Below are 67,230 nucleotides of genomic sequence, written 5' to 3'. Positions count from 1 at the left end.
ATCCTTCTCACTTACAGACCTATCTCAGGCTACACCGATTGCAAAAAATCACATGTTTATCCCATCATTAATAGATGGGGTCTTTGATAGGTGGTCCAGAAGAGGTATGGTCTCACTGTCTGATCTGTACATAGATGGCAGTTTTACCTCCTTTGATCAATTAGTACAAAAATATCATATTCCCAAATCACATTTCTATCGATACTTGCAGCTTCGGAATTTTGTATTCTCAAATTTTAAATGTTTAAATGTGTAGACTCAATTTTTGATTGTAAATCAGTTAGAAAACGAACTATTAGCACATTATACGAAATACTGTATTCTCATAACTTGATGCCTTTGGACCTCCTCAAAAATAAATGGGAGACAGATCTAAATGAACCAATCACAGACAACACGTGGCACAGAATAATACAGGGAATCTTTTCGTCTTCCATCTGTCTTAGACATGCTGTCATTCAGTTTAAAATTGTACACCGTCTGCACTGGTCTAAAGTTAGACTTTCCAAGATCAAGGTTGACATAGACCCCACTTGTGATCGATGCGGGCGGGACCCAGCCACTCTCTTACACATGTTCTGGGCATGCCCGAGGCTTTGCACTTTCTGGCAGTCCATCTTTGCGACCTTTGCTAAGCTTTTTGGGAAAAGGCTTGCGCCATCTCCCTTCATTGCGCTTTTTGGTGTAGCCCAGATAGACTCCCACATGATGTGGGAAAAAACTATGTTGGCTTTCTGCTCTCTGCTAGCTAGGAGACTGATATTACTGAAATGGAAAGACCCAGCACCTCCAACATACAGTCACTGGATTAGGGAAATCATGTTCCATATCAAATTGGAGAACATCAGATATACAGTCAGGGGGTCTACTAAAACATTTTATAATATTTGGCAGCCTTTCTTAATGTTTGTTGAAGATATGGAGGCAGATAACATAGTACTGTAAACCTCTACTGCTGCCCTCTGTCATTATTAGGGCCCGAGCGGCGACTGCAAGTCGCCTGGCGAAAGCCCTATTGAAATTCGTTCATGCCCCAACGTGCAAGTGACCCCAAAGTGCAAGTGACCCCAACGTAATCAAGTAATCAAGTAATCATGTGGTATGGAAGACCCCCGGGGAAAAATGCTATATTGAAATTGTAATGTTTATTATTATTATTAGGGCCCGAGCGGCGACTGCAAGTCGCCTGGTGAAAGCCCTATTGAAATTCGTTCATGCCCCAACGTGCAAGTGACCCCAAAGTAATCAAGTAATCAAGTAATCATGTGGTATGGAAGACCCCCGGGGAAAAATGCTATATTGAAATTGTAATGTTTATTATTATTATTATTATTCTTCCGACATTTCGTGCCCCAATTTCGCCCCTTTCCCAAATGCGAAAATGCTTATACTTTTGCACGGACGTCCGGCCTCATCCGAAATTCGATATTTTTGGGTGGTCGCACATGGTCGACGCAGAATGGCGGAATAGCGCCCCCTACAAAGTCCAAAAATGCCCATAGGGAATTTTGCTAACTTTGACCTATGCTCACAAAATTCGGTACACATATGTATTATACCCACATATGCAAAAAAGCCTCTTGACCTCATGACCTCAACCCAACAGGAAGTCGGCCATTTTGGTTTTGATTTTTCCCGCCTAAAATTAACTCCTCCCACAGCGTTCGCCCGATCAAGTTCAAATTAGGTACGCAACATCTCCAGACCTAGCTGAGCTTAAGTTGTGCTCTGCGCATCCGTAGGTCAAAGGGCGTGTCTGCCAGGGCTCAACTAACTTTGGCGTGCTCGCCATGTACATACGAGTGGCTCTCACGCCCACATACTTCATCCAATCAGCTTCAAACTTGCTGGATATGATGATGGCTCCGCCCTGAACGTCCCGGTATATTAACTTCCCACGTAACTCATAGCGCCCCTCGGTGGTAACAGGAAGTTAACTAAGATTCATTAAAATTACATACTTTGCCCCATCAACTTCATTCCACTTCTAAAACATGCAGAACCAGTTGGTGAAGCTACATTATGAACACTGTGAAGCTACGAGTAATGGCGTCCCTGTGGGGGCGTGGCTACCATTAATTCCTCGCCATGAAAATACGCTTGGCTTTTTGATGGCTTTATTGAACACGTATCATCATGAAAATTGATACACAGGTCCAGGGTGGAGACCTCTTCCATCTGATAGGGGTGTCGCTCATGTTGCCCCCTAGTGGAAACAGGAAGTGCCATTTTTTGCATCAACATTGTCCGATTTCCACGAAACTTCACATGTGTGATGAGGGACTGACTCTGAACACACCTGCATGCATCCCATTACTGCCACCTGGTGGATGAACCATCAACCTCTCATAACTCCTTCATGCTTTGTCCAATTCACTCCAAACTTCACATGACTGATGAGTGGCCGCCCTGAACACACCAGACCACACCAGACCATATGTGTAACTACCTGTGAGTGCCCCCTACTGGATGAACGAAACATTGCATTTTTGGCCTCCTTCCAGGTTTTTTCTCACTTTCTGCTTCACGCCACAGCCCCGCCATGCCTCAGGCCCCGCGGTGGCATGGGTGAGCGAGGGCCCGCCATCGCCGCTTGCGGCTTTAATTATTATTATTATTTATTTTTTCATTATTTTATTTTATTTTATTCTTGCTCTCTTTATCTTTGTGTCTGGCTATGTGAACTCTGTATTTTGAACTCTGTATTTTACGCTGTGAACACTGTAAATCTGGTATCTGGGGAAAAGGCGGGGGTGGGGGGGTGGATATAATCTATCCATCCATCTTCTTTCCGCTTATGCGGGGTCGCTTGCGGCTTTAATTATTATTATTATTTATTTTTTCATTATTTTATTTTATTTTATTCTTGCTCTCTTTATCTTTGTGTCTGGCTATGTGAACTCTGTATTTTTAACTCTGTATTTTACGCTGTGAACACTGTAAATCTGATATCTGGGGAAAAGGCGGGGGTGGGGGGGTGGATATAATCTATCCATCCATCTTCTTTCCGCTTATCCGGGGTCGGGTCGCGGGGGCAGCAGCCTAAGCAGGGAAACCCAGACTTCCCTCTCCCCAGCCACTTCGTCCAACTCTTCCCGGGGGTTCCCGAGGCGTTCCCAGGCCAGCCGAGAGACATAGTCTCTCCAGCGTGTCCTGGGTCTTCCCCGGGGTCTCCTACCGGTGGGACGTGCCCTGAACACCTCACCCGGGAGGCGTCCGGGAGGCATCCTAACTAGATGCCCGAGCCACCTCATCTGGCTCTTCTCAACGCGGAGGGCAGGATCTCATCCCCTACCCGAAGGGTGCACTCCACCCTTTTCCGGCTGAGGACCATGGACTCGGATTTGGAGGTGCTGATTCTCATCCCGGCCGCTTCACACTCGGCGGCGAACCGATCCAGTGAGAGTTGGAGGTCACGGTCTGATGAAGCCAACAGGACCACATCATCTGCAAAAAGCAGTGACCCAATCCTGAGGTCACCAAACCAGAACCCCTCAACGCCCTGGCTGCGCCTAGAAATCCTGTCCATAAAAATTATGAACAGGATCGGTGACAAAGGGCAGCCCTGGCGGAGTCCAACCCCCACCGGAAACGAGTCCGACTTACTAACAGCTATGCGGACCAAGCTCTGACACCAGTCGTACAGGGAACGGACGGCCTGTATCAGGGGGTCCGATACCCCGTACTCCCGGAGAACCCCCCACAGGACCCCCCGAGGGACACGGTCGAATGCCTTTTCCAAGTCCACAAAGCAGATGTGGACTGGTTGGGCAAACTCCCATGCACCCTCAAGGATCCTGCAGAGGGTGTAGAGCTGGTCCACAGTTCCACGACCCGGACGAAAACCGCATTGCTCCTCCTGGATCCGAGGTTCGACTATCCGACGGACCCTCCTCTCCAGTACCTCCGAATAGACCTTACCAGGGAGGCTGAGGAGTGTGATCCCCCTATAATTGGAACACACCCTCCGGTCCCCCTTCTTAAAAAGAGGGACCACCACCCCAGTTTGCCAATCCAGAGGCACTGCCCCCGATGTCCACGCGATGTTGCAGAGTCGTGTCAACCATGACAGCCCCACAATATCCAGGGCCTTGCCACTGAGGAGCTTCTTGACCACCTCGGCGACCTCAGCCCCAGAGATAGGAGAGCCCACACCCGGGTCCACAGGCCCTGCTTCCTTACCGGAAGGCGTGGGATTGAGGAGGTCTTCGAAGTATTCCTTCCACCGATCCACGACGTCCCGAGTCGAGGTCAGCAGGGCACCGTCACCCCCATACACATTATTGACGGTGCACTGCTTCCCCCTCCTGAGACGCCGGATGGTGGTCCAGAACCTCTTCGAAGCCGTCCGGAAGTCGTTCTCCATGGCCTCACCGAACTCCTCCCATGTCCGGGTTTTTGCCTCAGCGACCGCCGCAGCCGCCCCCTGCTTGGCCTGCCGGTACCTGCCTGCTGCGTCAGGAGTCCCACAGGCCAAAAAGGCCCTATAGGACTCCTTCTTCAGCGTGACGGCATCCCTAACCGCCGGTGTCCACCAGCGGGTTCGGGTATTGCCGCCACGACAGGCACCGACCACCTTGCGGCCACAGGACCGGTCGGCCGCCTTGACAATGAAGGCGCGGAACATGGCCCACTCGGACTCAATGTCCCTCGCCTCCCCCGGTACATGGTCAAAGTTCTCCCGGAGGTGGGAATTGAAGCTCTCTCTGACAGGAGACTCTGCCAGACGTTCCCAGCAGACCCTCACAATGCGTTTAGGTCTGCCAGGTCTGACCGGCATCCTCCCCCACCATCGGAGCCAACTCACCACCAGGTGGTGATCAGTTGACAGCTCCGCCCCTCTCTTTGCCCGAGTGTCCAAGACATGCGGCCGCAAGTCCGACGACACGACTACAAAGTCAATCATCGAACTGCGGCCTAGGGTGTCCTGGTGCCAAGTGCACATATGGACACCCTTATGCTTGAACATGGTGTTTGTTATGGACAATCTGTGAGGAGCACAGAAATCCAATAACAGAACACCGCTCGGGTTCAGATTGGGGGGGCCGTTCCTCCCAATCACACCCTTCCAGGTCTCACTGTCGCTGCCGACGTGAGTGTTGAAGTCCCCCAGCAGAATGATGGAATCCCCAGAGGGAGCACTTTCCAGCACCCCCTCCAAGGAGTCCAGAAAGGGTGGATACTCTGAACTGCTGTTTGGGCCATAGGCACAAACAACAGTCAGGAACCGTCCCCCACTCGTAGGCGGAGGGAGGCTACCCTTTCATCCACTGGGGTAAACTCCAACATACAGGCGCCAAGCCGAGGGGCAATAAGTATTGCCACCCCTGCCCGGCGCCTTTCACCAATGGCAACTCCAGAGTGGACGAGAGTCCAACCCCTCTCGAGAATACTGGTTCCAGAGCCCTTGCTATGCGTCGAGGTGAGCCGACTATATCTAGTCGGAACTTCTCAACCTCGGGCACCAGCTCAGGATCCTTCCCCGCCAGAGAGGTGACATTCCACGTCCCTAGAGCTAGCTTCTGCAGCCGAGGATCGGACCGCCAAGGTCCCCGCCTTCGGCTGCTGCCCAGCTCACACTGCACCCGACCCCTTTGGTCCCTCCTACGGGTGGTGAGCCCACGGGAAGGGGGTCCCATGTTGCCTCTTCGGGCTGTGCCCGGCCGGGCCCCATGGGTGCAGGCCCGGCCACCAGGCGCTCGCCATCGAGCCCCATCCCCAGGCCTGGTTCCATTGGGGGGCCCTGGTGACCCGCATCCGGGCAGGGGAAACAAGGTTCCATTTATATTACTCGTCATAAGGGGTTTTTGTGAGCTACGCTTTGTCTGGTCCCTCCCCCCGGACCTGTTTGCCTTGGGTGACCCTACCAGGGGCATAAGGCCCCCGACAACGGAGCTCCTGGGGTCATTGGGACACTCAAACCCCTCCACCACGATAAGGTAGTAGCTCAGGGAGGGGTATATCCATCTTATCAATTCTTACATGTAAGATTTAATTGGGACAACAATTTATGTGGATTTTGTGAGAGTGACATTGAAACAGTAGAGCATATTTTCTTTGAATGTTGGGTAATTTTGGTCTTCATTTCAAAACTGTTGTTAAACAAAAATAACAGTGCACCCGTTGAACTGGATGTCTATTAAGGTTGGAGTACAGTTAAAGGAGAAGAACTTGGACTTTTTGGTGAACAATCTAATCTCACTTGGGAAACATTTTATTCACAAATGTAAATACCTCAAGATGAAACCCCACATCAACGGTTGGAAAAACGATCTTAAGCTATAAAAGAAATCCTTGTATTAATTAAGTTTTATAACAAAGTTCGGGAACGGAGACCACGCCTCATACCCTCTCAATTTCCGCTCAAGTAGTACTTAAGTCACACCCTATCCGATCTATCCCCCTTCGTCTCATTTCGAATACCCCTCCCCCCTCACCCTCCTTCTACTGTTCTCTTTTTTTTCTATTCCAGGAACTGGGGGTCTGAACCACGGACCAGACGCCGAGACAGCTCCCCCACCCAGAGTCTCATCCTGCCCCGGTTCCCTTCCCACACTCACCTAGGAGACGGATACAGCATCCTGCGCCTCCTCATCAACCTGGCACCCGGCTCCAACGATCACCCACACTACATCCTAAACCTCTTTCTTTTCTCCTCCCCCTCCCCTACATCCCATCCCTTCCCCCATCCCCACAACCCTCACTTCTCCCTCCCTACCCTACGACCCCTCGACCCTAACCCTACATCCCCACGACCCTAACCCCTACATCCAATCGACCCTCACACCTCATCCCACCTCTTCGACCTTTCGACCTTCATCCCTTTCAACCCTTTCAACCCTCATCCCCTCATCCCTACCCATCTACCCTCAACCCCTCATCCCTACCCTTCGACCCTCAACCCTCACCCCATCCCTCCTTTCCTATCCCTCAACCCTTTTTCTTTTACACACAATAAATACTTAAACTCATGTCTCTGTTGGCGTGGTCTCTGTTAGTGAACATGTCGAACAATAAGGCCCAGAAACTATTTTCTTTATTGGACTTATTTACCCTTCTTGATTGAGACCCTCACATTGTTATTGTTATTTAATTTTTTTTTGTTTTATTGTATTGACTTCTTTTATTTTACATGCTGATTCAACATTTTCAAATATGATTTCACAAATTATGCCTTAAAAGTTTGTAATGTTATAAAACTGGAATAAATTAAAAAAACAAAAAAACAAAAACATACCACATACATAATGCGCCCTCTTGCGGTTATTTTAGGCAACTCAGTCATGTTTAAGCACAGTTCTCTTCATAAATTCAGTTATTAAAATGAAACTTATTTACTATGAGGCCAAACAAACAAATAATAGCCAGTAAACCCAAAGCTTTACTTGCATAGGGGTTACACAGACATAAAAAAACACTCAGAAATGGTTAAAGACAAAGCATTAGAGAGTTCTGAAATGGCCAACAATGAGTCCAGGTGTGACACCCAGAGAACACCTGTGCAGAGATCTCAAAACAGCAGCTGGGAGAAGGCATCCTTCAAATCTGAAAGACCTAGAGCAGTTTGCAAAAGAAGAGTGCTTCAAAATTCCAGTCGAGAGGTGTAAGAAACGTGTTCATGGTTACAGGAAGCAAATGATTTCAGTTATTTTTTTCCACAGGGTGTGCTACCAAACATAAAGCTGGGGGTGCCAAATGTTTTGTCCAGTTAATTTTTTGAGTTCTATGTGGAATTGTATCAAGTTTTTCTCTGTTTTTTTGTGTTTATCCAATGCAAAAAAATGAAATAAACATGTGAATACCAATACACAGTAGACTACACAGCAGGAATACAGGTTTTTATCCATGTGCAGTTGTTTTTCAAACAGGTGTAATATAATATATAATATAACAGGCTGCATAGCGAAAACACTGCTGCTCTGTCAGTGATAACTGCACACCTTTATTAGTATCATGCCAGTGCACGTGTGCCAACTGACAGCTGATCCAGCTGTGATCAGCTGCTGCTATCATCAGAAACAGATGTCGTTTCACGTGACGCTTCTGAAGAAATTACGTCTCATTTCTGTACAATCATATCCCAACTGAGAAGTACTCTTGGAGCCATAACCTCTGTCGTCTCAAGTCAGCCACTTTGTCTCAAGAAGTTGGCCATTTTTAATTTACTTAGTTTGCAGGCATTGTATTTTAACAACATCCTCCTAGACATTTGAGTCAGTTGACTTCAAATTCAGTCCGTGTCATCTTAAGACCTTTGCAATGACAAATTACCCAAGTTTTATTGAACGCTGTCACTATGGCGACACACCACATTTTGCCACGAACTAGGAAGTTGTAACTATAACAGACTAGGTAGGTAGGTCATTTCATATCCTGATAACTATATCTATCTCGATATAGCACATTTTAATTCATTCAATAAATAGTTGGTCTGTGTCCTCCCCAACACCCACCCGTCGTCTATCCATCGTTTGAGCAGATTACATTAAATTTCTCTTCTTGGCTTTTTACTCTGGTTGCTTTTATTGCATTTACAGGAACATAAAGAGTGTAACTGTCATTGCCTCGAGTTCTTCACCTGGTTCACTGTCTCTGAGGAGCCCTGCAGGGTTGAGTGGAGGTGTATGGAGGACCACAAGGTCAGAGAAAGAGGAAAAAACATTGAATTAATTAATAACTAATTGTACAATTAAAAAGAAAGAATTATAAAAAGGAATTTACAAAAACATCTTTAAATATTCAATAAAAACATCATTTAGAAAATACAATAATTAATTCACAAATAAATAATTGAATTTCAAAATGCAGTTTTAAAAACAGAAATAATTAACTGAATTTGCAAACTGGATTACAAATACAACTTTTAGTCAGGAATCTAAGAGGTAAATTCCGTTTTGTATTTGTATTTTCATTTGGCCTTCCTTATCCTATTTGCTAATCGATTTGCCTCCTCTTGCTAGATTCTGACCAGTACTTTGTAAGCCGAATTTTAAACTTGGATTAATGTAAATAAATATTAAAATCATCTCTCTTGAGGAAAATACCTATTAAGCCTATCATTTTAAGATAACTGTCATCAATGGCATGATGTCCATTGCCCGTTTCCTCCGCGCAGGCGCAAGACGGCATTTCCGGATTCGACATGTAATATAAATAGGCTGGTCTAGTCGGACGACGGTAGAACATACGAAACCAATGATTCCTATATGCCCAGTAGTATCCTTCACCTATGGTAAGTACAGTTTCACATATGGAGATTGTTAAACATTTTACTAGAAAGGCGTTAGCAACATTTTAAGAAAAGAAGCAATGTTATCATAGTAATGTTAGTGGGTATTCGTTGGAGCGCTCATTTGAGCCTGCTGCTAACAGTTAGCTTTGTGTTGTCATGTCCTGTCCTCCGCAGTGCCCAGCCGGCTTGGTGAAGATGCCAAAATGGCTACCGGCAATTACTTCGGTTTTACCCATGGCGCTGCTGCCCAGTACAGGTAAGGCCAACTTCAGTTTTCGTTTTTTTAACCTGGTGCTTAGTATTTTTCTGCCCATACATTGCCCACGTTTGTATATCGTGTATGTCACACGCATGTACAGGGTGTATGTTTCAAACCGCTGCCATTGTTCAAGCTGGGGGAGGGGGCGGTTATCCTTACGCTATTGCAGCTGGTCGTAAGCGGGTGTTCAGACTGTAAATAGAGAAGGTAATGTAACACATGAAGTCCAGTATCATTCATGGCTTTAAAGGGTTTGTAACAGTGCATAGGGGTCAACAGTACTATGATTGCCCCCCCCCCCCCCGCATCGCCATCTATTTTTTCATACCTGTTAGCAGCGCTGTAGTGTTAAATAAAAGCTTGGTTAAACCCTAGCGAGTACTGTACTGATAGATGGACCAAATAGTCTTTGTCTTAAAACATAATTTGATCTCCTATATAGATTAATATTTGGAAAATAAACAACAATTGTTTAACAATTAAAAGAATACAATTAAAAGTCGTGTTGTTTTAGTTGGTTCATTAAAAGATCTGTCAGTCCATTTATAGCAGATAGCAGTCTTGTTTTTAAATTGTGTTCATAGGGCTGTCCGTTGGTTCAAATTGGTTAACAGATTGTCATTTAAAAATATTTCATTTTATCATACATCTTGATACAGTTCATCCTTTTTCTGTGTCCTTTTATGTTTTTCTGTATGCCTTTCTTCTTTTTTGCCCCATTTAATGAAGAAGAGGAAAAAAAAAATATATATATATATATTTAAATGTATTGAAACTTGGTACTTGGACCACCACTTCTCTTCTTTAAGAAGCCTTCCAGAGTCTGCTGATTTGTAGATAATTGTCTTTTAGGTGGCATCTTTCCTTTCTCCACACCTATGGGCATGAATAAACAATGAACATGAACATTCAAAGCAGGAGAACATTACTCCAAAGCCGTTCATATTATTATTATTATTAGCCTAAGTGTGGCTGCATAATAGGCAGGCTATATTAATTTCTCAGACATTTGCTCTATTATTATTATTAACCCCATCAATATCTACTCTATATATTATCATATCTATATTATTATTATTATTATTACAACCACATATTGCATCTTCTTTTATTCATTAGTGTAACTAAGTATCCCAGACGCTAATGCACCAATGAAAACTGATTTGCGCACCGAAAATAATAAATAATAGGCTATACAAGCTCACATAGTATTGCATCGTGAGGCATTCTGGGCTTGTAACTCTTATTTTCGGTGCATGACGCATTCACGCAACTGAGTATGCTATGAATTAACAACGCCAGCAGTCTGCAGTGGTGGCTACTAGGGATGGGCATGATTAATCAATGAACGATAATTGATCGTTAAAAATATTGTCGATCACATGAAATTTTAATCGATCAAATGCTGGTTTCAAATTGAAGTTGTGTTGCGTAGTGTGAGTCTTGAAGCAATGCAATGAATTTCACTATGTGGCAGCAATGAGACACCTTACCAACGGGGGGCGATATTTGACAGAGAAAAGGGCTCAGCTACCTACCAGCTGCCATATATATCAAACGCAAACATGAATAGGTCAAGGCGAAGTTTGGCGTGGGACCTTTTCAAACTAAAAATGATGGAGTTCATTGTAAATCCTGCACCTTGGCCAGGCTACCCAGGATAGCGCGACAATGCCTCTGCAATCCCGGCGACTTCGGTCCCGGCTACTTCGGTCCCGTCAGAGCGTTTCAGCTGCTGGACTAACTCACCAGGCTGCGCTCACTGATCCCTGAGCATGCTAAAATGCTAACATGCTATCAACAAGAATCAGTAGGCTGGAGTTACTTTAGTTTGTTAGCAGTGGACAGTCACCACTGTAGCCTTTAGGTGAGTCACTGTTGTTGTTTTATGAGCCTCTAGTTAAATAAGCATAATTGTGAAGTAACACTATCTCTGTCACTCACTCTCCCTCTTTCTCTCTCGGCTCGGTTGGGTGCATTTTGGAGTCCTTTAACGTTATATTTTGGCAAAAACTGCCAGTCCGGAGTAATATTCTGTTTTTTGATTAAGCTGTTATTAGATTTGATTGTTTTTATGAAGTGTTTCTAAAATAGGCTCAATCGTGTTTAAGAGTGCTGTATTGATTGATATGTGAAGAGGTTTGGCTCGGAACTTCGGGATCAGCTGCTTTTACAAGTGTCCCGTATCATGGCATTTTTAAGATAAAAAAATAATGATTACTCGATAATTTATTGTTCATTTTCCCGATCGGTCAAGAAAATGTATTCAAATGCCCATCCCTAGTGGCTACGCAATTGAACACTCCGTGAACATTTCTCCCTTTGTAACTAATGAAAATACACTCTTACGAAACCATTTGGTTTAATATGTACAACCGACAGTATCTTTTGATGCCAGCACGTGTCGCAGGTGGTGCTAATTGAACGCTTGAAGAGAAGACTGGATTACCGGTAGGATATCGGTTTGGGCTACCGGTGGACGTACCGTTTTTAAGGTGACAAAAGAAGCTCTGCTTCAGTCGTCTCCGAGGGCCCCGACACACTCAGTACGTTTACATGCAGCAAAAAATTGGAATTTCTGATCGTATCAGATAAAGGAATGCATAAGACCGGATCACTTGTCTGAGCAATGAAGTCAGCGTTGATCAGAGTAATTTGTGGTTATTATCAGTACAAGCAGAGCGAATCACAACTTTAATGAGTGCGGTTCAGTTTTACATTATTGTCAGTCTGTTAGAAAAACTTTATTTTATTAAAATCGAAAAATAATGTTTATAGGCTATAAAAAATAATAGTCATTAAAGTAGCCAGCTGGACCTTATTGTGTAGTCGGCTATATGGCCGGCAGCCGGCGCTTGTGGAAAGCCCTGCAGGTAGACGTCTTCATACGCATGCTTTTATTTGATTGATTTATCCACTTGTCTAGTCTAAATGACATTCCGATGTCGTTGCCTGGGTTTCCGTTATCCGGTAATTACCGGACTTTGACTGGTAAAATCTGCTGAAGTCCGGTAATTTTTAACCCCTCCGGTCAAAATGTCCGGTGAAAATATTCCCACCAAGCACAATTTGAATTTTGTATGTACTTTCGATGAGGATAAACTCATCGAAAAGTGACATCGGTGCCGCAAGTGGGCAACGATACGCCTTCGCTGTAATGACAGCGCTCCGCGGCTATGGAGTTTTAAACTTCTTAACAGCCTGTGAAGTTCTGATCAAAGATTTCAGCGAAATCTACCCTGAGTGGGCTAAACTGGCCAAAATAGCCTGCGTGATCCCTGTCTCCAGTGTGCCAGCAGAGAGAGGTTTCTCTCTGTAGAACCGGGTCAAAACAGCGCAGCGAAGTCGCCTGGGGGAGAACAAGGTCACAAGACTGATGCGCATTGCAAGTTATGGAGAAACACTTGAGACTTTTGATTTTAATTCAGCTGCTGCACAGTTCACTGCAGCAAAAATGCGTAAAATGTAGGCTAAAATGTCACAAGCCAGAAACATGTTAAGGGATTTTTGTTTGTTTGTTTTCAGAGTTTTTATTGCATCTATTTGATTTCAAGTTGGCAGCACGCCGTGTTATTAAAATGGTATGAGCCAGTCCAGGTGTGTTTTTGTTTGCAATGTTTTATGTTCATGTTAAAAGAGCGCATGCTTGTGCAATATTTATTTATTTTAGAAGTTACGCATGTGAGTCAATTGACGGCACTCATTTTATTTGATATAGCCTACTTTTCAATAAAAAGATTACGCTATAAATTGACATGCCTTGATATCATTCTTATATAGCCTGCATATCATTTATCATTTTAAGCTCAATAAATTCAGATAATATTTGACCGGAATTTGAAACAAATCAATAAATTGAAAACTTGCCGGTCACGTTGTCCAGTGCCAATTTTTTCTAACGGAAACCCTGGTACATGACACACGTAATGGTAACTTGCGCAATTGGCTTTGAGAAAGCCTCTAGAGTTGTTTTCCACAGCCCCATTGAGTTCTTGATGAGTTCAACTAGTTAATTACTTACGAACATAAAATACAGTTAGATTTAGACTTTTTTCAATAAATATCTTTTTCTATATTGTTTTTGTTTCTTTATCATGGTGGGTTCTGGCAAGAGTCTGAATCCGCCCTCTTTTTTTTCACTGAAAAGGATGTAGTTGCAGTTATTTTAAGATAATTGTGATATGAAAGTTTCACATCATCCCACGCTTATGCTCAGCATATTAAGCAGATTCTTTGGATCAATTCTAAGATTTTGGTATGTGGAACACCTTAATTTTTTTATATTGACATTAAATGTATTATTATTATTAGTAGTAGTAGTCCTAAACATAGTCAAATGTTACTTTGAATGTTCTGTTTTAGCAACAAATTACAAATACCAAAAATGTTTCTTTTTCAGTGCAAACACAAGCTTCAGGTCAATGGCAAATAAGGATTTTCAAGATGATGATGTATGAGCAAGTTTCTCATCAATGTTCTCATTAATTTCAGTGTTTCCTTTTTTTGTATCTGGCTGGTGAAGTATGCAAGCGGTCAGAGTAAAAAAAACAATATAAAATTCAAAAATAAGGAAAAGTGTAGTTTCTTGCAAAATGACCTTTGGAACATATTTGTTAACGTTTATTTATACATAATATAAACCCACAATTTATAGGGGCAAATTGTAATATTTTAATTTAAAACTTTGAAAAATTAACTAAAACTACTTTGAATGCTATAAATGTATAATTCAACACATTGTAATAAAATACTTATAACACATAGCAAAAGATTCTTTAACTGTAAAATCCATCAAACCTAACGTTAGCTAGATAGATTTACTCTTGTCTCTGTTTTCTTCATATTCCCTTTTGGTCTGTGTCACCATCTAACTATCAGCTGTGCACTAAAGGTCAGACTGGAAATGTAACCACTTAAGTAAAGGATGGGGGATTACTTGTCTTTTTTGTACTATTTAAACATAAAACACATGCGTTATATCAGGATATTTAGTTGTTTTTTTAACCTTAATTTCTGGATTTAACGAATGATGCCAAATAATTTCAACTTGACATTTAACTTTTGATCTTTTCCCTTTTTCTGTTTTTCTACCAGTCAGCAGCCAGCTGCCGGGGTAGCATACACACATCCCACCACAGTGGCCAGTTACACAGTTCATCAAGCACCTGTGGCAGCACACACTGTAGCAGCGGCCTATGCTCCCACTGCTGCCACAGTTGCTGTAGCTAGGCCTGCACCTGTCGCTGTGGCAGCTGCTACTGCTGCAGCATATGGAGGATACCAGCCAACCCATGCTGCCACTGACTATGGGTACCCTCAGCGTCAGCCTGAAGTCCCTCCTCCACCACCACCAGTCACTTCACAGAACTACCAGGTACACCACTAGTTTCCCCCCCCCTTTTTTAAAGATTGCTACAAGAGATGTAACAGTTGCAATTTTCTTGGCCAATTGAAATTTCTGTATTTTAAGTCTGACCTGCCAATTCTGATTTTGGCTGATTGTGATTTATTTTCTTCTTCTAAGATATATCAATTGAACAGATGCATAAGTAATTGTGAATCAATTTCAGCTGCTTTGGTGCAAATGAAAATGACAACAGGTGCAATGGAAAGGCAAAAGCAAAACAACCCCCAATGGTTTTGCATGCGGATGCCACAGACAATTGCTCTCTCCTTATCCTTCCTGACTGATTCCTCTCTAGTTTTGTGTTCTGCTAGTGTCCTTGTCACTACTGATAGCATGAGGTGGTACCTGCAACCCAGTTTTTGAGCGTCATTTTAAGACAGGATGTGTCAGATTTTTCTGCAATATTACGTAGATGAAAAAGGAAGACATTTGTTTTATGAGGGAGTTGGACAGGTCATGATCAAGTATAACTCCTAAGTTCTTTACAGTAGTGCTGGGTGCCAAAGTAATGCCATCCAGAGTAGTTATATCATTTGATATTGTTTAGATTAGATATCTAAGTGTTTCTAAGGTGTTTGGGGCCAAGCACAATAAATTTTAAGTTTAAGTTTAACAGCAGAAAGTTGCTGCTCATCCAGGCCTTAATGTCCTTTTTAAAGAGCAGGTTGCAGGTTAGAGCCCCCATTAAATGAATGAATAGAAAAATAATATAGGAACTAGTTTTTCTTTAAAATATACTTATAAATACACTATTGAGACTTTTGGAGTCGTTTTTTTGTGAGAAAATTTAGCTTCCGCATCTGAAAAAGCCGAACCGGAAGTGATGTAATGAGAGGGAGAGCGGTGAACTTGAACTGTAAGAAAACAATGGATCCTAATACAAGCGCTGATGCTGAGGAGACTTTAAATGTGTATAATTACACATATGACAGGCCACAGCCTATAACTATGAGCCTGCTATGCGCCCAAGAGAGCAGGGAGAGGCCGGGAGGAGAATAAATGGTCAGAGGAGAGAGATTGAGCTGTGGTGTGAGGACAACCAGTGGAGAGCAGGGCAGGTGTCTTGGTGAGGGACAGGTGTTAGCTAATAGACACATTAGTCAACGATATGTAATACTGTGCTCACATTACAATATTGTACAAATTACTATCATGTATCAGGCAACTAGTATTGGTCATCTAATACAGGCAGGATACTTACCAATAACAGAAACTAATGAGCTTGTTAAAGTCGCGTCTCATACTCGTTAATATCCGCCCACACTACGAGGTATAGCACTTTACTATTACTGGGGGAGAGAGAGACAGAGAGAGAAACATTTTCCTGGTACACGTTTTGTTTGATAGGTGCTTGTGTGGGATATGCAAGCCCATGGCCACAGCTGAGGAGAACGTGTGCTGCAGGGAGGTAGATGTCGAGTTCTTTCACTTGTTCTATTTTCCATACATGAACCAAGATAATGAAGCACATAGTAATGCTGAATGTTCATCAGATTTGTAAATCTATAAGTCATAGCTTTTAAAGCATGCGTTTTATTTCTACATTTATGAAGTTTCTACATTTTCAGTTTTTGTTGACATTGTCAGGAAGGTGATAATTCTATTTTATGTTTATAATTAAGGTCATAGTGGGTGATGGTGATGTATTGGGCTGCATTATAGTGAAAGTTGTTCCCAATATTTTGTCCTCTCTATTAACATACACAAGGGGCAAAATATTAGCCATTCAATATAATGCACCCTAATACATCACCATCACTTACTATGACCTCAGTAATAAATATAAAGCAGAACTATCACCTTTCAGATAATGTTAAACACTGAAAATGTAAAAAATACATAAATGTAGAATTTATGGTTAGGCCTGCATGCAGTAGCAGCCTAAAATTGATAAACATGTCCTACATAAGTAAACTTATGTTCATGAATTAAAGTCAAGACAATTAGTCACATTCTGTACAACACATGTAAATTAAGTGTTAATAGTTAACTCAAAACCCAATATTGCAACTGTTAATATATATATGCAGCTGTACTAAATGTATATAATCAAAAGAAAAATATACCACCTGACCCATCTAAAAATAGAAAGCACTCAAGAGTGCATACTTTCAACTAAAGTTGTCTCAATCCAATCACAGAACAGGGAGGTGGGCTCAAGACGCTGATGACTGTAGAGCGACTGTTTAGATCCAGCATGGCGGCCACGGAGGTGCAGCAACCGTTCGAAGCAGCAGTAGAATACATTGTAAATAAATTGGAAGTTCACTTTGAAAATAGAACAAAAACTTGCGTTACATGATTTTCCCTTCATAAAAAGGATATGTTCTCGCTGCTCCCTACATGCTCTGAATACGTCATCGTGTATCGTTGATATGATTGGCTGTGAATTTGTCCAGTAGCGTACAGAAGCATTTGATCGACATTCGTTGATCCCGCCTTTTAAAAACGAGAAAATGAACGGCTCCTCGTGGCGTGAGCCAGGCTAGTCTCTACTATGATGAGCTCTAAAACTGTAAAAAGGAGACAAATAATTTTTGGTCAAAATGTAGGCATAAAGGTGTTGGGATTCATAAAATGTGACGTTGACAGGCGGGGTCTGCACAAAATTTAAACGGGGGGGCTGAGACCGGCGGCAATACCTGTCTCGCTCTCCATTGACCCTAATGTAATCGTCTTTTTTTTCCCCAAAAGAATCTCACTTTGTCTTCGCACTGAGCTTATGTGCTCATTTTAAGGAATATCTGAATAAAATAAACACTGTCAGAATCTGCCGGCTTCTGTGTCTCTCACAGTGTTTTAGGTTTTTGGACAGGAGTTACGGTTTTCTCACAGTTTGCAATTGTTCGGGACCTTGTCAGAAACCAAATTCTGGGGCATTTTCAGAATTTTTTCCAAGCAGATTCTCAAATCGCCGTAGCAACCGTAGAGCCTTTGCTGTCCTTGGCAGCCTGTTTCTGGTCAGAAACTACCTACTTTTTTGTGATTGGCTAATTCCTGTCTGTCTGTTTTGCCAGTTAACTGACCTAGCTCGGCCACGCTAGCGGCCGAAAGCTCTCAGCAATAGCGTCCATGTTTAAGGTAGAGGTGATGACTTTGATTGACAGGTGACACTCGGTAGGGGGTGGGGCTTCAGCGAACTTGGCGGGCACGCCCACAGCGATTGTGAGCAGAGATAGAGGTTGAATTTTACACAACATTGAAGCCTAATTTCACATATTTAGCAATTTTTTTTAATCATTCACATTTGGCAGGGTGGTTAACAACACACTTTTCTGTGGTATGTCAAACTCAGAACACATATTTATTCTTACTTTACAGGGACTTTAATTAGTTTAAATAAATATTATTTATGCTTAAATATGATTAACATTTACTTAATATTTTCAGGTATGTTAAGTTGAGAATAAAGTACATTACACTGGATACTGACTAGTAAGATGTACTTAATACTCGAAACCAGAATATGATCAGGGTGACTTTTGAACACTGGAAATAAATCGTGTACTCGTTCCGGCAGTAGCCCCGTGGCACCCAAAATTTCCCTGGAATTTTCTAGTAATAATAATAATCTTGGTAAAAAAAATAGGTCCCTTGCATTGGTCGCTTTGATCGCTCGGGCCCTAATAATAAACAACACAAAAACAATAGGGTCCTTGCCTCCAGGCAAGGGTAGGACTCCGCTGGAGTCCTCGCCCTCTTGCCTTTCGGCTCTGTCCTTAATTAGTATTTACACTCAACTTGTGGGATTCAAATAAATAGTAAAATCTGAATAAAAAAAGAATAAAATAAATCACTTTTCTTTTCTTATATCAAACAAAGATGGCATTTTAATGACTGCATTACAAGAAAGCTTTTGATTGTGCTTAGTTTTAGAAAAATAAAGAATCCCTTTATTACTTTTAAACTTAATTTAGACTTATAATAACCATAAACCTCATTTCACATCTAATAACTTCATAACAACTTCTCCTCTTTTCTCTGTGTATCTCATAGACAGTCGAGTCTCTCTGCATGCATGTCCGAATGCATGGATTTTATTGGCTGATTAGTGTCATGTGAGAAGATTGGGTATAGGCAGTGGTCTGTGAGTTTCTGAGGGCCACTGCACTTTTACTGTAATAGCTGGAGAAGCTGCACCCGGTAAAATAGAAACACTGACAAAAAAAACAAAATTTAACAATCCTCGATATTTCATCAGTTACAGGTCATACAGGCACGCGGGGGCCATACACACTACTGAGTCACATTATGAGTTTCTGTGATGAAATTCATGCAAGTTGGATCAGACTGTGATTTCAGTTCTTTACCTAGATTTTCGGTGTGATTTTGAATCTAGCCCTAAATGGATTAATGATTTTGGTTTCCATTGACCGTCGTCACGTCGTTTTGTTCTCAGCAAATGCTATAAATCACTTAAATCACGTATAAATTACTGTTTTGCTTTGCAGGACTCCTACTCCTATGTCCGGTCCACAGCTCCAGCTGTAGCTTATGACAGTAAGCAGTACTACCAACAACCCAGTGCTACAGCGGCTGTTGCTGCTGCACAGCCACAACCCAGTGTGGCAGAGTCCTACTACCAGACAGGTAAGCTAAATACACATTCAATTGATTTTCATTCACTTAAATGTCTTGGCAATGCAAGTTAATAATTTGGTTTTAAAGTTTAAATCGAATTCCAGCACAATGGATTGGAAATGAAACGGTGCATATTTCTATAAAAACTAGTAAATAAGATGCAGTCTATTTTGGGGGGAGTCAGGCTGGGAAAAACACTTTTCTATTAAAGGCTGGTTTATTTGAATGCACCAGTAGCTATTCATTTATAAACACATAAGTTTAAACAAGTTATTGCAAAACTTTCTCAGTTTACTTTTATTTGAAAAACAATCAAAACACACATTTTACACCTGAAACAGTGTGTCGGGTTTGTTATGTCACTGTATACTATTACTTTTTATCAGACACACTCGGACGCTTTCTGCTCTTATCGTGAACCTTTTCTTTATTACCCAGAACAGCCATACAGGAAGTTGCGTCACTGTAAAGGAACATTACACCAATACTCTCACTGCAAATCCCCTTTTTGAGTAAATAACCAATGTTATTATTAATGTAATCACAGTGCAACTCTGTGGTTTAATCACATCTGTAACTATTAGTTTCTTCCCATTCCATTCAGTCTTAGAAATTATTCCAGGCTGTAACTCAAACTTTTTCAACTCAAATCAAGCCAAACCAAAACTTGCCCTGTTTCTTCAGTTCTACCAAACATTTAGCTTAACATTTATTCAGTTTGAACTTTTTCTTTTGTCTAACTAGGAAGGTGGGGTGGACTACCCATTCCTTCCGCTGAGTGAGGGGATTTATTCTACCCCATGTTGTTCACTCAGATAGATGGTGCTCGGGTCTTTAACGTAACTCGGGGGGTATCTCTCTCTAGTAGGATACCGCCTTCTTGGAGGTGTAGAAGCTTGTGGAGCTGGAACATGGACTGGTGTAGTGTCCTCTGGTGGGACAGGGTTTGGTGGGTCCACAAGTTCAGCCCCAGCTTCTGGTAAGGTGATAAGATGGCCACGGTTGCGAGGGAGGGTCCCTATGGGGGTCTTGATAAAGTAAAACCGTTGTGACCCTGCTCTGGCTGTCACCGTCCCTTTCTCCTTTTATATCCATCACCCAGACATGGTCTCCTGGGTTCAGTATGGCCAGGTCGCGAGCTCTGTGTCTGGTTTTGAACCTCCTCCACTGTTTCTCTCTGTTTTTTGACATCTGTCCATCCCGGTTCGAGGCAAGAGGGGTGAACAGGCACTGTGGTACTGAGTTTCCTCCCCATCAGTAGCTCTGAGGGGCTATGTCCATTGGTTAGTGGCGTAGCACGATATGCCATGAGAGCCAAATATGGGTCTTTACTCTTTTGCATGAGGCTCTTCACAGTTCTCACCGCCTGTTCTGCCTCACCATTGCTCTGAGGATATCTGGGGCTGGAGGTGGTATGAACAAAACCCCACTCAGAGGCAAACTGGTGAAACATGGCTGCCGAAAACTGAGGCCCATTATCCGTCCTGACCTCAGCAGGTATGCTGTGCCGCGCAAATATTGACTTGAACTGTTCAATTACTGCGGCTGCTGTGGTGATGCTCAGTTTGGCAACTTCAATGTACCTTGAGAAGTAATCGATTACAACCAGATACTGGCTGTTATTCCAGTCGAACAAATCTGCACCAACCATTTCCCAGGGTCTGGCTGGAAATTCTGTTGGCAGGAGTGTTTCTCTGTGATTCAGTCTTTCTTTTGCACATGTTTGAACTTGACATCACCATATGTGCGTAAAGATTAATCTCTGTCTCCAGATTTCTGTCACCTGTAGTTCTATCTGGCGCCCTGGATAGCACATCAGCGGTTGCTATATTCTTGCCTGGGACATGTGGAATAGTGTATGCGTATCTCATCAGTCGCATTTTCAGTTTCTGTATCCGTGGGGGTAGCTCATCCATATTTTTTGAGCCCAAAAGTGGTACCAGGGGCTGGTGGTCTGTTTCAATGTGAAACTCGATGCCAATCAGGAAGTCTGAGAAGCGCTCACATGCCCAGGTGATGGCTAGACTGTTGTCTGCGCTCTTGGACTGTAAAGTGCCAAACCTGGTGGTTTACTCAACTCCTGTTTGATGCTCTCAAATGCTATTTGCTGAGGGTCTCCCCAGGCCCACATGTTTGTTTTTTTTTCAGCAGCTCTCTAAGCGGTTGTGTCTTTTCTGCGAGGTGGGGGAGGCATTTACTTAAATGGTTGACCATTCCCAGGAACCTCCTCACCCCACTCACATCTGTGGGCTCCCCCATATTGGTGACTGCTCTCACCTTGTCTGGGTCTACTTTTACTCCTGTCTCATCAATTATCTGCCCCAGAAACTTGACGGAGGTCTTGGCAAACTGACATTTCTCGCTTTTCAGCGTCACACCTGCCTGTTCCAGCCGTTTCAGTACTGCCAACAGCCGTGCGTCGTGCTGAGCCTGTCTCCACATGGACCAGGATGTCATCAATCTGACAGACCACACCATCCAGGCCCTCCAGCAGCTGTGACATTCGTCTTTGAAAGTGTTCAGGAGCTGAGGAGATGACGAAGCAAAGTCTGTTAAAGCATTACTTCCTATAAGGTGTGATGAATGTGGTGAGTAGAGCAGACTGTTTTGGGAGGGGAATTTGCCAAAATCCTGAATTTTGAGAATATTTTGGCGCACTCTAGTTGTCCCAGGGTGTGCTCCACTGAAGGGAATATATGTCTCTCTTTTGACAGAGTTGTTCAACTTTGTCAAGTCCACGCAGATGCGAACCTCTTTGTCATCTGGCTTTGGTATCGGGCTTGATACTCACTTTCTGGCAATACAGTTACATCAGCCCCCGAGTCTATTTTAAATTCACAGTTGAGGTTGTTTACTCTCACTGTAGTAAACCAAGCTTCATCTGTCTGATCTGCTGTTTCTTGACCCTAAAAATGCTACATAGACCTCCTCCTCACCTGCAATCTGGACTTCTCCCACAATCCCTGAGCTGCATACTCTGGCATAGTGCCCCTTCTTTTTGCATTTATTGTAGATTACCTCGCTGGCTGGGCACTGGAGTTTGTCGTGTGAGGGAGTTTTGCCACATCGGTTGCATTGTCCAGTCTCTTTGTCCCCTTTTGTGTTCTTCCATTTCGTCCATTTTTCTCCTTGCTGTTTGGCGGGTCTAAATGGTTTTGCCCATGCCTTGATGCTGTCCACATTGCAAGGATGGCTGTCAGACTTGAAATTATTTTTGAGCAAGTCTTGTTGTTTCTTAACACTCTGGCGAATCCTTGTGACCACTTTTCCAACGTCAGCTACGGGTCCAGTTGCACCTGTTCTGAGAGTCTTTTATCTCTTACTGCTAAATTCCACCCGATCCGCGAACGGCTGCGCTGTGTTGCGTCTCCGCCCGGCAGCGGGAGGGGTGAGGACCCACGAGATCTCCCGAATTCACGGATAATCGCGGGATGTTACTTTCTGTATCAGGTGTAGGCAACCTTTTTGACATAGTGTCAGTTTTAATTTTCTTGTTAATGAGTGTGCCATAATCAACAATAAGTTAAAACCTTAAGTTAAATTATGATACAAACTACAAAAACATCCATATAGGCCACATGGAAGAACATTTTAAAGATATTTTTCCATTATTTACAACAAGGGTTTAGGAATTATGCATTTTCAAAACACTGCTTTCAGTAACTCATTTAAAACATATTGCATTAGGAGGAAATGTCAAAACGGAGACCAAAGCGCATCAGTGTATCAAACAAAATGTGTATTATATCAGAATGCTGCTATCCACATGAAACGTCAACATCAACATTTTAATTTTAGAAGCTGACTTATGTATTTATTTATTTGAATGTGGCTTTGCTCCTCTCTCACCACGGACTGACGCGCTGTAAACTGGAGCAGGATGACACCCAGAGGTGATTTATTTAGACAGGTACTTATTATTACAAAGATGCTGGAACTTTGTTCTCTATTATAATGTAAAAAAACAACAAAGTTAGCAGATCTTTGTAAGCGGATCGGTGCTCACAATGTAGGTCACTGCTGCAGCGGTGCACTTTTACACACAGCGCTTCAACATGTGCTGCGGGTGAGTTTGGTCTGTAAATACTGAATCATCACAGCAACTAGTGTCTGAAATACATCTGTTCAACACACTGAATCATCACCTGCCTGTGAACCTTTCTGCTTTCCTTTTTCTTTCTCCGTACAGCAGTAACAGCTCATCAGTAATTAATTGCAGACAGCTGGAGCGCGCAGCTCTTGCTTGACACCGCTGTTTACCGGACGCTATAGTTCAAGTAGTGCTCTGCTCACATCGTTAGTCATTGTTACAGACATCCCAACTCTACCGCATATTGAAAGCGGCTCCCTGACGCCCGCAAATAAGATCCAATCTCCCGGAATCTCGAGTGAGCAAGCAAGAGCACGCGCTAGAGAGTGCGCGTGTTTGTGGGACTATAAATGCAGCGCGTGTGAGAGCAAAGCGTCCTTATCACTCTGTGTTGCCACTTATTAGACCGATCACACCGCACCCATCGCCCCCGCCCCGGACCGACACCAAGGGCCCCGGTTCAGATAAGTAGCTGATGGCCCGCAGCGCTGTGGGAAATGTGGGTGGGTGGCCGCGCTGTCAGTCAAACTAAAGAAGACAGGCCACGCATAGAACAGGTGCCATGGTTAACAGTTGATTTTAGCCCAAGAAGCTTCACAGTTTTTACTTGCTGTATTGTTTGACCATCTATTTGTATATTAATTTTAGGATTATGTAATAATCTATAGTTAGAACCAAACATTATACTCTTTGTTTTTGATATATTAAGAATAAGTTTATTGGTTTTGATCCAGTTAAATAATATGCTGATCTCACAAGACAACCTGATTAAGCTCTGAACATGTGGGGGCTGCATAATAAAGAGTAGAATCATCCGCATATAATACGTAGTTCTCACGATACCAAAATGAATACCCACGATACTATACCAGCCAAAGTATCACGGTTCTGGGTAGTATCACGATACCACAGCCTGTTTTATTATTATTTTTATGAACATGCAATATATTTACACAAGTTAGAATTGCTTAATATTGGTTGGTGCATGATAAACATACATTTAATGCATTACATCGTAACTCTACTGGTTAAGTAAAAAAAAAAGAGACTGAAACCAATATTTTGATGAATAACATTTATTAAAGTTTGAATTGAAACAAGTACACCAGGAGTTTACTAAAAAAAACACTTACCTGATGGCTTCTACTCTGCTGCTACTGCTGTAAACATCGTCGAAATCTCGCGGGATCTCCGGCAATAGATTTCGTGCTCTGTGCGGGATCCTGCAAGATTTCGACAATGTTTACAGCAGTAGCAGCAGAGTAGAAGCCATCAGGTAAGTGTTATTTTAATAAACTCCTGGTGTACTTACAAACTTTCCAATGCATCGATTTATGAGTAAAGACCCTATTTGTACTACTGTAGAAGTTTGATACCATTCCAGGCATTATTATTTGGGTAATTTAGGAGATACACTGTTGGTCCCATTAGCACCTGTACTAAGTCATGTTGTATCTTCAGAGTTGCCGCTGCTCAGGTCTGCTGCTTCTGCCGTGACTGTCTGTGTTTTGTGAGTGACTGCAGCTGCAGAGATGAGATGTGGCGCGAGTGCCACTGCGCAGGAGCGTGGGACAATGCAGCTGTGCTCACAAGCCAGATTTGTTTTTACAGAAACTATGGGTCCCACTGGCACTGTGTTCAATGGTAGTACTGTTGTGTAAAAATGATGGTATAGTAGGCACCGTGACTTTTTGGCACCGTGGGTACCGGTAGACCGTGCAACACTAATAATATAAAATACTTCTGAACAACACACTTAATCACCACCTGCCTGTGAACCCTTCTGGGTCTTTTTTAAATTTCTCTAGACAACATACAGCAGTAATGGGTCAATAGCCATCTATTTTCATTAGCTGCAGACACAGCTGGAACATGCAGTGTGTGCATGACAGGATTGTTTATGGGACCTTGTAGTTGCTCATATTGTTATTACAGTTAGTGTGGAGGGCATTTACAGACCTATAACCAAATGCAGATCCAACCTCTCTGCATTTTACTGCTGCATAAGATGCACTACTGTATAAGATGCACACCACTTTTCAATGAAAAAAAAAATCTTCTGGTTACTGTTTTTTACATTACAGGGTTTGACATAACCCATGGCCCGGGGCCAGTTAAAGTACATGCAGGGCAAGTTGATCAGTCATGGGTAAGTCGAAATGCATGTGGGGAACTTTTTCAGCGTCATAATATGAATTGCCGGGCCCGGGAAGAAAGATGAAAGAAAAATACGAGGCAGAGAAAAGGAGGTTTTTGTTACCCTCATGGAAGGAAGAATACTTATGGCTACAACATAGCGACGGAGGTGATATGTTCAAAAACGTTTCATGAAAAATTTGGCGTGAGATTACACAGACATTAGGGAGGTCCGTTCCGGGGGCGAGGGGGGGTAGTTACTGTCTAATAAGCAGCAACACAGAGCTATAAGGACGCTGCGCTCTTACACGCGCTGCATTGATGGTCACACAAATAAACATGCGCGCGCAGTCACTCTCTAGCGCGTGCTCTTGCTCGTTTGCTCCAGATTCCTGGAGATTGAACCTCATATGCGGGCGTCAGGGAGCCGCTATCAATATGCGGGAGATTTGGGATGTATGGATTACATTCTGTATATAATATATTAATTTCTGTGCGGTGGGATCTATCACTTCTCAGCGTGAGAAACGATAGGTGTGGCATGTGAACTGCTTGAAATGCGTGTGTCTCACGGTCAATGCATGAGACTTGAGAGGTCTGTGGACAGGTGGCTGGCAGCAGCAGACAGAAGGAGCTTGGAGTGAACAGACACGCTTTTTTCCTCTCACTGTTCTATGTGATTGTGTTCTACTCTGTGTTCTATGGCAGATCTCTCAGCATTCTTATTTATTGACACAAGAAATTATCTGAAATGTGTACAATTGATGTAAATGAAATTAATTTAATAAATCAACAAAATTTAGGTAAAAAAAAAAATTTCATTTTTTGTCGGCCGGGCCAGTGAAAATACATAAGAGGCCAGTAAAACTCTGATCTACTGGCCCAGGGGCCAGTAGGGAAAAATGTTATGTTGAACCCTGCGTTAGATTTAAATTCTGACTTTCAGCTTTAATTTCAGGCTATTCATGTCTACATTATTACAATAAGAATAGTACATGAAAATGAACAATGTTTAACTTCTCTCTGTGTTGCCTATATCCAGAGATCTGCCTTAAACTGCAAACTAAATGTGGGTCTCTTAAAACATTTCCATCTACAGTGTTATGCCAGCATAAAAGAAAAGCAGACTCTTAAAATATCATTGTATTGTAGACAGGAAGGAAAATCTGTGCTGCAACACATTTTGCAGTGCCTTTGTAAACCTGAATCTTTATCCTGGCCGAATATTATATTCAGTCTGTCAGTACCTGATGACATACATATCTGACCCATAATGGTGATGCTATAAGTTCCCCTGTATCTTGTGTTCCTGTTATCATAGGCCTTTTGAAACATTTTTCAGGGGCAATAGTGAGTTGCAAACCTAATTGCAGTGCAGACAACATGCTTAACCCATATTGTGCAGCATAATCCCATTGACAAAGCAGTATCTATAGATACTCCCGGTACTTAAGTCAAGGAAAAGTCTGTGTTCATACATTTTAATGCAATTGATCAAGTTAACATTCCTTTAAAATCTACCCTCCTTGATCTTATTTTGACCAGTAGACCACTGCCAGTGGTGTATTCAATCTTGGCATCAGTGACCACTATCCTATTGCTTGCATCAGAAATGAGAGTTTGGAGGAATCTGCATCACTAACTTTAGTTAGGAGAAGCCTAAGAAATTTTAACAAACAAGCAGTGCCATTACAAAACACTATTCACCGTTTTATTAAATCAGTTGATGACACAAGGCTGCTATAGTATAACCACACACACACTACAGACTGGTCAGTTATAACTCGATATTCTTCATTTTAATGAATTACACGGCGGGTTAGCTCATGAGCCAACTTTCTTCTCAGCAAAAGTAACTCATGTATTATTCTTGAAACACATTGCTTGGCAAATGCGCCATTATAATAGCTATCTGCCAAAGTGTAGGCACACCTGGCTTTTAAAGGGAATGAGAGATGATACTTTGATTGTTTCATCGCATGTTGTGCCCAAAATACCAGCGTTTACCTTTTCATTTCTGTCATTCTGTGAGCTGCAGTAATAAACTACAGATGTGAACCAAAAACATTGCTGACATATCTGATGTTTTCTGAAGTGAGAGTTTGACTAAAAGATGTCATCCACATATTGACCCACATGCAGCTCTAACATCTCAGTTCAAAATTCACTGAGCACAATAGAGAACTCTGTCCATACAGCTTCTGTTTCTGTATCTCTAAACCTGTACAAAATATTGTTGTACAGTATGTGTTTATCTTCCATTGTTAAATGTGTTTAGTTCAGGAATACATTTATTGAAACATATTTTGACATGTCAGACAACTCTGTGTATTGAGTGTATTCAGCCTCCTTCATTAGCTCAAGCTCAAGACCAAACACTTTGCATAATTACTTTTACATGGATTATAAGGTTTCTTTTTTTTAATAAATGGGTGGACACTATTTAGAAACAGTTAAAAATGTAAACTTCGTGAGAGTATGTATTGCCAGGTGTTTGTACTAGACTGCTTTAGTTTTGCTTTTTTCTTTATAGCTTTGTGGACTTAAACCAGAAGCTGTTTCAGAATCATAAATGCAAAATTCAGATGCAGATCTTCAAATTCAAAAGTGTGCTTTTTTGTCCTGCCTTATACGTTAATTCATCCATTATCCTGTAAACAGTAATAATAATTAAAACTGCAAGCAGTGTCGAAGGGCCCTCGCACCCCCCCGGTTTCCCCCCAACTGTAACGCCGTACGTGCAAGTCGTTGCGTGCGGCAGTCGAAGGGCTGTCAAAACTGGCATGTAGATGTCTTTGCTCCTATACCTTTAAGTGAACATTGTGTGCAGCGGTTAATGTCTCCACTAGATGGCAAACTAAGACCACAAATGAGTCTGGGTGACTTCTCAGCACAAAGGAATGTGGGTGAAGGGCCAAAAAATCATCAACATTGAGCATGTTTGCCTGGATGGCCGACTTCCTGTTGGACTTAGGGTATGGGTCCAAGAGGCTTTTTAGTGCGTCTTTACACAATACATGTGTTTCCCGAATTTTGTTTGTCTACGTCAATCTGAGTCGAGGGGTTTGATTTTTAAAATTTTCTAGGGGGCGCTATTAATACATTTTTGCGTCAGCCATTTCCGCGATATTTAAAATAGCAAATTTGGGCCGGATCGGACATGATTGCAAGTTTTGGTGAGTTTTGGGGCATGTTTAGGCTGTCAAAAAGGCGTAAAACTATAATAATAATAAAAATCATCCAGATTGAACATTTTAGTCTGGATGGCCGACTTCCTGTTGGACTTAGGCTATGGGTCCAAGAGGCTTTTTTGTGCGTTTGGACATAATACATAGGCCTTGTCGATTTCATTTCTCTATGTCAATGTGGAAGGCGGGGCTTAAACTTTGAAATCTTCCAGGGGGCGCTGTGGAGTCATCTTCTCACTTAAAAATCCCAAACTTTGTCAGTAGTCAATATGTGTGACTGTTGACGTATGTGTACAATTTGGTGAGTGTAGGAGTTTGTGAAAATGTACAAAATGGATAAAGGCATTAGGGGGCGCTATTGAGCTGTTGTGCCACGCCCAGGGGCAGTTATGGTCTCAAATTAAAGTGAACCTATGTGGTCAGTTTGGTGATTCTGTGAAGACGGGAAAGTCTTTTAAACGCTGTTGGAAAAATGGTAAATTGACGCAGGAAATGAACAATAACCGACTTCCTGTTAGAGCGAAAATTTTGAAAAAATTAATTTGGGGGTTTACCCATGAGTGCTATGAGTCCTGTAAATTTCACAAAGATCAGACAAAGTTTGTGGTCACATGACCTGCTGTTAGGGGGCGCTATGGAGACCCCTTGCCACACCCACCCCCAATGATGTTGAAATTGAAACGGCGTCACCAAGTGTGACATTTCACGCGCTGCATGTATAAACATCCGACAATGTATGGAGGAGTTATAAGGAGTTGTAAATTTCGTTCATGTACGTCCATGTAGAAGGCGGGGCTGCAACTTTTAATGTTCTAGGGGGCGCTGTAGAGTCATTTTGGCACTTAAAAGGTTGCTGTTATACCAAAAAATAATATTCGTGAGTCTTGACGAGTGTGTCCAATTTGGTGAGTTTTAGAGTTTGTCAGTACATCCTAGGTGGGAAAAGGCATTAGGGGGCGCTACTGAACTGTTGGGGCAAAATGTTGGGCAAATGTGGTATCAGATGAAAGAGCTCATGATTTGAAACGTACGTGGCAGGTTTCATGATTCTGTGAACATCATAAAGTCCTCAAAGCGGTGTTCGAAAAATGAAAATCGGTGCACGCCACGCCGCGTGGTCAACTTCCTGTTTGGTAAAAAAATTCCACAAAATTAATTTCCCCATGATCCGATAAGAGCTGTAACATATTTAAATTTCATGCCGATCCGAAAGGATTTGTGGTCACATGACCCGACGTTAGGGGGCGCTAGCGAGTCCCCTTACCACGCTTGCGTCCAATCACATTGAATTATATAAATTTTCACCAGCTGTGACGTGTGTGCAGAATTTCATGAGTTTTCATGTATGTTCAAGCCGCCAAAAATGCGATTCATTTGGCGTCATAAGAGCGAAATGATAATAAAAGAGAAAAATCCTGGCAAAAGCAATAGGTCCCTCACTGACTTGTCAGTGCTCGGGCCCTAATAATAACTAGAAAATTCCAGGGAAATTGAGTGCCACGGGCTGTGGCGCAGTCGGAAGGCGCGCAGGTAGACGTCTTCATACGCAGGCTTTTATTTAACTTCGCATGATGTGGTGAAATATCACTGCCTGTGTCCACTGTGTGGCACTAGAGATCATGAACGTATGTGATGTGGAGAAGACATCCTGTAAATTTCATATAAATCGGATAATGTTTGTCATATGATGCTGACTTCCTGTAATAATTTCTACAGATACAATAGGGCCTCGCACTGGTCAGTGCTCGGGCCCTAAATATGTGTTCTGAGTTTGACATACCACAGGAAAGTGTGTTGTTAACCACCCTGCCAAATGTGAATGATTAAAAAAAATCATTAAATATGTGAAATTAGGCTTCAAAGTTGTGTAAAAATCAGCCTCTGCTCCCAAACGCTGTGGGCGTTCCCGCCGAGTTCGCTGAAGCCCCGCCCCCTACAGAGTGTCACCTGTCAATCAAAGTCACCACCTCTGTGGGCGTTCCCGTCGAGTTCGCTGAAGCCCCGCCCCCTACCGAGTTTCACCTGTCAATCAAAGTCACCACCTCTACCCTAAACATGGATGCTATTGCTGAGAGCTAGCTTGGTTAACTGACAAAATAGACAGACAGGAATTAGCCAATCACAAAAAAGTAGGTCAGTTTCTGCCCAGCAACAGGCTGTCAAGGTCAGCAGAGTCTCTACGGTTGCTACGGCGATTTGAGAATCTACTTGGAAAAAATTCTCAAAATGCCCCAGAATGTAGCTTCCGACAAGGTCCCGAACAATTGCAAACTGTGAGAAAACCGTAACTCCTGTCCAAAAACCGAAAAAAACCGTGAGAGACACAGAAGCTGGCAGATTCAGACAGTGTATATTTTATTCAGATATTCCTTAAAATGAGCGCGTAAGCTCAGTGCGAAGACAGAGTGAGATTCTTTTGAAAAAAAAGAAAAGACGATTACATTACAGTCAATGGGGAGCGAGACAGGTATTGCCGGTCTCGGCCCCCCCGTTTAAATTTTGTGCAGACCCCGCCTGTCAATGTCACATTTTATGAATCCCAACACCTATGTCTACATTTTGACAAAAAATGATTTGTTTCCTTTTCACGGTTTGGCCGTGAGCTCGAGTTAAAAATAATAATTAAGTTCATATTTTACTGCTTCTCACACTCAAGCTAACTGACGCTTCCACTCTAACTTTGAAGAAAAAGTGATTTCCACTCCTCATTTGACTGCTCATAGTTTGAAAAGTTTACATGTTATGCAAGAACGGTTTTGTGGAGAGAGCACAAGTTTTCCTCCGTTTTAAAGTTTGAATCACATTTCTACGTGCAGGTATGAGAGAGCTAGGTGACTCTGAAAAAAGGTGAAATTTTGTGGTTTTAAAAAAAAATTCCCATTCATTTTCAATGGAGAAATTTCCCGGTATTTTGGGAATAACTCTGGGAAAAATTGGAATCTGGACATTCTGAATAATAGCACCCATCTCCCGATCGAGCAGCACGTTTTGATTTATATATTGTTGGGGTTTTCTCAAAGCTGTGGGAGGAGTTACGCGCCGAAATTTGGCGGAAGAATAATAATAAGTTTGAGCAAGATTAATAGATGCCTCGGGGCTTTGCTCCGAGGCAATCTCACAGCAGTAACACTGCTGAGAGCACCCGTGGCACTAATAAGTATGAGCAATATTAATAGATGCACTCTCTCAGCAGTAACACTGCTGAGAGAGTGCCTCGGAGCATAGCACCCGTGGCACTAATTAATAAGTATGGTGAAGAATAATCGATGCCTCGGAGCATAGCACCCATGGCACTAATAATATTTTTTGTTTCTCCATCTAACATTAACCATCATTGCTCTTATGGCAACTGCTTGTTGGAATGGCTCTCACCACCTGCCTTTTTGTTGATTTTTATTTCATTTTAAAATGATAAATGGACTGTACTTACATAGCGCTTTTCTATTCTTTCGACCACTCACATTCATACACTCATGGTAGAGGCTACCACGCAGGGTGCTAAACTGCTCATCAGGAGGGAGACTAACATTCACTCTTACATACACACCGTTGGCTCAGCCATCAGGAAGCAAGTTGGGGTTAAGTATGTTGCTCAAAGACAAATTGACATGTGGACTGGAGGAGCCGGGAATTGAATAGCCGATCCTCCAATTGGTGGATGACCGCTCCAACACCTGAGCCACAGCCACCCCAACTGACCTCAATTATCCCATTTCTGGTTATTGTGTTTGATTCTGCAGTTTTCATCACAAACTTTTCCCACTTCACTTTCTGACTGTTTGAATGCAATCTCAGGTTCAGGGAGTTGCTACAGGTTGTGAACATTAATTAGGTTGTGGTTCTGCCCTCTGGGTCAAAAAGAGGTGATAAGATGTCTTTAATTATTTACCCTTTTGGTACATCCAAATGCTGAATATCAACTGTTGTGGTTTCTAGCCCCCAAACCAGGATACAGCCAAGGGGTAACGTCATACACTCAGAGCCAGCAGACTCGTCAGGTGACTGTGATAAAGCCAGCTGCTCCCAGTCCAGCCACATCCACTTTCTCCATCTATCCAGTGACCTCCACTGTCCAGCCTGTGGCAGCTGCCTCTGTGGTACCTTCTTACTCCCAGAGCCCAACCTACAGCACAAACGCTGTCACCTACTCTGGTAAGCTTTGATCCTAAATTGAATTCTGCCTTAAATGGTATGAAAACCTAAAAAGTAGATGTTTTGTTTGTTTAAAAAAAAATCCTTTTACTTAAAGGCCCTGACAGTCTGTGCCTTTTTTAAACATTTGCGGCAAATGACAATCGCAATCTAAAGCAGTGTTCAGACCAAACGCGATGTCACGTGTTGAGATTACATGTAAAGTCAATGCAAAGACATGATTAGACGCAAATTCGTGTTGCCCGGCGCTTCGCGTGTGATTACGCGACACAGTGCCGCTAAAAATCGTGTCAACACGCAAGTTGAACATAGGCGACAGCCTATCAGCGTTGAGATTCTCCTGACGTCACTGACGTATAGCCCCTGTTAGCATAGCTGGCTTTACCTTATAAAGTTTTGAAGAAAAAAAAAAACAGCTGGCTTTCCCGGCATAGATTCAACAGTTAATTTACGTGTGTTTCTGTCAGTTGATGTGTGTCGCAGGAAATGGAAGAGCCTCAGGAGCCTCAGGGACACATATGAGAGAAAAGAGTAAGTGATCTAGTGAAAATGGGCGGGCTCGCTACATGCGCGATGACGCACATTTTACATTATGGTCATGCGTCGAAACTTGAGCAATAGCGCGACAGATTCTCATTTGTTGCACGACTTTGTCGCGATCATCACGTTTGGTCTAAACACAGCTTAGGAAATGGCAAACAATGAAAAAAAGTTTAAATAAATCAAATCAAAAACACATTTACAAAGACTAAAATGTCTTATTGAAAAAGCAAGATCTAGAACATCAAAACGTAGTAAATGGAACTAGAACAATCAGGTTTACCTTCCTAATACTCCATTCAGGTACATGTATCATTCGTTCATTTGATATTCAATTTGAGAATCCAAAATAAAAAAAAAATCATTATTTGTTTATGAATGTGATACACAAAAGGAACTTAGACCTTTTTGAGTTTAGGCTCAGGTAAAAAAAAAGAAAATAAACAAAACTCCCCTGGGCCATATTTGTTTTTGATATTTAATTTTTCCAATTTCCGTGGCCTTAAAATCAAGTCTATACTAAAAAAGCTACTGAATGTTAAACCAAATCCTGTTTTGCGATTTTATTTATTAATAATTTATTTTATATTACTATTACAGTTCCAGGGCGTTTTAACAGCTACCCGTTTGTGCACTTTTTTGCATTGTCAATTTGAAATAGTTTTTTTCTAAATAAAGTGGAAATTAAAGTGTCTTGTTTTTTTATCTGATTCATTGATTAATCTGCTGTTTTTTGTTTTTTTCCAATTAATTGATGAATCGGATAAACAAAAAAATCAAGATCTAAGATTTATAAATTTAAATGCCTTTTTAAATTTGTTTTTTGTTTTGTTGGGACAGCAGTTTGCACTAGGGGTCATGAGATCTCGCGAGACTAAAGCGTGATGATATTTCTCATCTAAGTGAATGATGTGTCGCGAAGCTATAATTAAGGGCCGCACCAAAAAAAAAAAGAAAGACGATCGATTTTCTATCGCTCATTTGCAAGTCATGTCGTCTTTTTCTAATGTCACGGTGTGGATCATTAACTTTGTTACACTGGGCGCCCTCGTTCTAGTTGAGCTGAACTAACAGCTTTTACCTGCTGAGAAGATCTCTTTTAGAAGTAAGAAATGAGGAGAGGAGCAGCGGTAGGTTGACCTCAGGTCTCTACACTGAAAGACTGAAGTAGGAGGAGCAGGGAATCTAGCGCAGCTATGGGAGCCTAATGATGCAAAAAGTAAAATGAGTCACACTACGAATGTTGTTCTGCTTGTGTAATTATGTGATACAAGATTTGTGCTATTTACTTTTATTTGTGTGTTTTATTAATTAGCAATATGTTATAATTTGAGATTGGATTTTTTTTTAATTTAAATTTATATACTAGAATTGTTTCTATTCTTTATAATTTACTTTTTGGTATTTGTGATTGTATCTAACTTTTGTATTTATGGTTGTTATTTCCATGAATACCAACATTATCTATCTATAAAATATCTATTTGGGGAAACCTTTTACAGTGCTGCATACTGCATATGATAATTATATATATAAGTGGCTATCATGCTTACTTTAGATGCTGAAAATGGTACAACATCCTCATCATAATTTACACAAACCTTTGCTCTCATTCATTGTCATGTAACTTTATCCAAATGCTATACAATGGCAAAATAGTGAGTACATTTTGAGTGAAGCTTTCATCATTTCCCAGGAACCTCATACTCAGGCTATGAGGCAGCAGTCTATTCAGCAGCCTCCAGCTACTACCAGCAGCAGCAGCAGCAGCAGCAGCAGCAGCAGCAGCAGCACCACCACCACCAGAAGCAGGCAGTGGCAGCTGTAGCAGCAACAGCAGCATGGACTGGTAACACTTTCACCAAGAAGCCCCCATTTCAGAGTAAGCAGCTCAGGCCCAAGCAGCCGCCCAAACCTCCTCAGATCCACTATTGCGACGTCTGTAAGATCAGCTGTGCTGGCCCGCAGGTGAGTTTAATACAACCCACACTGACAGCATTTTGTTAATAATAATAATAAATACTTTATTTTTGGATAGGGACAATGCACATTGATGAACATCAATATTTAATATTTAATCTCTGTAAACATTCCGGATTATAACAAAGCTGCTAATTTGCATACGTAGTCCCTAGTAAATGAATTAAAAGAATACAAATCGAAAAGACAGCAAATAAATAGATAAAATACAAATAGAAGAGACAACACACACAGTACAATACAATACACAATCAAAAGGGTACCAGATCCAGACAGGATATAACAATGTAATAAAAAGTAATGTTCAGTTAGTCTCAAGTCCATTTAGTGGTCGCACTTTTCATTAGATTTGAGCCATTGTTGAAATGCTTTAATGATTTTTATCATGTGTGTGCACTTAATCCTTTGTGTCCCAACTTATGGTAATAATGACTTTGTCTCCCTCTAAACATTGAATGGGTTAGACTTATAAGGAGCACCTGGAAGGCCAAAAGCACAAGAAGAAGGAAGCAGCCCTAAAGGTCTCCCAGAACAACAGCAGCAGCAGCAGCAGCAGCAGCAGCACTATTGGTGGTGGGGCACTGGCCCGCAGTGCTCAGAACCAGCTCCGTTGTGAACTTTGCGATGTTTCCTGCACTGGCGCCGACGCCTATGCTGCCCATATCCGTGGAGCCAAGCACCAAAAGGTATGAATATGAGTGGAATATTTCATATCTACAGACATTTTTTTTAAAATGCTGTCAGCCTTCGTGGTGACTGTGATTTACTTTAATTTTAAAAATGTATGTGTGAGAACGTTGGGTCATCTACGCACCATGAACAGAGATACTTCACAGACTGCACTCACACTCTGTCTAGTCACTGAAGCGTGTGCAGTGTATGGTCACATGACTTGCCACTGAGCAGGTGCAAGTGGATGCTAACGAGCAAGATGACAGTTAACTGGTGGCAACAAAAAAACGCACCTCTGTTAAGTTCTGCATTGTTTCAATAATAATTAACATTTGCATAAAGCAAGCATATGTATCCACTCCCATGTTAATAAGAGTTTTAAAAATTTGAAAGAGATTCCTTTTAAAGTATGTTTAGAAAAAAATTAAAAATGTGCAATTAGTTTGTGATTAATCGCTAGTTAACACAAGACAATCATGCAATTAATTATTTAAATACATTCTATTATTGATGGCCATTATCAAAGTTGAAATCTATGTAGAAAGACAGGACTGGCAGTAGCAGCACCACAGCAGCTAAGTGCTCTGTGTGGACGCCGCAAGCATGCACAAGTGCTGCCCAGGTAGATGTAGATGGTGTGTGCAAGTTGTAAAGGTGATGTTAATCCTAGTTAGATGATAAAGAGACTAGACAGTCCTCTGAAGCTCCAGCTCTTTGAAGGTTAGATACAGTATGTCTTTTTTTTCCTTAAAATGACTAACCCCTTTTTTGCTCTTTCATTAAAATAATTTGTTTTGTTTGATCAGAAAAACTATTTCTGATGTATAGTGATTTATGTTATGCCATGCACATTTTTTGCATTTGTAGTGCCCCCCAGTAGGCGATTTGAATTAAATTTCCAGGGTATATTTCAGGTACTTATGTGGACACATCCTGTAGGTTTTGTGTTGTTATTGTGAAGCGACCTTGGGTTTTGTGAAAGGCGCTATACAAAATAAAGTTGTTATTATTTTATTATTATTATTGTGATGAAAGGCCCAACAGTTGTTGACTTTTGTGTATTTATGTGCTGAGCCACACCCTTTTGAGGTTCATTCATCATTATCTTAAAAACTAAACAAGATATTAACAAGCGTCATACAACTTTTGCTAAGCTTTGTCGGATGATGATCAACATAAAATTTGGTAGCAATCACACCTATAGTTTGGGAGGAGATATCAAAATGTATTTTTCAAAAATTTAAATCCATCATGGTGGACTTTTTTTAGAGCACTTTGAGCTGGACTTCGGTGTCAAATTTCAAGTCAGTCAAGCTTACAGCGTGAGGGGCATGGCATTTCCAAAAAACGAAATTATTTGATTTAGTTTTCAGGAGAAATTATGTATTGTTTCAATAAGCTATAAGGGGACCAACATATTTGTCCGTGTCTGTACACAAGTCTGCCCCTTGGGAATGCATGCAACAAACTGCCCATTATGTAAGCCACTTTATCCTATGCAGTGATTTGGTGACTGAAGCCTATCCCAGCTCACATTGGATGAGTGACAAAAGGACCGTTAAGTCACAAATGTGTCTTTAGGGCGTACTCACACTAGGTGATCCGTGCCCGAGCACGTTTGACCACTAAAGTCCAGTTTGTTTGACTACTGTGATCACTCTGTACCATGCCCAGGCTTACTTGAAGAGTTGGGCCCAGGCACGGTTCAGTTGGACGTGACGTCAATCATGCAACTGTCCCATTAAATCACTGCGTTGCATAATTGCTAGGGCTCTATAAGGCGTGTGTGAGGGCCGTGTGTCAGTGTGTACAAAACGATTCCAAATAAGCCACAAAGTAAATTTATGAACTCCATTCTGCTGTGCAAGAGCGCTTTCTTCAACACAAAAAAATTGCACTGTGATGTAGGTTAGCTCAGGCCTGGATCATTATATGCAATGTGAGCGCAGGTCAGTGGGGGAAGGGAGGGCAATCATGTTCGGGTATGGTACAAGGCAACCGGGCCTAGTGTGAGTACGCCCTTAGACTTTGGGAAGCAAATGGAGCACCACTTTTATAGCTTAACATGCAGCCGGAATATAAAAACGATGAAATAAAGTGTACAAACCAAAACGTCTGTTACAAAACAATTAAAGTTATGAAATCAAGAAAAAAACATTTCTTTTCAAGCCATGAATATGTTTAAAATCTTTTGTCTGTGTTGTTAGTAAGATAAACAGAAACACAAACCTGCTGAAATTCTGTAATCTGTATTCTCTTTTCTCTAGGTTGTGAAGCTTCATACCAAACTTGGTAAACCTATTCCCTCTACTGAGCCCAGCATGGTCACTCAGACATTGTCCTCCACCACAGCTGCCCCCAGCAAAACCACCACTTCTATTCTGTGCAGCTCCACTACCACCAACTCTCTGTGTGTGGCTGCCTCTTCATCCCTTGCTGCCTCCAGCCCCCTCTACCCGAAACCTGTCAGCAGTAGTGTGGCGGGTGTCAAGAATCTGTTAGCCAACAGCCTCTCTACTGCCAACTCTGGCACAACTGCAAAGAAAGTCAACACCCCCAAGATCAATTTTGTTGGTTAGTATCTATCTATCGCTATATCTATATCTATATCTATATCTATATCTATAATTACATTATAATTTCTTGAATGTAGGTGGAAACAAACTACACAACACAGTGAAAATGGAAGAGGTTAAAGTGGAGGCATCTAAGCCTGCAATGCCCTCTTCAGGTGGTCAAGACGCCAAGACAGAAGTTTCAGATTCTCTGACTACGTCGGCCCTGGCTGCACTGCAGAGTGATGTCCAGCCTGTCGGCCATGACTATGTTGAAGAGGTAAGCCTTGAGGCAGGGCTAGAACCAACCCATACAAATGGGCAGAAAAGCATCAGTGAGAATAATATGTCAAACTCATTTTTAGGTCCGAAATGATGAAGGCAAAGTCATCCGCTTCCATTGCAAGCTGTGTGAATGTAGTTTCAATGATCCAAATGCAAAGGAAATGCATCTAAAAGGACGACGGCATCGTCTGCAATACAAGGTTTGTTGCTGACACAAATTTGTGCTTGAGATATCTCAGAGTTGAAAATCGATCCTAATCAGTCCAGTTACATATTCACTTCTTAAAGTGATGAATATTTGGGCCTATGTCATATGTCATTTGAGTAAAGTGAATCATTTGTATGAACAAAGAGAAGGTGGCTTGTCTCCTCCATGATGTTTGAGAGCTGGAGGGCTCTGAAGGGAGTTTTTTTTTTGTGTGTGTGTTTCTGTGTTCTAAATTACATCCTTGAAATTTTGAGTTTGTATTTTGTTGTTGTTTTTTTAACATATTTTGTAGAAGAAGGTGAACCCAGATCTGCAGGTAGAGGTAAAACCCAGCATCCGAGCTAGAAAGATTCAGGAAGAGAAGATGAGAAAGCAGATGCAGAAAGAGGAGTATTGGAGAAGAAGAGAAGAAGAGGAGCGCTGGAGAATGGAGATGCGGTATGGCTATGGTCACTTGTTTTCAATAGTTGTTAAGGAGGGGAGACAATATATAAATATTTACCATGTTTGGCTAGAAATTGAAATACAGTAATACAGGTCTATATATGTGCGTTTGTCGCATATCTCTTGAACCATTCATCTTATTGATTCCACATTTGGGAACAAATGCAGTGTTGAATTTAGTGCAGTTTATATTAATAAACTTTAAATAAACTAAACAACATGGAACAACATTTTCATCAATATTCATGAAGGCTTCCATGACCATTTGTGTCACTGTCATTGTGATTTATTAAGGGAAATGTACATTAATTCATGGGTGCACAGTTTTATAGATCTATTTTTGGGCTTTTGTGCATTTGCTAAAACCGTATTGGAGAACTAACAGCGGAATGCTGAATATCGCTCTGAAGTCTCTGATAGGTCCAGGGATTGGACTGCCAAAAGGCCATATAAAAGTCGGCCATTTTGAATCAAATTATTGATTTTGCTGCCGATTGTGGCATCATATTTGAGCGAACTAATCCTAGGGATTTTATCACACCAACTTCAAATTAGCACAGAATCATCTTGAGACATTGGAGATGAAAAGTTATCAAAAACTTTCTGATTAGGGATTCGGTTTGGGCGTGGCAGTGCCGACAATTTCCTTCGTCATTCGATCCTTCGCCAAAAAGCAGGAAATCCTTAACTCCTACAGAAATCGTCCGATCTACACCAAATGAATCACGCATGTAGAGAGTCCCGCCCTGAACACTTCTATGCATCAATACTGTGTCATATACACAGCGCCACCTACTGGACACAGGAAGTCAGCCTCATATGGCAAAGACTCCTTTATTGCTATGATGATGATCTTTGTATTAAGGAGCCATATGTTTCACCTCTGGTGGAGCTGAGCACTCAGTGTGTGCTGCTCACACAGAGACAGTGAACCAGGTGAAAACTGGAGGTACATTTTTTTTCCTAACCCTTTTTTTGGTCAAATTCGAGATGAGCAGAAATTTAAAAATGGTTCGATTTTCTTTTCATATTTAAAATAGTAAAAGATAAAATCACTGGCAAACAGAAACAAAAAATGACCACTTTTCTCAACACAAACCATTTCTGAACATTTATACCTCCGACACCACTGTGGTTATACAGACCGCAGTATGCCTTATATTGCCTGTAAGATTTTCCATTTCATTTAGAAAAGAGCAGCCCTGTTTAGTGGCTGAAATATAATCTTTTTCAGCAGGAGAACAATTTGCCGTTTTCTCAGCTGTTTCCACCTTGTTTTACCTTTTTAAATCCTTACGAAGCAGGTTTTTATGGTTTTAGGTTTCTATGGAAAGGTAGATGGTGAACAACTTATGACTCAGTCAGATTTTTTTCCCAAATGAATCCAGGTCGTCAAATTTTTGTGTAAAAAGTTCACTTGTCCCAAAAAAATTATAATACACCCTAAATATACAGGCCTATGCCCAAAATTGCTGCTGTACCACATGCATGTATTGAAACAGTCCCTCTTTCACATGTGGATGCTGCTTCTATGTGACATCAACAGTGAAAAAGACAATAGCATAAATTCCACATTTATCAGCATGATACAGTGTTGAAAGCAAATGTTTTATAACTCCAATTGTTTGGGTGATAGCTATGCTGTGATGCTAAAGACGATGGAGCTGAGTTCCAGCAGTATGTGCTTTCAATGTAAATAGCTCAGTTCCAGTGGGCTCTGGCCCGATTTGCCAATACTAATGACTAGGGTTGGGGAATCTCTCTGCACCTCACGATTCGATTAAAATCCGATTCAGAGGGCTATGAATCGATTCTAAAACGATTATTGATGCATCTAGATGCATCACATCCTCATTCTTACTGCGAGGCAGTTTTTCATCAATTTTCAATCTCAATCAATCAATCTTTATTTGTATAGCGCCAAATCACAACAAAGTTATCTCAAGGCACTTTACACATAGAGCAGGTTCTAAACCGAACTCTTCAAGTTTTAATTTATAAAGAGACCCAACATTCCCACATGAGCAAGCATTTAGTGACAATGGCAAGAAAAAACTCCCTTTTAACAGGAAGAAACCTCAGGCAGAACCAGGCTCAAAAGTGGGCGGCCATCTGCCTCGACCGGTTGGGGTAGAGAGGAGAGAGAGGAAGAATAGGAGAGAGAGAGAATCACATAGAAAATAAACATTGAAGCTAGAAGGTCCGGGACTGGAATCTGTCATCCGGACGTCTACAGGCCCAGATTGCCTGTGAGATGAGAAAGCACAGACAACTCCGGGGAAGAAGTGTAGGTTACTGAATGCATTAATAGTACATGAATGTTATTGGATATAGATGGATGGATAGAGAGAGAGAGAGAGGAGGAGAGAGGAGCTCAGTGCATCATGGAGGTAGGAGTCCCCCGGCAGTCTAAGCCTATAGCAGCATAAACTAGGAGCTGGCTAACTATAAGCTCTATCAAAAAGGAAAGTTTTAAGCCTACTCTTAAAAGTAGAGAGGGTGTCTGCCCTCCGGACCGAATCTGGGAGATGGTTCCACAGGAGAGGAGCCTGATAACTGAAGGCTCTGCCTCCCATTCTACTTTTAGAGATACTAGGTACCACAAGTAGGCCTGCGTTCTGGGAGCGCAGTGTTCTGGTAGGTACATAAGGTACTATGAGCTCTTTAAGGTATGATGGAGCCTGACCAGTAAGAGCTTTAAAAGTGAGGAGAAGGATTTTAAATTCTATTCTTGATTTTATGGGAAGCCAATGCAGTGAAGCTAAAATAGGAGTAATGTGATCTCTCTTTCTAGTTTTTGTCAGAACGCGTGCAGCTGCATTCTGGACCAGTTGGAGAGTCTTTAGAGACTTGTTAGGGCAGCCAGATAATAATGAATTACAATAATCCAGCCTAGAAGTAACAAATGCATGGATTAGTTTTTCAGCATCATTTTGAGACAGAATATGTCTGATTTTTGAAATGTTACGCAGATGAAAATAGGCAGACCTTGAAATTTGTTTTATGTGGGAATTAAAGGACAGATCCTGGTCAAATATAACTCCTAGGTTCCTTACAGTAGTACTGGAGGCCAAAGTAATGCCATCCAGAGTAGTTATATCATTGGATAATGTGTTTCTGAGGTGTTTAGGGCCAAGCACAATAACTTCAGTTTTTTCTGAGTTTAACAGCAGGAAGTTACAGGTCATCCAGGCCTTTATGTCCTTGATGCATGTTTGTAGTTTAGTTAACTGGTTGATTTCATTAGGCTTTATTGATAGATATAATTGAGTATCATCTGCATAACAATGAAAATTTATTGAGTGTTTCCGAATAATATTTCCTAAAGGAAGCATATATAAGGAGAATAGTATTGGTCCAAGCACTGAACCCTGAGGAACACCGTGTTTTACTTTTGTTTGCATGGAGGATTTATCATTAACATTTACAAACTGAAATCTATCTGACAGATAGGATTTAAACCAGTTTAATGCTGTTCCTTTAATACCAATTAAATGTTCAAGTCTCTTTAACAGGATTTGATGATCAATAGTATCGAAGGCAGCACTAAGATCTAACAGGACGAGGACAGAGAGAAGTCCATTGTCTGATGAAGTTAGGAGGTCATTTGTAACTTTTACCAGTGCAGTTTCTGTACTATGATGAGCTCTGAATCCAGACTGAAAATCCTCAAATAAGCTGTTATTATTTAGAAAGTTACACAGCTGATTAGCAACTGCTTTCTCGAGGATCTTAGAGAGAAAGGGGAGGTTCGATATGGGCCTATAGTTAGCTAGAACCTCTGAATCAAGAGTAGGCTTCTTAAGAAGTGGTTTAATGACAGCTACTTTAAAGGACTGTGGTACATATCCAGTTACTAAAGACAGATTGATCATATTTAATAAGGAAGTACTAACAGAGGGAAGGACTTCCTTAAGCAGCCTAGTTGGAATCGGGTCTAAAAGACAGGTTGATGGTTTAGAGGAAGTGATCATTGAGGTTAATTCTATAAGGTCGACTGGAGAGAAACAGTCTAAATAAATATCAGGTTTAAAAGCAGTTTCTGAGTTTCCTATGTTAGAGGATGAATCAGTGCTTATTGAGGGCAAGAGGTGATTAATTGTGTCCCTAATAGTTAAGATTTTGTCATTAAAGAAACTCATGAAGTCATCACTACTGAGAGTTAAAGGAATACATGGATCAGTAGTGTTATGACTCTTTGTCAGTTTAGCCAAAGTACTGAAAAGAAACCTTGGACTATTTTTATTCTCCTCTATTAGTGATGAGTAGTAGGCAGCTCTGGTGTTACGGAGGGCCTTCTTATATGTTTTAAGACTATCTTGCCAGGTTAGGTGAGATTCTTCTGATTTGGTGGAGCGCCATATTCTTTCTAGTTTTCGTAAAATTTGTTTTAATTGTCGAGTTTGGGAATTATACCAAGGAGCTGTCATTGATTTTTCATCAATTGATACAAGAAGTCCGATAAATATTAACTACTTTAAAATCTGAATGTCAGTCAACATGCATGTTAAACATAAATGTTTTCACATTTAAAATAAGTAGTCCAAAATAAGTCAACATTATAGACATAGTAGGCCTAGCTGTCTGTATGAGACTAACAAACTGAGGGCGGAGTGTAGCCGTTTATCATGATTCCATCAGTGGAGAGCTGCCTCTCTGCTGCACTGTTAGCTCCGGGAAAGACATCACTGTCCAACACGCTGAGCAGCTGCAGGGTTGTTGAGGTGAGACAGACTGAGCACCCGAATTATTTTCTTCACTTCAGAGTTTACATTGTTTCATGCGGCAGTGTGTGCTGGTCAGCTGCTCTCCTTAGCTGCGCCGCTCCGCTAACATTAGTGTTAACTGAGTAACAGCGTTTAAAGTTCACAGTCAACTTCACAATAGTCTCACAAAGGTAATTATTTTGTTATTCAATAAAAAAGTGCTGCAGTCACTTCCTTTTTTAAGATAAACTACACATTAACTCCGGCTGCTTCGCTGCCCTCACTGTTTGGTTCTGCCTTTTGTAGTCAACATCAAGTTAATAACTAAAGTTTAAATAATCGATTCTTGACTTTTGTTAATCGATGCAGCGTCGTCCACGTCCGCATCGGGATGCATCATATAATCGAGAAATTTCCCCAACCCTAATAATGACACACACAGTGTAAATTACCCTAAAGAGGTTGCCTACCTGGGCATCTCTACCAGTCAGAACCAAAGATTCCCTTCAAATGAGCAGCGGAGCAAGCACAATTTTTGATGTAGCATTTCTAGATATAACATGATTTTGGATGACATACCAAATGAGGAAATATCTTTGGGAAGAATGGTGTTCATCTCTCCAGTAGAGTTCCACAGACTTGGGCATGTTCTTGAGTCTTACACCACGTTCCAAATTATTATGCAAATTGGATTTAAGTGTCAAACATTTTTCATTTTTCAATTAAACTCATGGATGGTATTGTGTCTCAGGGCTCTTTGGATCACTGAAATCAATCTCAGACACCTGTGATAATTAGTTTGCCAGGTGAGCCCAATTAAAGGAAAACTACTTAAGAAGGACATTCCACATTATTAAGCAGAGTACAGGTTTCAAGCAATATGGGAAAGAAAAAGGATCTCTCTGCTGCCGAAAAGCATCAAATAGTACAATGCCTTGGAAAAGGTATGAAAACATTAGATATTTCACGACAACTTAAGCGTGATCATCGTACTGTGAAGAGGTTTGTGGCTGATTCAGAGCACAGACGGGTTCGTGCAGATAAAGGCATAATGAGGGAGATTTCTGCCAGACAAATTCATCGGATCAAGAGAACAGCTGCTAAAACGCCATTACGAAGCAACAGGTATTTGAAGCTGCTGTTGCCTCTGGAGTCCCTATTCCAGTCTACTATTCGGCCACCCTTAACCAATGCTCAGTGGGCCCAGAAATACATGAACAGTAGTGGATGGTTGGTGAATGGCCACCATGTCCCAACAAGGAGGTGGGGGAGTCATGTTTTGGGCTGGAATCATGGGGAGAGTGCTGGTAGGCCCCTTTAGGGTCCCTGAAGGTGTGAAAATGACCTCGGCAAAGTATATAGTTTCTGACTGACCACTTTCTTCCATGGTACAAAAATAAGAACCGTGCCTTCCGTAGCAAAATCATCTTCATGCATGACAATGCACCATCTCATGCTCTAAAGAATACCTCTGTGTCACTGGCTGCTATGGGCTTAAAAGGAGAGAAACTCATGGTGTGGCCCCCATCCTCCCCAGACCTCAACCCTATTGAAAACCTTTGGAACATCCTCAAGCAAAAGATCTATGAGGGTGGGAGGCAGTTCACATCAAAACAGCAGCTCTGGGAGGCTATTCTGACATCCTGCAAAGACATTTCAGTAGAAACTGTCCAGAAACTCACAAGTTCAATGGATGCAAGAATTGTGAAGGTGATATCACAGAAAGGGTCCTATGTTAACATGTAACTTGGCCTGTTAAGATGTTTTTTTTATTGGAATAGATTTTGATTTAAGTAAATATGACCTCCTAATGCTGCAAATTCAACAAATGACCATTTTCAGTTATTTACAACCTATAAAATGTTTTGAAACTGCGTTGTGCATAATAATTTGGAACAGTGCATTTTGAGTTTTTTATTTTTGAAAAAAATACTGTTATCATTGGGACGTTTGTTCAATAAAATTATACTCTAAAGGTTGATGACTTAAATTATACTGACTGTCATTCTCATTGACTATTTAGGAAAATCAGAGAAAAATATCATTTGCATAATAATTTCGAACGCGGTGTATAGTCGAACAACAACTTACTAAGACTCATTATTTTTTTGTGCTATTTTGTCAACCTTCTCTACACTAGAAACTAGTTAAACTGCTGTAAACTAGAAGGAAGACAAGCTGTGGTTTATATTTTCAGGCGTTACGAAGAAGACATGTACTGGAGACGTATGGAGGAAGAGCAGCATCACTGGGGTGAGCGACGTCGTTTACCAGATGGAGGGTATCCACAGGGCCCTCCTGGTCTACTCGGAGTTAGGCCTGGCATTCCTGGCCTGCAGCCTCAGGGTCCTTTGGTAAGGCTTTATGATTATGCATATTTAGTGTGTCTCAGTATATTTCTTAGTTAAACATTCTTGTCAGACCACCCTGAATTGTCTAGCTCTGTGTTGGCTGGATTGGCAGGCTGTGTGTGTCAGCAAAGCTAATATTAGATTGAATGTTGCCAAAATTGCTAACACGTAATATTTTACTTTATAAAATGGTATGCAGTTGGTAATTGTTGCCCCCTAATGACAAAATTTGTACTTATTGGTACCTGGTTGTTGACATCTAAACATCACATCCTTGTCAGAATAGTTTTCTTTGCCACCTTTTCCCACTAGAGCTTTGATAAATTAATTTACATATATTCCAATTCAGCCGCTACTTCATATAAATCTAAAAAACCTCATGTTTTTGCACCCTGACCCAGTGGCCTCACTCGCGTGCCTGAGGAAGGCACTCTTACTTTAAATTCATTGCGTGAAACACAAAGCACTTTATGACTGGATTTGCATCTGGTTACTGGTAACTCTGTAACAAACCTATTTTTTGACAGCTGAATTATTATTTTTAAATGTTTTTAAAATAAAAATCAAGTCAAGTGGAAGCAGCTGTGACTGTTACTGACGGGGTCGTTTTGGTCCCAAGCAACACCAACATTATTTTTTTATTTATTTCTGCACTTCACAGTTCAAAAACCACATGTGAAAATACAAAGTGCATTATAAATGGCCACAAGGTGGCACGCTTGGTTATTAATGTTAATATGTGGAGTGCCAGCTTATTTTGCTCAACACAATCTCTTATTTAGCTTTTCTTCCATCAGTCTTCCATCAGTCTTTCTGAATAAGTGGGTTTACTTCCAATATTCTAGGACAAATTGGCTGCACTACAGCCTTTTCTATCAAAGGTTAAACTTATGGTTTACTGTAGAATTTCAATGTTTTATTTCATACTTTTGATGAATGAGTAGGTGTCCAAATTTTTGACTTTCATCTCAGTAAGACCATGCAGAGTGTTAATTATTATCTTCTTTTATCTGTGTCAGACCTCAGAACATAATCGAGCTAAAATTGAAAACAAACCTGTTGAACCTTTGTGACCTTTAGCCTCCACGTCGGCCTGATTCTTCAGATGACCGCTATGTCATGACCAAGCACGCTGCTATCTACCCCTCAGAAGATGAGCTCCAGTCTATTCAGAAGATCGTGTCAATCACAGAACGTGCCCTCAAACTGGTCTCAGACATAGTTACAGACCAGGACAAGGCCAAAGAAGAGGACAAAGAGAAGAAAGAACCTTCTAAAGACAGGTGTGATATCTAGACTGCTTAGAATAGTAAGCCTTCCTTTGGACAGGACAACATTTTCTCATACTCAAGCAAATGCTGAATACACCTTAATAGTCCTGTATAGGTCATATTTAGCAAATTCCTCCCTGCCCCACACATGCAATGCTCAGTACCAGAACCAAACCATCACCCCCAAAACTGTATAAACATGTTCAGTGATATGAGTTGAGTTTTACTTTCAGTCTGATACATTTGCATTGAGTTTGACAATGTACATCATCAACATGATTACTTTCATTTTTTCCCCCGTGTTCTGCTGAACATACTGCAGATTCCAGGTTTATAAGTAATATAATTTGGAGCATAGTATAATTACTTAGGATAAAAAAGTCCCTACCATATGAATGTGTGTGGCTATTTTTCGCCCAAACTGGCACAGGAGATTAAAAAGTTCTGATATTCTTAGACTTGATCTGCCTACCCTCTGTTTTGTGCAATGTAAGCTAGATCATACAATGAAATTAATAAAAATGCGGCCAATAGCAGAAGCAAACGACAGTTTCAGTTGGGTTTAATTCAGCAACTGAATGATGGTTTAGAACATTTGAGAGTTAACCAAATTGTGTGTCCTCCATTAAGTCTTTCAAGTAGTAAAACCTTACATTGTTGCCATTAAAATGCTGTATTTGATGTATTTACGTTTTCAGAATGTTAACATAATTGTTGTTTCTTTTGCTTTGCCATAATTTACCACACATCTTTCTTGTGTATCTGTCTAGAGCCCTGAAGGGAGTGATGAGGGTGGGAGTCCTGGCAAAAGGCTTGCTGCTTCGTGGGGACAAGAATGTCAACCTAGTCCTGCTCTGCTCTGACAAGCCCACAAAGGGACTCCTCACCCGCATTGTGGAGCACCTCCCCAAACAGCTAACAGTAACATCTTTACAAATGTCACACCACAGTCAATTTTTTTCAGTGGTCATTTTAATAGATACCTCCTAGAGCTTTCCTGTTTTCCTCAAAAACATCCAGAATTCTTGCAGAGTGAACATGATGCTAGAAAGGAAAGGGATTTTAATCCATAACCATTATGCACACGCATGGATGAACCTCTGTTTAACCTAATCCCACAGGTGTCCACTGTCAAGTATTTCTGATGTTTTTAAAATTGGGGCTTCCCCCTGAATTTTATCATTATTCAAGAAAGCACCCTCAGTCAAATCAATCATTTTCAATTCACAGAATGTTGGGTCATTAAAATTGGTAGTCATAAAAATGTATTGACCAAAATGTGTATGGAACCCCACAGAACCTGCCTTATTCCACACAACTTGAGGTGCAATGAATGCCGACTTGTTAGAGATGTAGGTGGTTTTAGAGGACTAAGTAGTCTTGTAATTTGTAAAGAATGTCTCCTTTTAAAACCACTTTGCTCTGTTTACGTCAGAGATTAAATGAAGATTCCGGTTTGATGTAGCTTTAAATAATTTTTCTTGTTCCTTATTTAACCAGGTCAAAAGTCTCATTAAGACTAAAATCTCTTTTTCGAGAGACTTGACCAAGATAGCAACAAACCTTGTTAAAACAATAAATACAAACAACATAAACGGATGAATACAACTGTCAGGGACATCACCTACACACCACAAACTGAACACAGTATCCAGTTGATAATCAATAAAAGAGTTAAAATGTAAAAAAGTAAACAAAATACCCAGTAATATGCAGAAAATTCATTAAAGATGCATAAGCAAGTATGAATTTCCGAGAATATTCCAAATGAAGTAAAAGCAACCTCATTGACAAAGCACCATTTTCACGATCCTTTAGAAGTGACTATTTCAAGCTCTGCTCTACATTGTTCCAGAAGGAAGGGGCAGCGCATTTAAAAGCTTATTTGACTAGCTAAGGCAGGTTGGCAGCATGCATGGCAGCTTCTGACATTAGTGTGTGTGTGTGTGTGTGTGTGTGTGTGTGTGTGTGTGTGTGTGTGTGTGTGTGTGTGTGTGTGTGTGTGTGTGTGTGTGTGTGTGTGTGTGTGTGTGTGTGTGTGTGTGTGTGTGTGTGTGTGTGTGTGTGTGTGTGTGTGTGTGTGTGTGTGTGTGTGTGATTTTGAGTGGTTGGTAGACTAGAAAATGCCTATATAAATACAGTCCATTTACCATGTACTCAATCTACAAAGAAATAATGTTTGTGCAATTGCATCTACACCATTTCTTCCCAGATGGTCACACCTGAAAAATATGAGGTCACAGGATCTATCCAGGAAGCAGCCATTATTCTGACATCCTGTACAGAGCCACCGATGCAAGTGGCAATTACACTGACTTCGCCTGTCATCAGAGAGGAAAATGGCCCGGATGGAGGTTGGGAAATCCATAACAGCCCTTCATATTGCCCCTCTTTTCTTGTCCTTCTGCTATCTCCCTATAAATCAATTTCAGTATGTTGGTTGACACACTTAAAGAGCACTATTCTGCTGGCACTCCACAAAGATGTAAAACAGATCATCCCTCAAACTTACACTTTTTGGTCTTTCTTTCAGAATTGGTAGTAATAAAACTTTCATTTTTAATACAACCTTGGTGTGACCAACTGAAACCATTTTAGGGACTTATTTCAAGGAAATACTTTTATAATCTGCTTTTATAGGTACAGCTGATAAAAAGTCCTTTTGTTGTTTTGTTTTGTTTTTCTCAATTGATTCCCTTTCTCATTTTGTGGGGGTATGTCAGTTTAAAAAAGAGGTGAGTGCCAGCAGTATTGCTCTTAGGCTTTTGCTCTGTACCTCTTACTTCTCAAATGCTATCTTTATCCCTTTGAACAAAGCATGATCAGTGTTTGCATTGTGTTAAGTCTAGTTATTCCCAGATGAGATACTTATTTTGTTTCCTGTGTTCCAGGGGATTCTGTTTAAATTTATTGTTAGATATAATCAATGGGAGACACGCATTACAGTATCTTTTCTCCAAATTTTTCTTGAGATGAGGAGAAAAAAATGAATCCTCCACAAGATGGAGAAAATAGACATCAGGAGTCACTTCTGTTCAAGTTTAATTTGGAATTAATTGTACAAAACAAAAAAAAATCAACTAATTCTTAAATCAAGAATTGGCATAAGAATCCCACACAGCAAGGGACAAGGAATTGGGTGTTATTTTCCCACAGGAAACAAATCTTCCTTTTGTGTACTGGTGAACAGTTCACCATGCTAAGGTCCCCTGTTCTGAAGTGCTCCCCTGAGTAGATTGACATCTACCTTAGGACTCTAAATTGGGCTCGATATAGAGATATTTTAGATTGATTCAGAAAAAGCCTTTGACAAGTTCTTGTCATTTCAGTTTCACTGATGATGGAAAGACGAGGACAAATAATTTTAAGATAGACCATTTTTTCCTGAATTAATTGACAACAGAAATATGAAGATATAGCTAAAAGATTGAACCATATTGTTTTGAAATCTGATAATTTCCATTTTTCTTAGGGGAGTATTGTTAAATTTCAGGTAAGAAGGCTATGACAGAGGAATCTTTGGTTTGAACTGAGTACAGCCTTTGGTATACAATGACTGTTGGGTTCTTATTCCAACCTACTGGTACGAGGTATGCATGCAGTGATATCCTAACCCCTTTTGTTTGCTAGTAGTTCTCCTGTTTTTTCTCTTCTTCAGCACCCATTGCTGCTACCATTTTAAAGATCATAGTCGTATTTACAAGTCCAGCATAAAGACACCTTTATTTCTTTGAACAAAAAAATAATGAATTTGTCCAGTACATTGTCTCCATCAGAGGTTTAATAGGGCCCAACCGCTCCGGAAGGATTTTTGACCAAGGTTTTCCCTCATCTCAAAAACTTTGCCACACCTACCATTGCCATGCCACTTTTTATCAGGTCACTCCCTGTTGCCAATAGCAATTTATTTCTCTCTGGCACACACTATTCCAAATAGTCATTTGCCATGGAATCCCTCTGCTATCCCAGTGCTTGAGCAAAGAAAATTCACAAAAATGTCCATGGTAATTTACAAGTTAGTGATCTTTACAACACAATTACCTGATAACATGGTATTGGCTTCAAAACATCTGTGAGTCTAAACCGATGTAAATTTAGCTAGATTGTTGCTTTCCAAACTATTTATCTAAAATGTTGAATTTATACCCCATTTACAGAATATAATGACTCAACATGTCCAGCATAAAGATACTGTTGGTCTGCATCCATTCACTTTGACAATGTTTTGGTTTCATTCTGTTTAATTATAGTAACCTTTTTGAAATAACCAATGAGTAAGCAGTCAGTCGTAGGTTGTCCTGGAAAGAAACATTGGTATGTGTGGCAATGTGTTTGTTCTTTGCCAGCCTTGCTGACCTGGTCAAACACCCATTCCTCATCATCATTTTGACACTTCAAATCCATTTTTAGATGTAACCTCGGGTATGGTGAAAGACCCAGCGGACGTCTTGGACAGGCAAAAATGCCTTGACGCTCTGGCTGCTCTGCGCCACGCTAAGTGGTTCCAGGTTCGGAACATCATTTTACTTTCTTATTGTAGCCTTATGAGATGCATTATTTGTTTATTCATTTATTTGTGTTTTACACATTTGGTTTCCATTTTATAATAAGGAAAACTTTTTTACGAGAAAAAATATTTGTAAAACAAATATCTGAGGGTGACTCCTACAAGAATTTGGTCAATGTACATTATCATATGTATTGATCATGAATCTAAGTGAATCAGAACTTCTCATATAAAAAATTACTCGAGCAAAGGACTGGCATCCTTGTCCTTGTCAATTTTCCAAGTACTGCATTGTAGTAACATGTGATTCCATAAGGCTGCACAATAACTTGCACAGAGCTGTGCAAAATTTGTATTGTTTTTATTCTTTATATTTTTTATAGAATGGGGATTGAGAGAAAAAGGAATATTTGAGTAGTTTCCTGTGATTCTGCTACCTGAGCAAAAGCACAGGCAAAGTAATGCAGATTTCCTTAGCTCTTTCAGTCCCTATACTCTCCTTTCAGGTGGACTTGTACTTTTAAGTACCTTTTTGTGAGATACCCGGATAAATGTGGGGTCAGGGTTTAGAAGATGGCAAGGAAAGTTCTCATTTCTTGTGCATCTTGCAAACTTTGAACTCCCTTACTAACTGTGAGGTACAAGACTACTGGGAATGGCAGCTGATTGCAAACTGTTATGGCGCATACACCCCTCAAACCATACTCAAGCTTCCATTATGCACAGTAGTTTTTGGACCTCTAAGACAGAACTGATTCACTTGTTTGGTCCATCTCTTGTCACTCTTGGCCACTTGGTAAACCTAACTTTATTGCATCACAAGGCTAGAGCCAATGGACTCCAGTCCTGTGTGATCATCATTCGGATCCTGCGCGACCTTTGTCAACGAGTTCCTACATGGTCGACCTTCCCAGGATGGGTATGTTATATAATTGTGCTAAAAAAAAAAGCATTTAAAGGTCTCAGTCCAATGTGTGATTTATTGCTGTGCCTGATAAGAGTCAACATTCTTAACAGAAACAGGAAATCTTTGGTTAATTGCTTTGGTGACCAAAGCTAGTGTTGCAATTCTGACAGTGTCTGGTATTTAGGACCCCTTTACTGCCTGTTTTTGTTTTTGTTTTTACAAACCTTTCACAGGAACCTTTAGTACTTGACCTTTCGTAACTTAAGGTTGAGTACTAAAGTAACCTTAACCCTTAGGTTCATAGGTTTTATTTGATATTTAAAGTGATTTACGGTTTTGCAATTAAATTACATTCTGGTAGCTCATAGACTATAATAATTGACAAATGTTACAAATATAGTCATCAATTTTATGTATATTGTGTAAATCATAACAGAAGTTATCTCAGGGCATGTCAGAGATAGAGCAGGTCTAGACGGTACTCTTTTCGGTACCATTCTCCCATGAGCAAGCACTTGGCCACGACAGCAGTTTCTTCCCTCTTTAACGGGAAGAAACCTCAAGCAGAAACCAGGGTTGAGAGAAAGAAGGGGATGTGGAGAAAAAAGAAATTTGCCAACTGTGGTATGAGCTAATGATGACAGTTATATAAGTTAATCACTCTTTTTTTGAATAACTGATGAATTAGCTTTAGCATTAGCGTTTTTTTCTGCTACTGTGATCCTCATTGTGGAAACACCTTCTTCCTCAGAGATACTCCAGTCATTGAAAAAGCCACGGCTCACTTAGCCTGCTGCATCCTGCCTACCATTTTCTTAGTAGTAAACTTTAACAATTAAGTTCCTGTGACTATTTGTTCAAAAAAGGTCAATCATTTTATTGTTAAGGGGCCAGTATACTGGTTGAGAACTGCTCGCTGGACAGACTTTTTTTTTTCTTTTTCTTTTTTTATATAACCAGAATTTATATCGCTGGACAGTCAAATAGAAAATTCCCCCAACTCCCTAGTTCTGCTTGACCCTTGGTCCCTACACATAATTTTTTTCCTTCCTCATAAGTCCCATCAGAGTTATAATCAAGTGATAGAGTTGTGATTAGGGCCGTGACAATAACCACATTAGGGTAGGATAAGCGAGAGAAGCACATTGAAAAAACAATCAACATTGAAGTTAGTAGGTCCCAGATGAGAGAATAGCGGGTCCAGGGCATGAATCTGTCATCAAGACATCTACAATCCCAGGTTACCTGTGAGACGAGAAAGCACAGATTCAGTCCAATCACATTTGGAAAATCTAGAAGAGCCGCATGCTTTATCTTCATTCAAGTTAGCCAGGGCTTAACTGGAAGTAACTGGCGCAAGTCGCAAGGGTGCTTGCTCTATGGGCCCCCACAGATGTGGAAGCTATGCAGAACTTTTTTTACTTAATTTGCCACTGAACAACCTTCATAGGAATGAATGGGGCCCCAACTCTGACACTATCCAGTTGTCTTAATATATCAATGCTTGCTCTGGGGGGATGGTAAATTGCTGGGATACACTGCTATTTCACCATGGTACATTGGTAAGAAAAAAGTTGAATGTCAACTTGAGGCTGAGAACAGCCAGCTCTCCTTTTCTAGCAGTATTTGCTACAGTGAGTCTTTGACCACCAGCAGCAGATGGAGGAGGACAGACAAAAACTGAAATTATTCCACAGGGCTGTTCACCAATTTGTTGTTAAAACATGTAGTCTTTCTAATGGTACCCCTTTCCAAAGGGTTTTGTCAACAAGGAGATATGGTCTGATAGCGTCTATATATAAAAAAACAGACTACATTTGTTACAAAAAGGTTAACAATAAATAAATGTATTCTTAATTGTAGATATTGGTCAATGGTCTAAACATTGTTGTTGTATGAGAATAAAAATAACCATGCTAGTCTAAAAATACATAATTGTCATCTTTACAGTATCGCATTTGTAATAAATATGTTATATCGGTCTCAACAGATAATTGTTTTTTGTTTGGGCCTGAAATACCATATCAGTGTGTCTGTAATGGTAATGCTAGCAGAGATTGTGTGTGTTTTCCAAGCATCTAAGCCATTTTCACTCTTTACTTTGTTCAGGCCATGGAGCTTCTAGTTGAGAAGGCCATCAGTAGTGCCTCTGCCCCCCTCAGCCCAGGTGATGCACTGAGGCGTGTCTTTGAATGTATTTCTTCTGGGATTTTGCTCCCTGGTAAGATATTACTTCATTTTCCTATATATTGATTAGTGTTATACTGATTAGGCTCTTGTACTGTCCTTCAGACCAAATAAATGTGGTTCTGTTTGAGAACCAAAAAATGTCATCTGAAAAGGGGGGCTTGTTCTTTGTATTCACACTCACTGTATTTACATGCACTAATGTAATCTGACTACTACTGTCCTCTTTTGGTAGTAACAGAATAACCTGACAGAATCAAATATTATTTTCTCAAGAGTTTTCTCCAAGGAATTCTGTGCTGAGAGACAAATAACCTGGTTTTGGTTTTGCACACAATAGATGCAATATTTAATCCAGCAGGTACTAGGTTTGCCCCAGGGTGGTTGTTACCCACCTGAAAAACCTTCAAGCACAAGTTCATCATTTTGAGAAATGTACTTGTTCGTTTTCTGGCAGAGCCCATAGGGGACTTTATTAAAATTATATATACTGAATGATGTAGACTTAACGTAATTCCAGAACAACATAATTTTGCACATATGTATGTTATGAGCAAAAAATGTCAATGAAAAAAAATCGTATTGTATGTGCATTCTGTGACTATATTAAAGTGAAAATGGAAAACATTTGACATTTAATTTTCAAATCTGTACCCCACTATATAATATTCAGATCTTGAACATTTTAAATGCAATATAAAGTACAACCTCATTTACCATTTATATAATCAATATTTAAGTCACAATGAAAATAAAAAAGGCAGTTTTCTAACAGTCTGAAAATGAAATGTCAAATCTATTTTCATTTTCAAAGACCTAACCTGATTTGCAGTGGACAATAATTAAATGCAAAAAGGGAAACGGAACCCCCAATCTATTGCATCTACATATCAACGCACTATTTATGGGGTCAGAATGAAAATGAAATTTGGCATTCCTCTCACCAAGGCAGGTCTTCAGGTCTTCTATTCTTAATAGCACACAGTCCCAGAGAAAGGTCTGACTACACTCCACTGTGTACATTTGCACTTATTTCACCTTAGCAGTGCACTATAATCTATTTCTAAACAAATTTAAGGCAAGAAAGAAGCCACACAGTTGCTGAGTCTTCACTCATATTAGATCTACAAAGCCTAACGTAAAAATGTGTTCTTAACTTTTATGTGTGGTACTAATGTCAAACTGCACAAATCTGTATAAGAAAACGTGTGTCTGACTGTGGATAGTGGAGCTGTTGGCTGGATTTTGTTGGTTGCAGCAGAGGCTGGAAGTTTGAAATGTGAAATGCATTTTCATTACACCCTCAACAGCAGGGAATGGCCCATGGTTGAGCCATGCTGCTGAAGTACCAACCTGCGACGACCCCCACTTTCCTAGTCTCTCTTGAACAAACCGTGTTATTGTAAGACTCAACCTTTGTGTCTGTGCTGTGGACACCAGGCGGACAATCTAACTGGAGGCTATTATTCAATTAGCAGAGCTACATTAGCTCCCTCCCCTCTGGTTTAGTTATGTAATGATGGGGCTTCTGATCCGGCCTGTTCCTTCCTCTTCTGGCTTGTATAGGCAGCAGAGGCTTCTCAAACATGCAACATGGGTCTGTTGGGGTACAATTTTATTGTTTTGAGTAATGAGTTGAACTAAATACTGATCAGCATACCAATTACTCAGTCAACTTAAAACCATGTCAGCAGTTATGTAGTTCAAATCCAGAGAATACTGAGCTGTCATTAAATGAAACATGCCTAATACAGTTTTATTTCTTTTCACAGGTGGTCCAGGATTGGTAGATCCATGTGAAAAGAATCCTTTGGATACCTTAACACCTATGGGAGAGCAACAGAGAGAAGACATTACCTCCAGTGCCCAAGTACAAGCTCTTGAATTCATAAACTTGTGACGTTAAGACATTCATCTGTAATTTAGGTATTTATGGTTATTTCCATAAATACCTAAATTATTTATCTATAATACTGCGTATGATAATTCACACTTAGAAAGTAGAACTAAAGTGACATTCATTACAAGATGATTAGTTAAAACATTTCAAAATGCACTTGCATTATTTTGCATTTTGTGACTTTCAAATAAAAGAAGTCATATATTTCCTCATTGAAGTTTTCTTAAAAATAGTGTTAAAATCTCGTCTCATCTCGATCTCGTGAACCCAATATCGTGTCTCGTCTCGTCTCATGAGCTGAGTGAATTGTCACACCCCTACTAATAATGTAAAATTTTGAAATTTATTTTAAGTTACAGGAACCAGAAGGTAAGGTATTTAGAACATTTAACTGCTTGACACTGAGAGAATACTGCCAGAAAAAGGAACATCTTCAGCCAGAGCTACAATAGAATGGTTCAGACCAAACATATTCATGTGTTTAGAATGGCTTAGTCAAAGTCCAGACCTAAATCCTATTGGGAATCTGTGGCAAGACTTGAAAATTGCTGTTCACAGGCGCTCTCCATCCAATCTGACTGAACTTGAGCTATTTTGCAAAGAAGAATGGGCAAAAATTGCAGTCTGTAGATGTGCAAAGCTGGTAGAGACATATCCCAAAAGACTCGCAGCTGTAACTGCAGTGAAAGGTGGTTCGACAAAGTATTGACTCAGGGGCTGAATACATATGCACGCCAAACTTTTCAGATTTTTATTTGTAAAAAATCTTGACCACCACGTATCATTGTCCTTCCACTTCACAATTATGCGCTACTTTGTGTTGGTCTATCACATAAAATCCCAATAAAATACATTTAAGTTTGTGGTTGTAACGTGACAAAATGTGGAGAAGTTCAAGGGGTATGAATACTTTTGCAGGGCACTGTACATATTGTGTTTATTTTGGCCACAGGGACCATTTTAGATTAATTCCATGATTAATTCCATTCCAATTTGATAAATTGGAAGGGAATCTAAAAATGGTCTTCAGTGCCAGTTCATTTCACTATCTTTGAAAGTTAAATATTAAAATACATATGTTTTTTGGGATTTGATGGTTCTTAAAGGATAGGCTCTGTTTTCAAGTGTCTTAAAACAGCCAGGTACCCACAAATAGACTTTGAAACATGTTTTCTTGCTGTAATCATTCCTTCTGTTCATACTGACCATTAGAAGATCTGTTCATGATGGGGAACGGAAACCACAGTTCTTCATCTATGAAAACATTAGGGCTGCAGCTATCGATTATTTGTGTAATCGATTATTCTATCGATTATTACATCGATTAATCGAGTAATCGAATAAATTATTTTGCCTTATTAAATAGTGAAAGTAAAGATGAGAAAAAGGACAAAAAAGACGTCTCTGAAAATGAACAATCAAGTGGGTTTTATTCTTAAACTAAACCCACTTATTACATTTAACTTCAGTACCTTCTGAAACAAATAAATGAAAATAATAATGCAGTAAAGTCAAATGACTTTGAAACAAGACATATTTAAGATTTATAACTTAGACAAAGGCTATTTGGTCTGAATATTCAATTGTTTTAATCAAAACTAAACCCATTTATTGCATTTAACTTCAATGCCCTCTGAAACAAATACATGGACCTACTAACTTTTAGTGTGATTGATTTTAATTTTTGCATCATTATGCTACCATACTATTAAATGCACTAGATTGCTCCGCTCCTCCTACCTCAGGTTTTCAGTGTAGAGACCTGAGATCAACCTCCCTGCTCCTCTCCTCATCTCCTACTGCTGACTGAGATCTTCTCAGCAGGTAGAAACTGATAGTTCACTAACTAGAACAACAACCTTAATGATCTGACGTTATAAAAAGAAGACATGACGGGCAAATAAACGATAGAAAACCGATCAGTTTGGGTGTATGTGTGTGTGCGCGCGCGCACGCGCCCCTTGTTGTCCCCAACTAGATGCCGCACACACTTTGTAGTTTTCACTCTCTAGTAAACTGCTCCGCGACATAGCGAGTGACATGATGTGCGTCAGTAATAATCATCCGTGTAAAACACAAGCAGAGCAGGTAAAATAAACGAGTGAAATGAATTAAACGAAGCTTCGATTCATGAAAAAATGAATCGATCATTTTTTGTAATCGAATTATTCGAATAATTCACGTAATCGTTTCAGCCCTAGAAAACATTTAAACGTTTATTTGAAAATAATATGAAGCTTAAACCGTTTCTCACCTCTAAATCTGACATGGATGAATTAAATTAGGTATGCATATGTCATGTCTCAAAATAAACCTGTTGGAGCCATACATTAAGTCCAACAGGAGGCCACTTTGAATTGACTTAACAATTTTTGCGCCTTCTTTGTCATTTGCAGGCATTGTATTTTAACACATTTCTCAGACCTATTTGACCTGACTCACAAATTTAGTCAAAACCTTTTGCAATGAAAATGTATCGTTTAAAATTCCATCACAGCTCAACAGGGAAACGGTATCTGAGGAAATGCATAGTGATAGGGATTTTTTTTTAATTTATTTTATTTATTACAAACTTTATTTGACTCAGATGGTGGAAGCTTCATAATCTTCAAACAAACTTTTAATACATTTTTCCTTAAAATGGGCACTGGATTTTGTCCCCCATCCTCTTAATTGTCACTATGAGGTTCGCAGGGTTAAGTTAATTTAATGTCTTGTCAAATTGATTCAGACATTTGCATTCCCACGTACAGTTCCTCCCTGTAATGCCTAGATGATTTCAGGGTTGGTGTACACGAGGGACTATATGAGACACCCTCGGTTTCTTTTGGCTGCCTTCGCCTACACTAAAAGAGTAACTGTTTTGAAATGTTATTTCTTTTTCTCTATACAGTTTGCTCTGAGACTGCTGGCATTCCGTCACATACATAAAGTCTTGGGTATGGACCCTTTGCCGCAGATAAACCCTCGCCTCAACATCCGAAACAGCCGCAAGCGTCGCCGTGACAACAGTGATGGGACAGACGGCTTTGAGGGTGAAGGCAAAAAGGACAAGAAAGATTATGATATTTTCTAAGCCTCTCAGTTACTCATTCAAAGTAATCTACATGAAAAAATGTACTAACATGTTGTATTTAACAAATGGGGTGTGCTTTCTTCTGTGTACTGGCTGAGGTCCAGTGTTTTGTTTTTTAAAGCTACAGATATACCAATGTAATTGCAACCTCAGTATCACAGGAACAAAAATATCTATTTGTGTACTGTTTTAGTTATAGATTTAAAGTTTGGGTTCAAACTTAAACTGTACAAGAAAAAGCAATTTTAACCTTGAATAGAAGTGTTGACTGGTTTCTTAAGCTTCTGCTGCTGCTCTGTTCTTAAATATGTTTGTCAACTTTTACTTTGAGGGGAAAGGTAGGGATCATATGATCAAAAATGGAGCCAGACTTGTTAATTAAACTGTATTTTGGATTAGGAGAAAAGCAATGTTTAAATGTCAATGCCCTCAGTCATTTGTATAGTTGCGTTCAGAGGTGGAGTATGTTGTTGTACTGTTGTGAAGCATTCATTTGGCCAATTTAATTTTCAGTTATGTTGAACATCAGTTACTCTGTGCTTAATACAAGTGATGTTTGATGCTGTGGTCTTATGTCTCAATGCTAGGCTACACTTACACAAATTCAGGAGAACCTTAACTGTTGAAGGATCTGTGTTAGTAGTGAACTTGTCAGCCCTAAATGTAGTTTGTCTTATTTTCACATGTACAAAAGTATTTGTATAATCTTTAAATAGATTTAAAAAAGAAAAAGAAAAAAATAATATTGGGTTGTTAAAAAGCATGGCCATGTTCAGATTGCATTCTGTTTTCTTATTTAAATTTTTGTTTTCCAGGTTAACTTTATCAGCTTGCTTGCTCTATCTTGGTTAGGTGCTAAATTAAATTCAGTCCTGGAAATAATAAGAATTATGCCTGATAATGGGAAGGGCTGTAATGTGCTTGCCCTTAAGTGTAATGAATGCCTATCTGCATTGTACATTCTGTTTTACAGTTCTAGTAACAGAATAAATCCAGATTGAAGAACTGTGTATATTTTTAATGAGTACAGTGTACCACCAAGAGAGAAACCAAGTTAAAGGCAATATATGTACTAGTTACTCTGTATTTTGATGCCTCCATAAAGAATTCCACTTCATTTATGTTGCATCTTAAATTATTTTAGTGTCACTGTAGAGTTTGCACAGATTAAATTATGAAATGTAGTGGTAGCCAACCTGTATTACTGTTAAAAAAAAAAGATGTATAAGACGCACCTTTTTAACGCAATCATTTTTTCATTAAAAAGTGAGGTGCGTCTTATACACCAGTGAAACAGAGGTTCGATCTGGATATGATTATAAGTATGTAAAAGGCTGTCTACACTAAGAAAATAGATATTGAGCTGTTACTGCTGTATGTTGGATGTAAAAAGAGGAAAGAAAACCAGGCGTGTTCATTGCGGGTACTGATTCAGTGTGTTGATCAGAAGTATTTCAGACAGTAGTAGCTGTGATGTTTCAGTATTTACAGACCTGACTGACAGCAGCAGATGTTTGAAGCATGATGTGTAAAAGCGCACAGATGAGCAGCTTTTATTGAGCTGTGGCAGAGACACACAGTATGAGCACAGAAGAATAAAATATTCACTAACTTTGTTGTTTTTCCACTGGATGGAACAGAGGACGATGCCTTGTTTGACTCTGGGACTGACACAGAGTCCGAGGACAGTGAGTTTTGTGAGACTTGCACACTATTAATTAGTTACTGTGTTCTTTTAAAAGTTTTAATTGAAACTCATAGTCTTATCCGAATCCGGTCTGACTTAATATACTGAAACAGTCTTTAATAATAATTTTTAAAAAGCGTTTTTCCCAGCATGACACCCCCACAAAGTAGACTGCGATTTACAGGCGATTTTTACCGTAAGTGTATTAAAATTAGGTACATATTTACTTCTTGACTTAATCATTTCTGATTAAGGTTTTACCCATCAACAAAACATGCATGCTTACTGGGCTGTGTTCTGGTAAAAGGGGTATGTAACTTTGGTTGGGCTGGAAAAAAAACCCTGGGGCCTTTCTATACACCCTAATGCAACCCTGTGAAAAAGCCCTATAATAAAAACAACTGGTTTTTGCTTCCATCAATCCATCACCTCCTGAGTAACAGCTGCCACATTGCTTTACTGGTTGAATGTAGATTGTGCGTGATGCCTCACAACATTGACATTGCTGTGTTAATCCTTCAATTTAAAATACAGCCTTTTTTTAACAGTAACACTTTAACATTCAACTTAATTGCTGTAGACAAAGTAAGGGTTTTCAGTGATTGAAGTTTGGGTGTCAGACACTTGCCTCAAACTAACACACACCATCTGGATCATTTGAAATATGGAGGCAAGGCTACTGAAATGTGATCTACCTCCATGATGAGATGTTTTTGCCCCCTGCTGTTCTTTATTTAAAGTAACAGGTTAGACTCAATAATTTAAACTGAATAATAGTATATCTCTGAATATAAATTTACACTAAACCAGTAACAGTTAAACATAGTAAACTCAATTGTGTGTGTGTATATATATATATATGTGTATATATATAATGTATATATATGTGTATATGTATATATACACATATATATACAGTCCCCTCCAAAAGTATTGGAACAGTGAGGCCAATTCCTTTATTTTTGCTGTAGACTGAAAACATTTGGGTTTGACATCAAAAGATGAATATGAGACAAGAGATCAACATCTCAGCTTTTATATCCAGGTATTTACATCTAGATCTGATACCCAACTTAAAAGATAGCATTATTTGTAACGGAACACCACATTTTTAGGTGAGCAAAAGTATTGGAACATGTGAGTGACAAGTGTTTTGTTGCCCAGTTGTGTCCTATTACATTGATTATTCAAACAATACATAGCGCTGAATGTCTACGCTCAGTTTTATATTTGGGTTTTGCCTGTGCAGACTTAGTTATAGTTAGAGGTGTAACCAACATGAAAACCAGAGAGCTGTCTATGGGTGAAAAAAAAGCAATTGTGAAGCTGAGAGAAAATGGAAAATCAATCAGAGACATTGCACAAACATTGGCCATAGCCAGTACAACCATTTGGAATGTCCTGAAGAAGAAAGAAACCACTGGTCTACTAAGTAACAGACGTCGAACGGGTAGACCAAGGAAAACAGCAGCAGTAGACGACAGAAACATTGTGATAGCTGTAAAGAAAGATCCTAAAACAACTGTTAGTGACATCAGCAACAACCTCCAGAGGGCAGGAGTGAAGGTATCAGAATCTACTGTTGGCAGAAGACTTCATGAACAAAAGTACAGAGGCTACACCAGAAGATGCAAACCACTCATTAGCAAAAAGAATAGGAAGGTCAGGCTGGATTTTGCCAGAAAGTACAGAGACAAGCCTCAAAAATTCTGGGACAAAGTTTTATGGACTGATGAGACAAAGATTAACCTTAACCAAAGTGAAAGAAAGGCTAAAGTTTGGAGAAAGAAAGGATCTGCTCATGATCCCAAACATACAAGCTCATCTGTGAAACACGGTGGAGGTAATGTCATGGCTTGGGCTTGCATGGCTTCTTCTGGGACGGGCTCATTAATCTTCATTGATGATGTAACACATGATGGCAGCAGCAGAATGAACTCAGAAGTCTACAGAAACATTTTGTCTGCTAATTTAAAGAAAGATGCAACCAAACTGATTGAGAGATCCTTCATCATGCAGCAAGATAATGACCCAAAACACACTACAAAAACATCAAAGGATTTCATCAGGGGCAAGAAGTGGAAGGTTTTAGACTGGCCAAATCAATCTCCAGACTTAAACCCTGTAGAGCATGTATCTTACCTGCTAAAGAGGAGACTGAAGGGAGTAACCCCCCAAAATAAACAACAACCGAAAGAGGCTGCAGTGAAAGCCTGGAAAATCATCACAAAAGAAGAATGCAAAAGTTTGTTGATGTTAATGGGTCACAGGCTTGATGCAGTTATTGTAGGCAAAGGATTTGCAACTAAATATTAAGTCTTATTCATTTTAATCTATTTTAAGTTTTTCTGTTCCAATACTTTTGCTCACCTAAAAATGTGGTGTTCCGTTACAAATAATACTATCTTCTAAGTTGTGTATCAGATCTAGATGTAAATACCTGGATATAAAAGCTGAGATGTTGATCTCTTGTCTCATATTCATCTTTTGACGTTAAACCCAAATGTTTTCAGTCTACAGCAAAAATAAAGGAATTGGCCTCACTGTTCCAATACTTTTGGAGGGGACTGTATATCTCTATCAGAGGGAGACGGACTGTAATAAAGAGTTATATATACAGTCAGAGGGAGACAGAGGCTGTAAAACAGAGGTATATAAATGCAATCAGAGGGAGACAGACTCAGAAAATTATGGATCAAAGGGATTTTACAGTACAGTAAATATCTAGCATAATGTCTTTTTTCAATGCAAAAAAGGAAATTTGAGGCTGAATTTCTCAAAAATGATTTAGTAAATATGCTTGATACTGACTGATTGAACAGTCAGGATGGTCCTGACATCAAATGTATCAACCTTTGTCAGAAATTATGGATAAAAGGGATTTTGCAGAATAGTAAATATTGCGCATAATGCCTTTTTTTAATGCATAAAATTGAACTTTGAGGTTGAATTTCTCAAAAATGATACAGTAAATATGCTTGATACTGTGTGAGTTACATTGAGTTAGTCAGTTACGATGGTGCCGAGGACAACTGTATCAACCTTTGTCAGAAATTATGGATAAAAGGGATTTTACAGTCGTGAAAAAATGAGCATGAGCCTTTTTCCTATGCTAAAAAACTAACTGTAAAGCTTAATTTCTCTAAAATGATACATGCAAAATGTTTGATAATGAGTCAGTGAGTAGGGGAGACTGGGTACAGTTGAGGGGACGATTGCAACAAGTCTTATTTCTCCAATCAGAAGCATGCTAGAGTGATGACACTCACACTGCACATGCTCAGTTAGACCCTCAGCCCACCAAGAAGAGAGAGGCCATGTTGAGCATCTGGTCCAGCTTTTATTAAGAAAAGTTGTTTTGGAGGCATGAAAGTAGCTTTTTTCATGAGCTGTATTTTTATCATACTGTCCTGACCTTTTGTATGAGTGAATCCAAACTTAGCTAGTTTGAATCATTGTTTTGTTGAAGATTTTAAGTTCATAATTGACATAATTTATGTATTTTATTGTGCCTATGCTCATGATGAACAGAACTGGCAATTATATTATAAGACAATGAGAGACTAATGCTATTGATAAACAAAATAATTCCCCAATTATCTAGTTGAGCAAAAATGAGAAATTATTGTTCTCTCTGTTGTGCTATGGGACAAACTAGCCACATAAATTTTCCTGTGAAAACAGGAGAAAAGTCAATTTATATGTTTTCCTATAGTGAATAAATCATCTAAAAGTAGAAATTGTATTCTCTTTGTTTACAGTATGCCAACAGTGAGGAAGAGAGTCACTAACAGAGGGGTTCCCCTCAATATTTTGGAACGAACCTCAGATATTGTAAGAGATGAGGGCAAATCAGTCAGGGAAGTAGCCAAGGCCTTCGACATATGCCACACCACATTATTCAGGTTCCACAAAAAAAGAGAGAGACTTGCAAGCGGGACATCAAATAAGATACTGCTTGCAGGGTATTGGACCACCAAAAAAGTATTCTCAGAGGAGCAAACTAATTATTCCATTCTTCTTGTCTCACACTCAAATTGAAAATTGAAAAAAACGACAGGGCCGGTAGTGTCGAAAAAGTCAAAAATGGGGATTTTCCCAAACCTTGCTAAAAGGGGCCAAGGGGGCGGGCTGAGTGAGAAAGAAGCAAAATCAAGCAAAGTTGGGGCGTTTTGGGAAAATTGTGAAGGATTTTCCAAACCGGGCAAAAATTTAATAAAACGACAGGGCCGGTAGTGTCGAAAAAGTCAAAAATGGAGATTTTCCCAAACCTTGCAAAAAAGGGCCAGAGGGGCGGGCTGAGTGAAAAAGGAGCAAAATCAAGCACAGTTGGGGCGTTGTGTGAAAATTGTGAAGGATTTTCCAAACCGGGCAAAAATTGAAAAAAACGACAGGGCCGGTAGTGTCGAAAAAGTCAAAAATGGGGATTTTCCCAAACCTTGCTAAAAGGGCCAGGGGCACGGGCTGAGCGAGAAAGGAGCAAAATCAAGCACAGTTGGGGCGTTTTGGGAAAATTGTGAAGGATTTTCCAAAGTGGGCAAAAATTGAAAAAAATGACAGGGCCGGTAGTGTCGAAAAAGTCAAAAATGGGGATTTTCCCAAAACTTGCTAAAAGGGGTCAGGGGGGCGGAATGAGTGAGAAAGGAGCAAAATCAAGTACAGTTGGGGCGTTTTGTGAAAATTGTGAAGGATTTTCCAAAGTGGGCAAAAATTTTAAAAAACGACAGGGCCGGTAGTGTCGAAAAAGTCAAAAATGGGGATTTTCCCTAAACTTGCTAAAAGGTGCCAGACAGGCAGGCTGAGTGAAAAAGGAGCAAAATCAAGCACAGTTGGGGCGTTTTGTGAAAACTGTGAAGGATTTTCCAAAGTGGGCAAAAATTGAAAAAAACGACAGGGCCGGTAGTGTCGA

General features: G+C 40.4%; 1 protein-coding gene across 2 annotated transcripts; it reads left to right on the top strand.

Moving 5' to 3' along the window:
* Window positions 1–9,154: 9,154 nt before the first annotated feature.
* Window positions 9,155–61,751, top strand: zfr (zinc finger RNA binding protein). 2 transcript variants are annotated; one of them, XM_062416964.1, is made up of 20 exons: window positions 9,155–9,232; window positions 9,407–9,488; window positions 14,586–14,865; window positions 19,350–19,488; window positions 32,830–33,045; window positions 35,282–35,553; window positions 36,030–36,251; window positions 38,505–38,811; window positions 38,891–39,072; window positions 39,158–39,277; window positions 39,578–39,723; window positions 46,633–46,789; window positions 47,867–48,069; window positions 48,828–48,978; window positions 50,270–50,411; window positions 52,468–52,565; window positions 53,388–53,483; window positions 55,581–55,692; window positions 57,431–57,528; window positions 60,452–61,751. In XM_062416964.1, exons 1-20 carry the CDS (start codon window positions 9,196–9,198, stop codon window positions 60,632–60,634), a joined length of 3,243 nt encoding a protein of 1,080 aa, XP_062272948.1. In that variant the 5' UTR covers window positions 9,155–9,195; the 3' UTR covers window positions 60,635–61,751. The 2 variants fall into 2 exon arrangements, 1 of the variants encoding a protein (XP_062272948.1); XR_009925036.1 differs by lacking the exons at window positions 52,468–52,565; window positions 57,431–57,528; window positions 60,452–61,751 and having other exon boundaries at window positions 55,581–55,606.
* Window positions 61,752–67,230: the final 5,479 nt, after the last annotated feature.

Source organism: Scomber scombrus, chromosome 4 (genome assembly GCF_963691925.1).
Source record: "Scomber scombrus chromosome 4, fScoSco1.1, whole genome shotgun sequence".
Classification (NCBI taxonomy): Eukaryota; Metazoa; Chordata; class Actinopteri; order Scombriformes; family Scombridae; genus Scomber; species Scomber scombrus.
This window is presented reverse-complemented; position numbering and strand designations above follow the sequence as displayed.

Bases quoted from the DNA above. Each gene is read 5' to 3' on its own strand.
- zfr (XM_062416964.1), top strand. From the start codon at position 9,196: ATGATTCCTATATGCCCAGTAGTATCCTTCACCTATG. The intron at 35,554-36,029 runs GTGAGTTTAATA...TGAATGGGTTAG, and splicing joins TCAGCTGTGCTGGCCCGCAG to ACTTATAAGGAGCACCTGGA. The intron at 48,979-50,269 runs GTAACATCTTTA...ATTTCTTCCCAG, and splicing joins ACCTCCCCAAACAGCTAACA to ATGGTCACACCTGAAAAATA.